Genomic DNA, 72,089 nt, shown 5'->3' with positions numbered 1-72,089 from the left:
GGCCCTGTTAGAAAGGCCTTGGACTGTCGGAGTCCGGTTACTTGTTGCCACTGAGCCTGGAATTGACTGGTCAACCAATCTTTAATCCTGGCCCTAACAACGGAGGGAGCAATCCCTAGGGTAGGCTCGGGCCCGACGAAGACCCCACCACTGCCTTCGCGAGCCAACTCGTCCGCCCTTTCGTTGCCCCCTATTCCGCAGTGCGCTGGCACCCAAATCAAGCTTACCCTATTAGACTCACCTAATCTATCTAGGGTTCGCCTGCAATCAAGCGCCGTAGCTGATCGGAACCTGTCTACCGACAGGGCCCTCAACGCCGCCTGACTATCACTGCATATGTATATGCTTGTTACGGTAACCTCTACGGAGGTTTTCCTGTGCACAGGTCATGATGGCTAACATCTCTGCCTGAAACACGGTGCTATGCTGACCAAGGGAGACGCTGACGCTGGCTCTCGGTCGATCACCATATATACCCATGCCCGTTCCCCTTTCTGTTTGGGACCCGTCTGTAAACCACACGAGCCCCTCAGGTTTGAGGAACGGGCAATCCGAGTTCAGCCACTGCTCCCTATCCGGGAGAATGACTTTATAACGCTTTGGTCTTAGCAAGATAGCCCGGATCACGTCCCTCCTTGCAAGGAGGGGATCGGTTCTGAGGGTTTCCTCCCAGATCCGCCCGTGCCCAAGGCTGCCTCGATCCTTCCATTCATCCCAATCGTTTAGCCGTATGGAAGCTTTCCGAGCCTCTGCCTCCACAGCTAAGTGTAAAGGCTCTAGTCCCAGAAGTGCCTCCATGGCCAAGGTTGGCGTGGTTTTTAGGGCTCCAGTGACTCCCAGACAGGCGAGTCGCTGGACCTTTCCTAGCTGCTTCCTGTAGGTTACCCTGCGCATGGCAGGCCACCATACAAGTGCACCATACAGTATTATTGGCCTTATCACTGCAGTGTAAAGCCAGTATACCAATCGAGGGTTCAAGCCCCATGTACAACCAAAAGCCCTTCTGCATGCCCATAGACATGCAGTGGCCTTTTTGCTTATGCGCTCAATGTGCCCTTTCCAGGTCAGGCGGGAGTCAATGATGACTCCCAGGTATTTCACTGACCTGGTCAGACCCAGTTGACGTCCTCGAAGAGCGAGTCCAGTAAGATCCGCTCTCCTTCTATTCGTGAATGAAACAACCTGGGTCTTTTCCGGGTTAACGGAAAGGCCATGGCTACTGCACCACCTATCCACCTGTTCAAGAGCCCCCTGCATGAGCTCTTTCACAGTGTTTGGAAACTTCCCAGTTATGACGATCGCGAGATCGTCCGCGTATCCCTGTGTATACGCTCCCCCCTCGTTCAAGGTGCGGAGGAGCCCGTCTAGTACCAGACACCACAGCAGTGGAGACAATACCCCACCCTGCGGACATCCTCTAGTAACCGATGAGCTCATCTCCGTCATCCCAATTGAGGATATAATGATTCTGCTTTCGAGCATGGCTCGGATCCATCTTACGATCGACCCATCAATACCAAAGCTCTCAGCAGCCTCACTAATCGAATCGAACGTGGTGTTGTTAAACGCACCCTCGATATCTAAAAACGCTCCCAGAGCTATCCCCCCGGAAGACATTCCCTTTTCCAGCCTGCACACCAGGCTGTGTAGAGCCGTCTCCGTGGACATACCAGCCCTGTAAGCATGTTGGAACGGATGTAGTGGTCTACTAACCAGTACGCCATTCCTTATGTATGCATCCACCAGCTTCTCCACCGTTTTTAGAAGAAACGATGATAGGCTGATGGGCCTATAGTCCTTCGCCACGTCATATTTAGCACGACCCGGCTTAGGTAGGTACACAACTCTTACCTTCCTCCAGCTTTCGGGGATATACCCTAAAGCCAGAGAGGCTCTGAAGAGATGCAACAAGTGTAAGAGCAGCGGATCCAGGCCCTTCTGTAGAAGAGCCGGGAATATCCCATCCGGTCCTGCACTCTTAAATGGGCTGAACGTGTTGACCGCCCATCTCAGAGATCCCTCGGTAACCACCCGGGAAGCTACCTTCCAGTTGATCGGCCTTACACCGACCCGAGTAGCTCCTTTTGGTGGGTCCGAAGTTAAGTAGTCCCCAGAGCCTGGAAAGTGTGTTTCCAGGAGACATGTGAGTGCCTCACCCGCGGTAGACGTATATCTGCCGCATGGAAGCCTCAGTGTCCCCACCTTTTGCCCCGGGTCCTTCAGAAGGATTTTACGAAGTTTTTGAACGTCAGGAAGACCTTCCATGTTACCACAGAAAGTCCTCCAAGATCCTCGTTTCGACCTCCGAATATGGTCCTTATACCTGCGCTGGGCGATCTTAAGATCTTCCCAGTCCGCAGGTAACTTAGTTCGCATGGCCCTATTAAAGAGCCTGCGAACCTCCTTACGAGCATTTTCAAGGTCTGAGTTCCACCAAGGTGTTCTCTTCTTTCCTCGAAAGGTACGCAGTTTACAGCTGTCCTCATAGGACGCTGTTATGGCGTCACTTACTAATGCGGCCGCCTCTTCCACCTGCCCTGCTTTCCGACAGAGCAAAGGTGGTCTATCCAACCGGTCCGACAGTTTTGCCCCATAGCAGTCCCAGTCAGTGGATCGGGGATTCCGAAACCTACAGGGCCCGCAGTGCAATGCCAGGTTCAGTTGGAAGAGAATGTGCCTGTGGTCCGAAAGCGACGGCTCATCAGACACTCTCCAATTCGTGATCATATGAGCTATTGAAAAGGAGCCCAGCGTCAGATCAATGACCTCCTGCCTCCGCGCTGTGACGAAGGTAGGGGCTGCTCCCTGATTTAAAACATTCAAATCAGACGGCTAGCTAGCTCAGGTTTGTAAAAGTAAAAGAGCTTAGGGTTCCCTACAGCGGTTAGTTCGTTTGGCCATAAAATCTTTATAGCTTCCTCGTAAGGTTGAGCGCCACCCAGTTTCTTTGAAAAACTTAACTCTCCCTGTACAACACTGAGAAAGTAACAATGAAGTTAACTACGGAAATACTGAGATATTTTCCCTCAACGACAATTAAAATCACTTCAATAACTTAATTAAGTTTCCCCTCACAAGATAAACACATCGTCTGTTAATACAAATCATATTCCCATATATCAAAGCTATTTAAAAATAATTATTCTTACCTTTAGTTATTACTGATGAAAACTTCGGTTAGAAAAAGCTCTGTCCGATATATGTACCCCGAGTCTACACGCTCGGTATTAATATTTGACTTGACTGGAAATCCCCAAAATCTGAACGTATCCTGAATGCAAATTAGTGCTCTGAAGGAGACTAAAATATTCCATGGTAATTGACAATAAAACGAAACCCGATCAAAGATCAAGGTACAAATGATGTACACAATTACAGGTATGTGAACAGCTCACTTTAATCGCAATCACATGTTCCTTGAAGAGGAATTATCCCATTAATTACTGGCGTCGATATTTTAATTCCAATTCACTCAATCACCGAAGGCCTTATCCACGCGCCGACATTACACGTTAGCCTTGTTTTTGCAACGAAATGGCCGCCGTCTGTTATCTGATAAGAAACTGTTGTTGATAACCGTAATTAAGGTGGTTGTAAAGATACATGAAACATTCCTGTCATTTGAAATTAAAATTTAAAGCTAAAACTTGAAATGAAAACCCAGAAAATAACCACATATAACAACCTTATTGCACACGAACGGTCAATCTGCCGACCGGCTATTTCACCGACCGACCGTCAAAAAATTGAATGACTAATTTGGGATACGGGATCAGAAACCTACTGCTTAGAGCGACAAAGCACAAAACGACAACGACGCGTTACTCCGCGTTCTGCATGTAGATTTTCGCGAGTGATCAAACTCATGCCCATGTGAAAGCAAGATACTTCAACTGATGATCAGTCCGACTGAGCATCAGGACCGACCATCAGTTGCTTGTGAAACGGGCGTAAGCGTAGCACTTAATTTACCTCCAGTCAATAAGAGGGTTACTCTGAAAACAATGATATTACCCTTAGAACATATAGTACATGGACTGCTATTCGCCCTATGCTTTCAATACAAAATGGGTGGTCACGGATAGAGGGCACTGTAGTCGTGGGTAAGTGAATCTCAGGGTGAACTAAAGTCGTATGAACACCACTCGGATTGCGTAAAGAGTAGCTTTTATGGTAACCGCGTAGTACGGGAAGCTTTAAATACTCTTGATTATCCTCAATACGTCCACAAATAAGAACAGGTTTGCTTTTTTTTGCGATATCTAGGCGATTAATTAATTGACATTTGTTAATTTATAGGTTGACAGTCTCAAATCGTGTCTCATCGGACAATTTCGGCCAGGCTCGTTTACCCTGAAACTCACATACCCAGGCGATGTCCTTGACCATATTTTAGTTACAATTAGCAGCCCATGTACTATATGGTCTAAGACATTACCGCAACGATTGACATAACACGGTTCGAATTTCTAATGACAGAAGTGTAAACAAATGCAAAAGTAGTAGCCAAAACTGTCAATCAACTGACGTGTTAATAAGTCCAAATTATATCTCTTGTTTTAATGTGGAAGATGAATACAAACTAATTCAATCAAATGATAACTTTCTATTTTATTTATTAATTGACAATTACCCTCAGCCGACTACTATCTATACATTCTAACACTCCGCCTCGATTCAATTTTAATCCTAAATATTTGAATCGCTTACTTTACATCTAATCAACAGAACAATATAAAAAAAAAAAATAATATCCAGATCAATTTACAAGTCCAATTTTCTTGCATATGTACTGGAATACATTCTTTGACAACCCCTTTGTCATTATGTCGGCCTGTTGCTCTTGCATTTTAATATAACGAAGATTGATGATTTGTTTCTCAATGCAATCACGAATGAAATGATATTTTATATCAATATGTTTTGTTCGTTGTGAAACCTTTTCACCTAAAGCGATTTTTATAGCTCCCTTGATTGTCTTCATGAATAATCGTTGGTCCATCCAGAGATATACCAATTTCACATAATATACCACGGTACCAGATAATTTCAGCAGCAGCAATCGCCAAAGAAATGTACTCTGACTCCGTAGTTATAAAGCAATGGACGTTTGCTTTCGTGCTGTCCATCCAACTGTTGAACCAAACACTTTGATTATATTTCCTGAAATCGATTTTCGCTCATTTGATTCACTATCATAATCAGCATCGGCAAATCCCTCCAATACTGGTGATTTATAATGGCAGTTGTATAATAATCGCAAATCAAGAGAACTTTTGACATATCTTAATATTCGTTTTGCACCAATCCAATGTTCATCAGTCGCACATGACTGGAATTGGCTGAAGTAACCGACAGCGGCACATAAATCAGGTCTTGTTGCATAAGCTATGTACATAAGACAGCCAATCAGTTCACGATAAGGTTTCTTCGTGAATTCTGATTCACTGCGTGTGATCTTCTTGGTTTGAATCTCCATTGGTGTGGCAACCGGATTGCAATTATTCATGTTGAATCTACGTAGAACGTCTTCGAGATATTTGCGTTGACTTAAATATAATGTCCCAGCATCACGGTTTCTTTGGATATTGATGCCAAGGAAGGTTTTTATTTCACCCATATCTCGCATCTCAAATTCGGCTGCAATCAAACGCTTAACAATCAAAATCTTATCCAAATTCTTTCCAAGCAAAATTAAATCGTCCACATACAATAAAAGTAAGATCATACTTGCCCCACTGCCCATCAAGTACAAACATTGATCATATTGCGAACGTAAGAAACCAATTCTTACAACAAATGTGTGAAAACGCTCATTCCAAACTCTTGACGCTTGTTTAAGTCCGTAGAGAGACTTATTCAATTTGCACACCAATTTGCCTTGGACAAAGCCATCGGGTTGCTCCATATAAATGTCCTCTTCAAGCTTGCCATTAAGAAAAGCAGTCTTCACGTCCATTTGGTGTATTTCCAAATCTCGCTCAACCGCAAGCGCCAGCAAAAGACGTACAGTCGTGATTTTCGCCACCGGTGAATAGGTCTCATTGAAGTCAAACCCCTCTCGTTGCGTGAACCCACGAGCGACCAACCTTGCTTTGTACGTTTCCAATTCTCCTGCAGCATTCCGCTTCCTTGAGAATATCCATTTACAAGTAATGACAGCACGGTTGGATGGTCGTTCAACAAGGGACCAAGTTTCATTTCTTTTTAAAGAATTCATTTCTTCATTGATCGCTTTCATCCATTGATCAGAATCATTTCGTTTTGCAATGTCTCCAAATTTCATGGGAACATCATCAATGAATGCTATTGCATTTAGTGCAAATGCAGAGAAGCATTCGTCCGTATTAAATGAACATGTGGATAGATAATTTTCATGCTCATCATCGTATCTTAATTCAATTGTCGAACTGTCGACCCAGCTACCGAATTTACTTGGTGGTTGACGCTTTCGCTTTGAACGTGCTAATTCATTGCCGGAATATAATTCTTGATTATCAAATTCAGTATCAATTCGTCCAACATCTATTACTCCGCCTGAATCAATACTATCCTTTCCTTTACACTTTGTTTTATCTCCAACATCGTCAATCTCCGCCTCGTCAACACCACTCTTCGCTTGATCTGACTCGTAAAATATGTTCGATGATTCATTGCGTTTTGATTCATCGAATATTACATCACGTTTTACAATAATTCGATTCTTTGAAGAATCCCAAAGTCGATAGCCATTAACTCCATAACCAACCATCACCATCTTGGTTGATTTTGCATCCAGCTTTTTACGAAGTTGATCAGGAATATGTACATATGCAGGCGAACCAAAAACACGGAATTTTGAAATGTCTGGTTTCTTCCCCATCCAAAGCTCGTATGGTGTTGCAACCGACTGAATCGCTCGAGTTATACTACGATTCATCACAAAAGTTGCACAATATACAGCTTCACCCCAAAATATGCGTTCCATATGTCCACCTTCGAGCATGGACCTTACCCTCTAACGTTCGATTCATTCGTTCCGCGACACCATTTAGTTGCGGTGTATACGAAATCGAATACTGTAATTGAATGCCAGATGCTTCGCATTGTGCCTTGAACCGATTAGATGTGTATTCTCCTCCATTATCACAACGTAACGCGCCTATTTTCTGCCCAGTATGCGTTTCCGCCATTAATTTGTATTTCTGGAACATAGTGAAGACATCCGATTTTTCTTTGATAAGGTACACTGCCATAAAATGAGTAAACTCATCAATAAATGTCACCATATATTTGTAACCATCCCATGTGCATGGTGAAATCGGCCCACAAACATCACTGTGTACCAAAGCCAACGTACGCTTTGATCGCGCTCCGCCTAAATTGGCGAACGGCTTTCTAGATTGCTTGCCCATGATACAAGGTTCACAAATAGTATCCGCGTCATCAACTAATACGCCAACACCGTTAACCAACGATGGCATTTTTCTTACATCGGCGTAATTCATATGTGCTAGTCGCCTGTGCCATAGTTTTAAACTTTGCTTTACACTGCCATTGGATTTTATCACCGCGTGTACGTTTTCATTCAAAATGCGTTTCATTTCAAATTCATACAAGCGTCCAATCCGCCGACCGGTGATTACTTCACTTGTACCCCGCATAATATGGACCAATCCATTCTGCACAATCATTTCTAGACCAGCATCCTCCAATCGGCTTACCGAAAACAGATTATATTTCAAATCTTTGATGAAAAGTACATTAGTCAGTGTACAACGTTATTCATCACCATTCACAACAACAGTTCCTCGAATTATACCTCGCTTGTATGCTCGAATCGACTCACCACTTTTCGCAACACCTACAATAATTGGATCTTCCAAATCCCATAATTCATTGAACAATGATAGATCGTTCACCATATGTTCAGAAGCACCTGAATCAATTATGAAGCGAATTGATGATTTTGTGTGGCCAACAAAGGCAAATGTACTCGTGTCAGCAACAATCGCCACATCATCTACCGCATTTTCACTAATTGCCAAATTCGATTTTCCTTTCTTCAAATTCACATTGTTCATTTTACTTGATCTACCGTTCTTCTTCTGAAGTAACTTTGGACATTCGTTGCGTTTATGACCTTCTTTCTTGCAAAAATAACAACGTATTACACCACCATACCTGGCAATGCTATTTGAACTACTTTGACCTGCATCCAAATTGCACGATTTGCTCTCTTCGTCTAACAGACGCGAGCGAACAATCTCCATTGTTAAGTTTTTAATATCCATCGTCTCAAGAGCAGTGACCACCATATCATATTTCCTTGACAAAGTCAAAAATAATGTGACAATTAAATTTCTGATATCCATTTCTCCTCCGCATGCTTTTAATTCGCGCACTAATTTGTCGAAGTTGAGGAAATGTTCAGTTAGATTACTTGAATCTTCACAACGTAGCAGTAACATTCGCTTTCTTACACTTATTTCTGTTGCTATACTTGTTCTTTCAAACGTTGTACGAAGCGACTGTATCATTGCAAATGCTGTTTTCCGTTCCTTCAAATACTCTAAATGCGAATCCGCAACACGACGAGTTATTTGTAAACGACATGCGCGATCTTCCTTAATGATTTTCGCAATTTCCACATTATTTTCACGGATATCAGGTTCTGTTACAGCTTTGGCTGCATCTGTTTCCAACCATTTTTCAATTCCTTTGTCCTCTAGCACTACTTGTAGCCGGAAATACCAATTGCTAAATTCTCGTCCATCAAATTGTCGGAACACAAATTTTTCCTCATCTGCCATTTGATTGATGTGTAATGTAATTCAAATTTCTAAGTTTCGGCTCACAAACGTTTTTCTTCAAACTGCACCAAAAACCAACCACTTCACAATGTGCTGAGATAGCCCATAACCTCTTGTTTTAATGTGGAAGATGAATACAAACTAATTCAATCAAATGATAACTTTCTATTTTATTTATTAATTGACAATTACCCTCAGCCGACTACTATCTATACATTCTAACAATATCCTCCAGGCTGGAGACGCTGGGTAGAACTTATACAAAACAACACCCAGAAATCTCACAACCATAAGTTAAATCGTAAAAGAATAATACATACTTAAAGAATGGTTCAATTACAACCACATGGATTTTGATTAATATACTCTGTTTACCAGTGGTTTACCGCGCTGCTTGTAACAGAATGGGGCCAAAAAAATGGAAGAGAAAAGCAAAGAAATGACAGATTACAGCGAATCTCAAACAAAAATTACAGTGACTGTCAATCAAATAATATTTACTTGCGAAAATGCAACTGTTACAAACTAAGGTCATTTAAGAGTTATTTTTCAAGAAGTATACGTACTCGTGTTAACCTACTTTCTATACATATACGTGCCTACGTAGATATTAAACCTTAAGGAAGAATATAATTTCGCTTCTTTGTGGTAAAGGAAAGATACAGTCGTCATTCATACAGAACATTGTAGTAGACGTCATAAGTACAATTGAAAAATGATCAATTCTGTTCACCTACCGTGGATAAAATGGTATTTGACATGCAGCTCAAGAACAGGCAATATAAATTGTATGTTTTCCGGCTTTTAACGATTTCCAAAGTGTTACCGACTGATAATGGTTGTTTGTAGCCTAAGAAGAAAAGAAAACACTTATACAAAACTATACAAGTATTACTCCCTTCCAAAGGATCGTCGGCTATCTTAAAACGCTTGTTAAAATGATATACGTTGTAAACATATAGACGACATTTTCCGGGTTTGTAGCTAACGAGCAATTCGATACTGGTATATCACGTTGCTCCCTAATCCTTGAACTAGTTATTTAGGTTTCGATGCAAGCGTTCATATCAATCATTAAGAAGTACGAACCTTTCCAAGTGCTTACCCAATGAGAATCTAAAACGCGGTCTGAAAATATTGTATTTTATCATCCCATCTAAACGATTGGAGCCATACCGGATTCATTTACAAAATGGCGTGTTTGATATACAAAGCAAGTTGTAAAAAAAAGGAAGTTTAGGCGACGTATAATCCGAAGATGAGTGTAATGGTAATTATATCGACTGACTGTCAGTTTAGATTTTGGCTAAAGCTCTACATTGTTTGGCGCCCAACGGCTGGGGCATATTTGTTTGGCTAGGATGAAGTGACAACCGGAGCTTGTATTTTAGTATATTTCAATACTTATCACCTAATTAGCATCTACTTTGTGGACATTTTCTACAGAAGAGACATTTCGAAATTGTCAAGTAAAGAGTAGACGCTATCTCAATGTTCATTTATTTTACGATGTAAAGAATGCAAAATATGACATTACATCGCGATTGCAAAGAGACGTCAGACAGTCGAGCGTTATCTGGCTTAAAAAAGTTTAATAATAATTAAATGTATCTGAAGCGGCAATAAAGTAACAATGGCGGTAAGGTGAGAATGCCACCCCCGCATATCTATCATTCTTAGAATTACATCCCTCAAACGTTTTTGTTGGGCTGCTCTCACCTTTTCAGCTCTAGTTCGCTTTATATCTCTTCAGGTTCAAAGTGGCTTTATGACAAAGACACCGCGGTTCTTTTAAATAAAAATGCTTAAGGCAAAACGTTAATATCCACGTTCCGTTCAAAGAATGTGGTCCATTTCGTTCTTATTGCAATTTTTTTTAAAGCAGAGGCAGATTCTAACAAAACGGTAAGTTATTGATTTCGAGGCACGAGTAAGAACTCATTACTCTAAGTCACAAAAAAATATGTTATTGATTACCTAATCGGATATAAGAAACCATACAGAAAAATAATACGGTCGTATTTTTATCGGAATTATGAAAGCTTTGAAACAAAAGGAAGAGATTTTCTGGACGGTTAAATAGTAAAACAAGTGGGATTTAATTTGATGGGGGGGAGGTATGAGTTGTCGAGTTGTGGATGAATAATTAATCTTCTCTAAAATTTCACCGATTCCCATAAAAATGGTCTGGATGCTGAATTTATTTCGCTTCCTATATTGTTTAATGGAATGTTTATTTCGATCTACGTTTTTCGTTTTGTTCATTCACAACTAACTTCCTTAAAGTCGGAAGAGAGCGGTCATGGTTAAATTTCTTAAAAATCTTATTAATTAATTAATAGTTTGCTTCTACTGTAATTCAACCTTCGCGTAGAAAATCTCGAGTAAGGTTCGACACCTTCATCTCTTTTTAGCAACTTCAGGATCTAATTTTCATAACATACGTCCTACTCGCTATGATGACTGCTGCTAAGCATAAACTTTGAAAAGGACCAACTAAACCAGGACGGATCGCATATACTCGCAGGGCCGATAGCTTCCTCAGCGCCTGTCAACCAATTCCGAATTCCTTTCATTATCTTATCTGTAAGCTGGAAAAACAGAAACGGATTTAGCGTAATTCTCGTGAACCGTCTCCACTATCGCGCGAAATCGTCAACAGTGAAAAAAAGTATTTCGCGCACGTGACAAAGTTGAACTTAAACAGCAAATTTAATTAACAATCGGTTCAGTTGTAGAAAAAATATTGTATATAACGCTAGCGCGAAGTTATTTCGCGCATTTGACTGATATTTTAACTCGGCTTCGCCTCGTCAAAATACCTTCAGTCTCAATGCGCGAAATTGAACTTCGCGCTCTTGTTATATAAATAACTATTGTTTCATAATACCTCACAAACAATTTTTCGCGCATTTTTTAAGAATTAAAAAAATTCCGGACCCACTTCTGCCGTTTTGAACTACTTCTAAGGGAATGGTCCTAAAGTCCCGAAAGTTTTTGCAGTGGGTAGCGTATACCTTGAAGGTGTGCCAGGTGCCCATCAACTTTCGCTGTCCTAAAGAGGGAGGCCACCCCATGAATTATTTCCTGAGATGCTGTTTTTGATAGTAAAACGTGCATAACTTTTACATACGACAACCAATTGGTCTCAAATTTTGCATACGCATGCCTTTAGTGGTGGCAAAACTTTTGTGTTTAGGGGGGGGGGGGGTAAACACACGTCTACCCGCGTCATGATATTCCAATGAACGATCATATCGACATAAATTGGTGTGTACAAACTATCACTTTCCCGGGCGACCCTTTTTTGGGATCAAACGATGACGGGGCGGGGCTTTTAAAAAGAGGGGGTTGGAGGAGGGGGTGTGAGTGGAACTGGTCTTATCTTTCATTGCACTCTAATGAAAGGTCTCAATGAAAGGAATTAATTTCTACCAACCACAGTCCTCTACCCTCGAATATATGCCCTTATATCTCCAGGACGGATTGTCGCAACGGCTGATGATTTCTGTTTCAGGGATCTCATAGCTCTAAGGCTTGAGCCTAAAGATGGCAGAGGACGGAGCAGGCACTTAGTGGTCTGTTCATCCTTTCTCCCGTATGACTCAGAATAGGTTCCATCTACCAGGGAACTGACTGAGTTGATAGAGTACTGTCGAAATGGTGGGCCTCCTCCTATGGTTGGCTATGATGCAAATGCACGTCATGTTGCGTGGAGCAGCACGGACACGAACGCAGCCACCTCTTGGAGTACTTGCATACAACTGATTTGATTGGTCTAATTCAGGAAGCGGCGAAGGAAGGACGTTATCGATCTGACGTTGGGCTCCTTGTCAGTAGCCCATATGATCCCGAGTTGGAGGGTATCTGTTGAGCCGTCGCTTTCGGACCACATGCACATTCTTTTCCAACTAAACGTGGCATCCCACTGCGGATCCTGTAGGTTGCGGAATCCCCGGTTGGTTTGGGACTGCTATGTGGCGAAACTTGTCAGGGCGTGGATGGACCACCTTTGCTTTCCAGGAAAGCAGGGCAGTTGGTTGAGGCTGCCGCATTACTAAGCAATGCCATAAGAACGTCATATGAGGACAGCTGCAAACTGCGGACCTTTCGATGAAAGAAGAGAAAATCTTGGTGAAACTCAGACCTTGAAAAGGATCGTAAAGTGGTTCGCAGGCTCTTTAGTAGGGCCATGCTAACTAAGCTACCTGCGGACTGGAAGGATCTCAATATCGCTCAGCGCAAGTATAAGGACGATATTCGAAGGTGTAAACGAGGACCATGGAGGACCTTCTGTGGTAACATGGAGGGTCTTCCTCAGGTTCAAAAATGTCGTAAGATCTTTTTGAAAGACCTAGGGCAAAAAAAGTGGGGACACTGAGGCTTCCATGCGGCTGATATACGTCTATCGCGGATGAGGCTGTCACATGTCTTCGGGAAACACACTTTCCAGGCTCTGGTGACTACATAACTTCGCATCCACCAAAATCGGTGCATGGCCGATCGACTGGAAAGTAGCTGCCCGGGTGGTTACAGAGGGATCTCTGAGATGGCTGGTCAACGCGTTCAGCCCATTTAAGAGTGCAGGACCTAAATCGGAGCGTGCCAAATATGACATGGCCAAGGATTACAGCCCCATCAGCCTATCATCGCTTCTTGTAAGGATTAGGGTACTGATGGACCACTACATCCATTCCAAAATGCTTACAGGGCTGGTATGTCCACGGAGACGGCTCTTGACAGCCTCTTGTACAGACTGGAAAGGGGAATGTCGGCTGTGGAGGTAGCCCTGGGAGCGTTCCTAGATATCGAGGGTGCGTTTAAGAACACCACGTTCGATTCCATTAGTGTAGCTGCTGCTGGCTTTGGCATTGATGGGTCAATCGTAAGATGAATCCGCGCCATGCTCGGAATCAGGGTCATTATATCCTCAACTGGGCCGACGGAGATGAACTCCTCGGTCACTAGAGGGTGTCCGCAGAGTGGAGTGTTGTCTCCACTGCTGTGATGCCTGGTGCTAGATAGACCGACTCCTCCGCACTCTGAAAGAGGACGGACGATCTCGTGTTAGCATAACTGAAAAGTTTCCAAACACCGTGAAGGAACTCATGCAGAGGGCTCTTGAACGGTTGGATAGGTGATGCAGTACTCATGACCTCTCAGTTAACCCGGAAAAAATCGAGGTTGTCCCATTTACGAATAGAAAGAGAGCGCACCTGATAGGCTCACTCTTCGAGAACTTCAGCTGATTCTGACGAGGTCATCATAGGCTCCCTCTTGACTGGGCAAAGGCACATTGAGCGAATGTGCAAAAAGGTCACTGTATGTCTAATAATAATTACTAACCTAAATGTAATGCTATTTGGTATGGTTGGAAAGCATTTTTTCAGAGCTTTCCAACGACGTATCACACATGGGGGGTCATTATTTAAGATTTAAAAGTTGGGGTGGCTGGGGCGCAGGGGGTTGGAGGGGGTGCGTCGCCAACTATGTCATTGTGATTCCCCCTCCGAATTACCGAAACGGATTTTGATTTTTTTAAATATCTCGTTTATTTAATAAGATATGGGGGGTGGTAAGTTTTCAAATTGTCACCCTGTATATACCGCTTCATAGCGAACGTGAACGAAAGTATTTCTGGAATAAGAGCGATAACAAAGTGTGCATTTTTGAGATAGAAAGCTAGTGAGACCGAATTGTAAAGGAGGGTTTCCACCAGACGAGGTTAGACTTTCAAAGTATTATTGGTGTGCGAGAATGGAATATTTGTGATAATTCTAAGCTGGTTTTCGCTAGCGGTTAAATACTAGATTAGGATCTGTGCGTCAAAAAATTTTTTAGCAACGTTACGAGAAATATCAGCACCAAACACTTCCTTACTCCATCATTCGTATTTAAATTTATATTTATTTCCAAATCATAAACCGAAAGCGAATAGTGTGTGACGTAACTATCGAAAACAAGGAAGGAAATCTCCAACAAACCGTGAGCACTAAGACGTTTAGAAAGGAAGCTATTGCATTCTAATGGAAGGGTAATCCGCTCATATAAAGGCGCATAGAAATTTCCAATGGATTTTTTTCGAATTCTCGCACGGATGAGCTGCACGAATACCGAATGAGGTCAGAAGGCCTTACGACTGTCGAGATTGAAACGTTTACGTGTCGCAAAAGGCAAGTAAACGATTTAAATTCCCATTTTATCATTAAATGTGTTCCCGGCATTAAGCCAATCAGCTCTATTAAATGAGTTTAGTGAAAGATTTGCTCAATTTTCTCAAGAAATGGCACATTGTAATGTGTTACACGTGGTGACAGATTCAATCTTTCGTGTCAGTAAATTGAAGCATAATACCTTTGCTCTCTACCCTATACCGAGTTCCCTTAATGTAATAGTAGAGCTGTCGCTGGTAGATTTGACTGTTGAAGCCAAAAGCATTTGTGAAAAGTGCTCTGAAATATTTTTGCATTTGTTGGAATTTCGGGCATAACGATCGGTAATGGCTGCCACTATACTTTTGCGCATCCATTCAATTTCTGCAAAAGCATACCTACCATTTTTACAACTGCAATACAAATAGATTTTATTTACTGCCCAGAACGCCGGAAAAATTCCATCGCATTCATTGGAATGCTTTCAGTAAATTGAGCAAGGGAATGCAATATTCATTTATTCAATTTATATTATAAAATGACAATTTTAATGCGTCGCTTGATTACCATACTTCGTTAGGCTTTATTATTTATTCGCCTATGTAATGTTAATTAAAAATCCTCATTGAACAAATATCCATCCTGCTATTTGTTCGAAAATACGGAAGCAACTTCAGTAAGATCGGACCACCATTTCCAAAATAGTCCAGGCTAAATAGCTCTAAAATACTTCATTTTCAAAAAAAATTAGTTACCGGGCGAAACCGGTTTTTTCAGGTAGGTGAAATGAATAGAAATTGGGAAAAAATAATTAAAACAGCTGAATTTTTCCGCGGCTGAAATCCCGGGGGTTGAAAGGGGTGGAAAGTGGTGTTTTGCAAATTGTGGCAAAACTATTAATTTTAGAGGAAAATCTTAAATGTAAAATGTAAACGTTACAGTTCCAGTTTTTCAGTTCTAGATGACACATATAAGGAAATTTCACTTTACGTGAAGGAAGCTGTATAAACCTTTAAAACATAAAAGTGTTTTGTTTAGTCGTGTAAGTACTATTTTATAACTATGACTAGATTTGTAAATTCGGTAAATGCAAGTTAAACTCACTACAAATAAAGAAAATTAATCAATCCTGTGCCGTTTGATCCATAACCCTTAACATAAAACTCAATTGAATGCTTTTGACGAACGACATAAAAGATGCCTATTGGCTGTTGATAAATTCACCGCGTAAATTTAGTGTAGGGTGCCATATCGGCTAAAGACATTGATATTTATAAGTTATAACGTATAACGCTTTACAATGGTAGAGTAGACAACCAAATCGATTAGTCCTTTCAAGAGGGGTCATTCACACACGATTTTTATGAATTCGGAATACGAAAGTACTAAATCTACGTCAGCGCTGTCAGCAGATAAAGTCACCCCGTCGCAAATTTAATTTTCTCTCCTCCTTGGATACAACATGAAAAGAAACAACTACTGATTTGGGCACGTTCCATCCCAACCCACTGAAAATATGTATCGCATGGCATATTGTGGATTTGTGACACTGAAACTGTGGATTTAATATCTACTTTTATCGGTCAAGTGTTTGAGGTGTAATATAAAAATTGTTATAATGGAAATTGGGTTAGTGAAAAGCATTATTACATTATTCCCTAAAGCTCGTAACCGAGAGAACATTAATCCGTATGAGTGCAATGTGAATTTTATGCCACTCTTTCATATTTCATTTAAATATCATGCAACTCCCATCATTTAATATTATGATTAATGATTAATGAAGCCAACATAAAAGGAAATACATATATTTCGACCCTTCATGTGTTTTGCCTTATGTTCGATTTCACCAATAGATTTGTCTCGTCCAGGCGATTAATTTTGCTTTTGAGAGTACTTTCCTACGACAAACCGTTTTCGAGATATTCGCTTATAAAATTTTGACATCACATATTTCTTCCGGTCGTCCCAATCTGAGTACCCTATTCCGATCACCTATTCTTGAAATATAAGGAATTATATCTGAGAGGACTATGGTTCATGGTTGGTATAAATTAATTCCTCTCATTGAGACCCAGTCATTAAAGTACCATGAAGGATAACAGCAGACCTATTGGTCTCTTTTAAAAACTCAAAATTCAATAATTTAAGGGGGGAGGGAGCTTAAAACAGCGAAGTTTGGTGGCACACCTTCGAGACATAGGCTGCCTATTGCAAAAAAATCCAGGGCTTCAGGACCGTTCCCCTAAAAGTAGTTCAACGGGGCAAAAGTGAGTCCGGACAGACGGGCGGACGGACGCACGGACAGCCAAACGTAAACAATAGCATATTTTTATAATTCTTAAACAATACCATAGAAGCTAGACAGTAGTTAACCTGCTGAGATGCTATTGCAACCTCACCTACGCTTTGTGATCTCTATCCGGAGACCGCCTTACACCAATCATCTGTTCATGTTCCGCTGTCTCTTCCTCCTCGAAGCAGAGGAGACATGTGCTACTCCGATTTTATTGAGATTGTATCTCAGGGGGAAGTGTATGCCCTTAGTTCACTTCCGCTGAGTGCTAGCCACGACTTGGTCTTAGTCTCCTGGAAGCAGATTGGTTTCTTGGATTGTCTTAGTCCAGGGGCGGATTCCCATAGACGTTTCCTCTCTTTTCTGAGCTGGTTTCTTATCACTTCTCCAGCTAAACCTGCTGGTGCTCCGCAATAGGGTTCCGTGCTAATTTGTGGATGTTTAGAGCCGGCCTTAGGGAGATGATTAGTCACCTCGTTACCGGCTATTACCTCAGGACTTAACGCCCACACTACCGTAACACGATTGCGCCTGGCTATTTCTTCCAGTTTTGTGCGATATTCCATGAGCAGTTACTTGGAGGTCAGGGAAAAGCTGAGAGAGCCTTGAGAATTGACTACGAGCACGCACCACGTAGCCCTTTGGCCGCAATGACTTCTGGTTGTAGTTATAACTGCGACTTGAAATACTGTACACCCCTTCCTTCGACTTGGATCCGTTTTTGCACCAGCATAAGCCTCCATTCTCAAATTCTGGAGTATTCTTACAGACTTCCTCGTCACGGATCACCACTTTAAAGGGCTTGTCGTGGCGGTATTCGAGATCCATATTGTAGTCTGAAATCCTGCATAATTATGTACTCAAGAATGTTTAATTGTTGTACAATTTTGTTTTGCGCTTCTATATGTTCCTCCCCCTCACTTCGAAGTCATCTGATTGCAACCCTCGCAACTTCTTTCTTTACCACTAATTGAAGAGGGAAGAGGTCCAGCAAGACCTCCATGAGTAACGCTCCATTGAATATACTCTGGTCTGTGTAACTGACTGAATGCGCTCTGTATTGGGAGTAGTCGGAACCATTAGCATTGACATGATTTCACTTTTTCTTTTGTCGTGGTCATTACGCTGAATTTGTTTAAATTAATTACCTAAGCGTCTTTACGCGAATGGGTAGGGGTTGTATCCCTCTTGATGTAAAGTTATTTTTATATAATTCCTCTTTGTTAACACGTTTCTTTTTAGGTTATGCCATATGTGTTAATTTAATTACCTGTCTTTGTTCTATCTATCTCATAATTTGAAACCCATTTATTAATGGGGTACGTACTTCGAATTAATTGTAATTAGGTCTGCTTTTTCACAGTATAGTTTTTGCATATATTTTCTTTGTACGTTACGAGCGTTGGGTTGATTGTATTAAAGAAGTACCGTTTTCTGGATGAAATGCAAATACTTGCTTTCGAATTAATGAACGCTAATTGGCCACTAGCTGGAACTAATCTATTACATTCTATCTAAGATGGAAGAATGTTTATCGTAAATACCTAAAATTGCAAAGTTGCAGGTAACCTGTTGATAATTGTTTTTGTCGTTAGTATATCTCGCCTACCCAGGAAAATTGACTTTCAGAAAAGCTGCACCCTAAATGATTAAAACTTTGGAGCTTTGGAGACAAAATTGAAATTCGCCCTGGTGAATCTAGATCAGTTGAATCAACAAAATAGAACGCCCTGTAATATTCTCCCATGAAGATTCGACCACACAGGTTTCTATTCCCGAATTATCGCCCCAAGGAGAAGCACTAGCCACTTGCTACAAGGCACTTTCAAGGCCCCTAAGGAATCGCGTTTAGGAGAGCTATACTTTAGAATGATTGCTATCCGCCCAATTCCAGATCTCCCTTCTGCTTCTGAGAAAAAAATGCGCTGCCCTTTTTCAAATAAATTTGTCCTCGGAAAATTCGCCTCCAAAAGATTGACCTTATGAAAGCTCTTGAAATCATTGCTACATATTTTATATTTCTGTAGCAAAAGTCGCCCCCACTTAAAATTCGCCCCCAAAGAAGATTCGGTCTCAAGTTAAGATTCGCTTCGCCCGGATTGCTCGCCCCTTAGAGAAACTTACTCAAAAAGTACACATTAGAAAAGCAGGATCTTCGATGAATATCAACTTTTTCCGTGACAAAATACTCCTTTGACAATTTTCCTTCAAGATAACTCCCCGCCCACGCAAAATTCGACCTTTGAATGTGCCCCCTGAAATTTTCACCTTCAAGGGAAATTCGCCTCCGTTAGAACGCTCTCAACCACACAGATTAAGGGGAAATTCGTAAGGTTTCTAGAACGTTCATAAAAATGTCGAAGACCTGAAGACCCACAGCCGAAATTCAACAACTGCTACAACGTTGCCAAGAGTGGGGTATAACTCTCAACGCGAAAAAGTTCAAATTCGAAGAACTACAAATTGACTGGTCTGGATTTCACCTCAGTGCAGCAGGTTACACTCCCGCATCCCGACTCGACCCGTACCAACCCCCAAGATCGATGCCCGATCCTTCCTAGGTGCAGCAGTTTTGAGGCCTTCTCACACCGTATTTCCGACTTAGCAGGGACCCGATCCCTATTGTCCGAAAACTGTCAATTCGTTTGGTTAACTTCCCATCAGCTATTATTCGAAGAAATCATTGCAGAGCTATCCAGTCCTCGTGTTCTAACTCATCTTTCACCCCAGTCGTCCCTTCAGATTGGAAACTGACGCCACACAGTCCAAAGGTTTGGGATATGCGCTTTGGCAACAGAAAACCAGATAATCAATGGAAATTACTCCGAACAGATTCCCATTTTGTCATCCCAACTGAATACCGCTACAGTGCAAGTGAAATAGAAATGCAGGCTGTAGCAAAGAGTAACTAATAATATTATTCTATGGCTGTAGTTTGGGGTATGAAAAAGTGTCGATTGTTCCTGCTTGGGCAATCGTTTCAGTGTTTTCCCGTTTCTCTTCCGCTGATCCAGACAAGTGATATTGTTCTTATTCAATCAAAACCCTCACACTCGCCTAATCGAAGTAAAAAACATCTGCTACTGTCAAAACAAAATCAGGCAGCCTCTTAATTACGTCCAAATCGCCGCTTTCTCCGATCCTTCAGCCCAGGAGAAATTACAGAAACCGACCAGGAACCAGCCCACCCACCAAAACCCACACGATCCCACGCAACCATCATTTTCCTATTCCATCCGATGCTCCCGGAGGTTGCTTTTCCAGGTGCTCCCTGTGAGGAGTAGTACCGTCGGAAGTTCTCAATCTCCAGCTTCAGTATTATTTTCTCTATATCACTGTAAGGAGGCTGTTCCGACTATTGTATTGGATCACCATCATTAGCTACGAGATAATTCTGTTCACGAGGTACAGTGATAACCATGAATTATGTTAAAGCACGAGTTACACTCATAGGCTCCCTTATCAAAGTGTAATTAAGAAGCGAACTTTCATGTAACCTCACCACGATGAGGGTGCGTTTATGATTTCACTGAGTATGTGAATAACCGTGGCATTTAACAATAAAACTCACTTTTAAAAATCCAGTGGCCTATTTTCTCTCCCTTTAGATATTAGCATGGGATTATAATACCGCGGGTTAAATCAACCTACATATTTGTTTTATTTACAAATGGAACAGAACCATCACATCGTCATAGAGTAAATTACTCTATGACATCGTGGAAGCATTAATAGGTGAGTAAATGTAATATCTCGTCAATCTTATCAATCTTTCGCAGCTCAACGACTGTGAATTAATTTTTAATGGTTAATTCCAGCATATAAATCAATATTTACTAAGCTTCCTTTTATAACCAAATACGACCACGTTTTTATAGTATCAGAACATTGGGAGGTACTATAGCAATCCCATTGGTTACGTGTACTTAACATTTTGTTATTGCCGCATCAAAAGCAGGCGAGCGCGAAAAATTAACATTGAAAGCTCGTTAAATACCAAACTCCCCCATTTTTTCAATGGCCATAATGAGTTTTCCTCTTTAAAATACGAAAGGCAATTATTGTGGTCAAATTAAATTGAAACCAACCCGCGTTAATCAAATTTGCTAATTATAATTTATTTCCACCACATTTATACTTGATAGGATTTATTGTTAAACCAAAATGAGCTAATTATAGCTTAATGCGCAATGCAGTTGAACAATTTAACATAATCAAAGCATTTAGAGTGGGACGATTATAGGATATTGACACAGCGTCATTTCGTTTTTGCAATACAATAAAATAGGAATCAGTCAGACACTGCTAAATAACATGTAATACCAAATATGCACATTTGGATTCGATAGTAAAAAGTGTCCGATGAGCATCAGATTTTTCCCCTTACCGATATTTAGAAAGTGCTTGAAGGAAATGGCTTTTCCGTAGAACCTTTTTGAAGCCGTGACTTTCTGTTGGAAAATATTTGTTTTGGATATATTAGGATACGCTATAAACGTCTTCAACAAGCTCTTAAAATGAAATGGGCGCAAAATTTGTCACCGGGGAAATTAGTCGTTGAAATTTATTTAATTAATTACTCCTTCGTGATTTGGAAACTGTTTGCCAGATATTAACTGTAAGGGCGACATTCTTTTTTACCTTGAAGAAACTAAAAAGCTCTTTACTGTATGACGACTTTTCCCGACGGAACAAATATGCTCATGCTTGACACCGATTATTTGGGATAGCTTCATTAGATTTCACAATGGGATATGTGCTATTTGCTATATTAATATATCTATAGCAGACGGTTGATATGCTGATTAGTACTCCAGAAACTGGGAAAACCACGGAAGCGTTATCGACAAAACTTTGGAGTGAGCTTAGATTTCGCATAATATCATCCAGTAGGGAAGCAGTCAAGGTTTCCTTCCATTAAAAATCACGTCTCGTGACAAACCGGATGAAAGGCATTGTGCTCGCGTAGCAAAAGGATACTTAACTACGCACCAAAGAATTCAATACGGAAGAGATCTCCCTGAATGAATAATTTTTCCAGAGTTTCTTTGCTGTAATTTTCTAAACGGGTCAGAGTTATTATTTATTGAGGCTAATTGAACGAGCAAACTTAAAATTTTAATTTGCGAAAGGACAAGTAGATCGAGGTTAAAATCTTGCAGTTCGCCCACTTAAGAAAAGATCTAAAAACGACGAAGTCACAATTTCGTTTTAAAATTTAATGAAATAGGAAACCTGGTTCGAGTTTAAAGAGACTAAAACCACAAACTTCAAAGTAATTATCCTTTTTAAGTTAATGTATAGGACGTGTTAAAATAACAGAATTACTTGAAAGCCTTGTATTATAAAATTTGTTAAGAATTGGGCTAATCCTGAAACCATTCTGTATACAATATGCCGATCATCGATGTCCACTTATTCCATACACTATTGAATTTTCTAAATCTGCAATAGTTTGTTGGTTGGCGTTGGTTAATGCTTACCTAAGTATCCAAAATACGAAATTTAGGCTTCAAGCTAGTCAATACCATAATATAATTGAGCGGATCCTTCCTCAATGGCATGCGCTCACTATGCCACCCAAAAAAGCTGTTCAGCTAGCTCAAAACAAAACAACTTTTAAATGTAGAATTGTAATATTTTCTTTGGTAGACGCCCGGTTTACGTCACAAACAAAAATCTCAATGTTGCCTTTAAATTAATAATTTGGGAGACTCCATCAACTTCGGAAAAGAATCACTTACACAATCTTTCATGAACACCTAACATAATTCTTAGGCACGAAAAGAAAAATCTGATATGAAAACTCTATCCGGGTCGCACAATGGATTCGAATAAACACTCAATTAATTGATTGACAATGACAAAAATTTATTGCAAAGCACAAGGATGACTTGAAACAAAATCCCTGAACGAAAACGAAGCTTACAAAGCTTGTTCGGACATGTTACCCCGCACTCAGGCGGGCGACAATTAAAATAAGAAATCTTCCAAATTTCCACAAACGGAATCAGTCTAGCTACGTTTGTTTCCGAGACAGGGTGAAAACGAAAAATTTGACTTTTTGAGATGTTATGGTATGGGACGCGAAACAGCTAAGAAACACTGCAGTCTCAACCAAAATAGGAGACGTTGACCATATACAATTGTGTGGTTGATGACCGTCCTAGCGGGAGGCGAATTTCCCTTGAAGGTGAATATTTCAGGGGGAACATTCAATGGTCGAATTTTGCGTGGGCGATATGGGGGGAGTTATCTTAAAGGAAAATTTGTCGAAGGAGTATTTTGTCACAGAAGAAGAAAGGGGCTCCAGAACTGAGTAGCTAGGCACATGTTTTTATATAGCAAATTCTTCGGAGATCCAGCTTTTCTAAAGCACTTTTGGGTAAGTTTCATTCCGGCGGAAACAAATCTTCCTTGGAAACGAATTTTAAGTGGGCACGACTCCTTGCTACAGAAATATAAAGTCTGTAGCAATGTTTTCGAAAAACGAGTTTTCTTAAGGTCAATCTTTTGGGGTCGAATTTTCTGGGAACAAGTAATCCGAGGACAAATTTATTTAAAATAAGGAAATTCATAGGGTAGCGCGTTTTTTTCTCAAACACAGAAGGGAGATCTGGGATTGGGCAGGTAGCAATTATTCCAAAGGTGATTCCTTAGGGGTTTTGAAAGCGCCTTGCTAGTGGTTCTCCTTAGGGGCGAAAATTCGAAACTTTTGTGAGCGAATCTCCACGGGAGAACATTACAGGGCGTTCTATTTGACTGATTCAACTCTTCTGATCTAAATTCACGGGAACGAATTTTAATTTTGTCTCCAAAGCTCCAAAGTTTTAATCATTTGGGGTGCAGCTTTTCTGAAAGTCAGTTTTCCTGAATAGACGAATATTCAGACGGAATCGCCTATTGTGGGGGAAAATGCACGTAAACGAATTTGCCAAAGGACGAGTTTTGTTACAGAATAGAAAAAAAAAACTTAGGATTTAGTCTGTTTCACTGATGTCAAGAGCGAATCTTCTTTCTTAACATGAACTTCTCATTGCGCAAGTTCCTCGCGAGGAGTATTCTGGACTTCTGGAGAACGCGAATTTTCCTTGGATGGGCAAATCTCCCGTGGGCGAATTTATTTGAGGAGGGGTTTTCATGGGGGAAAATTTTTATAAGTAACAGAAGGGAGATCTGCGATTCAGCGTACAGTAATTACTCCAAAGTCGAGTTTACTGAAGGACAGTTTCTTTGGCGACGGGAAACTTCCTTGTAACAAATTCTTGGTGATCAAGTACTATTATGGGTGGTGCAAAATTTTCTTTAGCGGCATTACTTTTGATCTCCCTAATACGATTAACATTCAGATGTTATAACAAAGCGAATTATTTGCTGCCAAGTTATACAAGGTGGCGCACGGAAAACTATACAGGGTGTCTTAAATTGAGTAGGATAACATGGCTATCTTTGTTACTATTATACTTACAGATTCGGTTAAATTGGCAAAGTTGTGCAGTTTTTGTTGCTGATGGGTATTCCGATATTTTGAAAAAAATAAATCATTTCGTAGATAATTGGAAAAAAGTAAAAATCGCCATTTTTAAAAAGTTCAAATATTTTAGTAACAAACAGCGCTATCCAAAACAGTTTCAAATAACAGTTGCAAGATTCGATGGGATAAATTTAATGGGTATAGACAATTTTTTTTCAAAATGGCGGTTTTCAAGATATTGACATCAACTTCCTTATTTTAAATGGACGCCATATTGCATTTTTACGTCCCTCGATAGAAAACATTACAAAACCAGTGATACTAAACATAATATTTCATTTTGCCTCGAACTTTACAATATATTTCTTATGGCAATAACTCCATGGCCGTGTCGATGGTGACTATGCGAGACAATAAACGAATGAATTTGGTTTCATATACAATAGGCCATAGAATTATTGCCATAAGAAAGTGAAAGGTGGATTCCCAAATTAAATACTAAGTGTTTGGTATCACTGGTTTTGTAATTTTTTGCCTATGGAATGACGTAAAAATCCAATTGTCCATTTAAAATAAGCAAATTGATGTTAATATCTCGGAAAACCGCCGATTTGATTTTTTCGATAGTTCTCTTTGTTACTAAATATTTGAACTTTTTAAAAATGACGATTTTCACTTTTTTACAATTATCTACGAAGCGAATTATTTGTTTTAAAGATCGGAATATCCATCAGCATAAAAAATTACACAACTTTGCCAATTTAACCGAATCTGTAAATATAATAATAACAAATATATCCCTGTTATCCTACTCATTTTAAGACACTGTGTGTAGCTTTTTTTTATGTGAATATAACCAAAAAGTTTGATTCTAAAATGAAATATAACTAAATAAGAATATTTTTGATTCACAAAAAGCAGCTTATAGTTTTACATTCAAAGGTTTTACTAACTCGGGCAACTTTTAAGATTTTAACAAATCGATTTAAATCTCGGCAACGGAATTTTCAGGTTTTCGGCGTTATATTCGTACTATCGTGTTATTCGGGCATCGCTTAGTTTGATCATTTATAAATTTCATTTAAAGATCGCCTTTTATCGACCTGTATCTTGGCAACGGAACACTACTGTAGAACCTTATGGTTTTTTGAATTTCAAAAGTAAACTTATACTCGTACTTTCACTTACTGTCGATCAGCCGATCTCGGTAAGGGAATGTCACAGATTCTTCTGCGTTTCATGAATATTATATGGCACATCAGACACAATTTCTTAACTTGTGAGGGACTTGGCCGGGTTTGCTAATCTTGGATGACTCCCCCGCAAATAAAGAAAACAACATGAGCAACCTACTTTACTGTATGTGAATATTTGAACTATATGAAGTTTATTGTTCATCTCAATACCGCTGTGCTATGAATAAAAATATGTATAAAGTTGGTAATCATGCGCGCCGTTAGAACCATCCTCTAGACTCCCAATGAATGACCGAATTCTTTATCAGCGCATAGACGTTTATAAGTTGAATGTTCCACTGTACAGTGCATTAAAAGCAGTTGTGTAGATCCAGTACCATTGTACAGTGGAACATTCAACTTATAAACGTCCAAGCGCTTATAAACACTTCGCTCATTCATTGGGAGTCTAGAGGGTGGTTCCAACGGCGCGCATGATTACCAGCTTATACCTATCTTTATTCATAGCACAGCAATATTGAGATGAACAATAAACTTAGTGGGAAGTTACACTACTTTCCTCCGATTATCCATAGTTGAGTGAGCAATCTTTACCTACATAGCACGAAGAGAACAAAGCACGCATTTTGTATAATGTGTAAGAGGAACAAAGCGCATATTTAGGTAATATGAAGGGAACATAGCTCGCATTAGCCACCAGAAAAATATGTGAGATGAACAAAGCGAATAACCCAGATAACACTCTTCGAATACTAAGGAACAAAATTCGAATAGTATTCCCTCAGCTCAGATAGTGAAGCACATAGCTCGAATCACTTGCAGCGAACCTTGAGAAGGAAAAGGGAATTGGTCACTGCTAGCCAGGGGAAACGGGTCTTCCAGGGAAACGACCACCGAGGTTTGACAAAGCTCATATAATTTTGGGCTCCCGGCGTGCACAAGTCACGCCAAAAAGTAAATAAAAATATAAACTCAACATCATCCTCGAGAACTAGAGGGTATAAACACCTTTGTCTTGGCAAAGAATCTACATATACACAAAAGATATTCAATTGCATAAATCAGTAAATAAATTAGTAGTTCTGGGCAGGGTTACACTTAACCAAATGTAAAATTTCCACACAGTTGATCAATTATACGCAACTTGATTCTAATCTCATTGTCTGGAAGATAAAGAAATACATCCCAAAACTACAATTACAAATCAGACCCAATCCAATTTATTCCAAGTTACGTACCCCATTAATAAATGGGTTTCGGGTTGTGATATAGGTAAAATGAAGATAAGTTATTATTAAATAGAAACATATGGCATAACCTAAAAGGAAATGTGTTAACAAATCCTATAAAAATAAACGATATTGTCATGACCTATTTACGTAAAGACGCTTAGATAAGTAATTTCACCAATTTTAGAGTGATGACTCGAATTTTCCTCTTCAGATATCAAAATCTTCCGTAAAAATCAAATCCTGTCATTTCAACGACAAAAGCAGAAGTGATATTTTCTCAATTCCAAAGGTACCAACTACTCCTAACACACTAAGAGCGCATTTAATCAGTCAACCAAATTAAGAATAAGTACATTCAACGAAACAACGGGACATTACACACTAATTACAAACGAACGTAGCGCTAAACTTGGCTAACATGTGCTAAGTGAAGCACGCATGACCCTAATTATTCCGCTAACAAAGCAAAGATAGACTACTCACCTTCGTCACTACTTTGCACAACAAAGTATGAAACTTTTATCCAACTGATCGATTCGAACACCAACACTTCACTAAAACAATTTCTGTATCGTCCACTATCGCGGCGAATAGCAACAACTTTCACCTCGATAAGTCATAAGGGGTTGTGAGTAATTATTCTGTTTGAAAATGCTCACCTTGAAATAGTCAACGCTTCAAGTTGTGTAATTACAGGGTGAAAATTTTCTCCGAGACACTAAATATCTCTTCAAAACAATTTAACTGTACATAACAACATTAATTAATCGTATTTAAAATGTAACATATGTATGTAATGGGCGATATGACCTAGCTGTTAAAGCCCGATGTCAAATAAAAAAAAAAACTTTTTATGGTATGCACTACGTACTTTAAATTTGTGGTCAGTGGCGTACCTCTGCATGGTCCAAGGGGATTTATTTTTTGGATATAGCAGCATAAAAGCTATACCTACTGCATAATCAAATTTAAGAGAGAAACTCACATTAAGAAAAATGTTGTGTTAATTAATTTAATAGTTTCCCTATGCATTGAATTTCATAATGTTGGGTATCATAAAAAACTTTGTTTTGAATATACCTATTCAGTATCCCAGACAATATTTCCACCCTGTATAAATAAAAATTAATGTTTGTATGTTTGTTTCTATGTCTGTTATGCCCGCCTAAACCGTTCATCCGATTGTGACGAAACTTTGGAGAATGGTTGGACGTATGCTCGTCAAGGTTTCCACATAAAGCAAAATTGTTTGTTTGTCTGTCTGTATGTACCCAAGAACGTTTAATTATTTAAAATTCTCAATGAAAACGGGTAATACAGGGTTTCAACAGGATCAATCATTAATACAATCACTTAAGCGATGATGAGGAAAACGGAAGACCATGAAAATCCAGAAACTTGCGGAAAGGTAAAGTAGAGAAGGTGACCCCCTACTTTAACTACATGCACCATATAAAGATTGGTTCTAAATTTAAAGGTAACCAAAGTTTCGGCTTGGTGATGCCGTTAAAGCTGCTACAATAGACTACGATTACACGGTAAACCGAGATTGAACCCGAATGGAATAGAGAATAAGATGGTTATTGTCCAATAAATTTGTAATCGGTTCCAGACGTGCCTTGTGTCATTGATCTTAGTGGCATGTTTAAAAAAAGTTCTGCACTTAGTGGTCGGTAATCACTGCAAATGTATCCGTGTTTATTTCAGGTTTAGACGTCGCGTGTTAGTGTTACTTACAAACGTTCGTGTTTGAATCAGATGTAAACGTTCGACTACCGCCATTTTGCACATGCACACCTACGCGACAATCAACCAAATTGGCACTATTTATCCATTATTATCCCTACGCCCCCGTCCAACATATAATCGGTTCGTAAGGGTCAGTAATAATCATTCCTCGAATATCCCATATATATGTTCTGTATCTCAAATTAAAAATAAATAGGTCGATGGTCATGACCGCAAAACCGTTTCAACGAATCTGGCGTATTTCACAGTTCTTGGACATGTTTATATTACACTCGCATTATTTACACCTTGCATTTTTTTTCAGGTGAGCGATTTACAATACGACGCCGGTGGTTGGAGCTCGTAAGGTGAGGTATTTTCGACTGATTCTTAATTTTGCATTTGCATATACGCAATGTTGTTAAAAATCTCTACCTGTCTAAGATTTAAAATTCATTACCATCTGTTTTTTTATATAATTACAAATTGTTCAATTTTTTTCAGAACTTGTAAAATATTGAGGTTTCAGTTAAATAAAATTGCTGGGTTTATTTGTGATTTTAAATTTTACTTGAGTTTTGATTACCATTTGTTGTTAATCGGCGAAAAATAAGTGGCGGACTCTTGCTCTGATTAATTAATTCTGGCAAGAGATTTAATTAAAATTCTGGGATCGGAGTCACGTTTTTCCTACTATTATTGCAATTTATGAGATGAGTGCGAACAAAGCGAAAGCAGAGCACTCAACAGAAAACGTAAAAGAGATGCCATATTGAAAACCAAGAAAATGGCAAATTATGCATTTCAAATTTTACGAAGACAAGGTGAAGCGTTTAATTAAATCATAAAAGGTTCTATATTTATCACAGCGCTTATGGAATCTCAGATCCCGACGGCAAGTTTCTAGTCGGCGTTCCAGTGTGTTGGATAGAGAATGGAAATACTGAGTAAGAGATAAAAGTTACTACTATTTGTCTTATGAAGGTTGCGTCTCTACCTAATTCCTTCACTCAACGACATAACGTTCTCCCTAGTTCTGGATGAAAACCCTTATTTTTTTAAACATATTCACAAGCGAAAGGGATGCACAGATACTACTATCACTATAACGGCGTAAATTTATTTCCAAGTTTAAATAATACTGATCCGCGAAAGGATTTCACATATAATAATAATTGCGTAAACTTTGGGAGAGAAATAAATAGAAACTGACAATAATACGTGTTGACGCGTCTTTAGACGGCTGAATGCTAACAGGAACTAGAAAGTATTTCTTTTACAGTTTAATTAGGAAACACAAGGACTAACTAATGAGTGACCTTGTTTTGTGGTGCTAGGTATGCCTTGGGGGATTTCCGCAGTAAAATCAAATGACCTTGCAAACATCTACCTACGCTTCTGCCAGCCACATACTCGTAAAATGCTTAATAGACAGAAATATAGTTCAATTAATTAGAAATGGTCTTTGTGGGTCCCATTTATTTCAGAGTCAGATTATAAATGGGTTGAACTAAACTGTTTAGCATTAAACATTTAAAAATGCAGAATAAGCACTTTTTCTAAAAAAGCTGCGCCAATGACGCATGATTACCATTTAGATAATGAAGCAATATTTCGGGCATCATTCTGTTTTTAAGGACTTAGATATTCACTACGATACTAGTTTTTAAATACCATCTCTTGGTGACAACAAGATCTGCACAGAGTGATTTTTGAATCATGTAGTAGCAGCTCTCTAATGGGGCTGATAGTTTTCTAAGTTCTTGTAGGGATGAAAGTTAAATTTTGCTAGGGGTGCGCGTTTTTACAGCCTTAGTAATAGACAGTATATAAATATAGGGAGGTTTAAATGTAGAGTGATAAGCACCCTGAAATGGGCTAGGAGTGTCACGAGTCTGGACCACCGTGACACCAAGTGGTTCAAAGCGTTTCGTTTTTGGGGAGTCGTATTAGAACTCGAAGAGAGGTTCGTTCTGGATAGTGCATTTTAAATACGACGAGTTGTCGGCGCAGTTGGGCAGAGTTAAACTTATCCATTTCGAACAATTTTGGGGGCTTTAAGAAGTAGCAATAGTGTTTATGTAAATTACTTTCACCTTTTTCTAACTGGGTGCATACATGAATATTACATACTGTTTAAATTTTCAAATCTGTTAAAAATGAACCGACCGAGTAATTAAGGAATGATTTGTGACAAAATTCCGACCCATCAGTATCCTTAAAGAAGTCGGTCTGTATTGAATACAAATAGAGAAAACAAAAACTTTACCTTAGTTTTACAGCTACTAAAACTACCCTCTGTGTCGTCCAACCTTGGATACTGGATCATCTCCGACTGTCTCATTGAATGGAAAAAGAACGGTTGATCCTGATTTCAGGCACGTAACGGGAAGGCTTCGTTGATTTCAAAGTTCCAAACGAAAATTTAATACTATGTAACCCACTATTAATAGTTATTTATGGTATAAGTGTGTTATATTACAAATAAGTCACGCGAGAAAAAAGTAAGCCCACGAGGCCGTCAGGCCGAGTGGGGTTATTTTCTCAAGTGACTTATTTGTAATTAACACACGTGCACCATACAAAACTTTATCCAACACCTCCTCAAGCTGGTTTAAAACGTGGAAATCTTAAAAACTGCGTGTTCCGCGAAAAACTAGAGTGCATGGAATACAAAAGCAATAATTCGTTGCTATGGGGAATAATAAACAAAAAATTAATTAATAAAAGAATGTTCCTGTACTTTATCTTGCTAGTGAGTTATTTTACGTCCATAACTCATTAGTGGGTTATATTATACCTTACTCGTTTAATTTCGTCATGATAATGACTGGATAACATAGAGGTGTTGGATAAAAAGTATTATCAGCGGCAGATGGATAACACTGTCTATTAGCTGAACGGGTTCATTTACCATCGGAATCAGTTTTATTTACTCACGTATGACTTTCGCTCTTGTTCGTGTTATGCAATGTTTTATAATTCGCGCGGATTAACTTTTATTTAATAACACATAAATTCACTTTAGATTGAGCTCGTTTATTCGTTTTCTCAATGAAAGTTTTTTTCTTTTAAACCGTAAAATCGCTGCTGGCTACACACGCAATTTCTCACAATAATTTCTACGAATCCACGTAACATGCACTAAAACCCACCCTTGAGCGTTGACAAGATCTCTATTTTAGCCCGACGCGTATTTTTATCGTCGGGACACGCAGTCACATGTGCCTTAATTAACTATTTTCACCGCATTTTCGATACTCACCGGGTATATTACGCAATTTTCTTCCCTTTTCGCAAAAAGTTTATAATCATTTATAATTCATGTCAAATTTGGCAAAATGCGAAATCTTAAATCTAAAAAAGACCCTTTCTAGGGCATTTTTGCAAATTTATCTTTAAGAAGGTAGCTTTTGATCTCACTTTTTTGGGTGGATTTTTGTTTTTTTGGGGGCAACATTAACAACCTTTTGCAAGGCGCGCGTCTTCGAGGGGTAGTCTGACTTTTGGTCCCCAAAAGTTTCTTAGAGCTCTAATCGCGGACTCTCTTGTGTCGCCAATAGCTATGAGTAATGAGAAGTACCTAAAAATTGAGTACTATTTTGTAACGGGTTTTTAGCGAAATCCACTAAAATGCAAATGGCGAAGCGGGTACCGACCAAAGGAAAGTGGTAGCCCCCGACAAGCTCTTACTGATGGTGGAGTCAAAACTTCAAACGCGATTTGCGGATGAACGAGATGTCGGAAGTGGCTATCTACAAAGGGAATGTGGTAGCCTTCGACAAAATGTTATTGATGATGTAGTCAAAACTGGCTAATGCAATACTGATCTGGCACACAAAAATGCGCTGAAGTCTCTTCGGGCTCACACGAGGACTTTGATAATTTTTGAATACTTGATTCTACTTTAAAAAAGTAACGGAGGGCTGTTTGCAATTACAATCCAATACCTATAATGTAAGCTTCTTTGTATGAAGAGGAGACGAAACCAATTTGTTATTCAACAGAACCAACAAGAAACAAATTTGATTGACGTCTGGTGTTTTTATTTATTGTCATACACCTTAGTACTTATAATTAGTTCTTACTAAAATTAGCAATAATTTTTTTCTACGCGTCATTTAACTATATATACGCAGCGACATTGTAACGTGTGCTAAAAATCGTGGGCGCCAGTCTGTTGAGTATTCAGGAGTAGTATGTTATCTTAAGTAGGTCGACGTAACCAAAACTGCCGATGTCTGCAGTATGATTTCACCACAACCCTGGGAAAAGAAAAATTGCATATTTAAACTTGAGGGGATTTTGAGTTGCGGTTTTAGAACTAGCGTAATTGGTGGATATTAAACGAATCAAAATAGTTAATGGTTAAAAATGGCCGGTTTCATTAATAAAGCGATATTTTTTGAGAATCAATTAATCAGAGAGAAAATTTTAGAATTCTGCCAGTAGCCACCGAGCGGGAAGCCACGTTTAATTATTACGGGCTCTCAAGAGCAAAATTTTAATGCGGATAGTTAGAGTTCGAACACGCGAATCATTGTTCACGTGCATCGGCGAAAATACACTATGAATAGATTTTACACAGTGGGTTTAGGAACGTAGGGTACTTATTTCTTTAATTACATGGGTTTGTGTGTAAAAATAAGGAAGCATCAGTTAGTGCACGAGATTGCAACTTAACCAACGTTCGTTAAATCGGTTTACCGGGCAATTAGTGCCTCATATAAACTAAATCGTGCAAACGTAACAAATTGGCAGGGTAAAACATACCCAATAATTGTCACAATCGAGAGTAATTTATGATCTCAAAATATTGAGTTATGAATCTAGATATCTAGATCTGAAATGAAAACGTCCGCTAAAATAAAAACATTAGATTTTGAACCACAGGTCACAACCTTTTCCAGCTCAGAAAGGGCGCTTTTTTGCCTTATCTGTAACAGATAAAATCTAAACAAGAAAGAGGGATAGTGAATAGCGCAGCATACAAATATTACGATAGTAATGTCTGACGTCTGACACTCGGGTACCCATATGCTAAAACTATAATTTTATAATTAACATTCATTAAGATTCAATAATTCAATGTACGTTAACTGTACAAAAACAAAATTTTGATCGACAACGAATCGTCTGTAAAAATCGGTGATAAAATATACAATTTCTATTGATCTTATGGTCTAAAAAATTCAAAACGTAGCACGAACAAATTCTTCGTAATGACACAACTAACGTAAATAAAAATGGTAGATATAATTTACAATTCAAAAGCAATTCACTAAATCGGTAAAAGGACTAATATAAGGGAAATGTAGTTAATCTAGTACGAATGAATCTTCGGAGTGACAAAAGTAACGTAGACAAAATCGAAATGTCGTAAGATGTGTTCGGTAACGACAAAAGTAATCTATGCATACAGAATCAGAAATATCGAAGCGATTCACAAGAGCAATAATCTCCAAAATTAACATACAATTAAACATGAGCGTGAACAACTTCAATTTGAGTGTCATCAGGTAAGGTAGATATCCCGTGATTGACCTTGACATGAGATGGCGGTGGAATTTTCCAATAAACCTTCCTTGCAATAAGGAAGAAATACAAAATTCTGCGGTTTCCACATAGGACAGTAACGAAGAAAAGAATAAACCAGCAACAAGAAGCCTAAAAAATCATTATAAAACTGAAGATTAATACGCAATTGTAGGTACATACCTTGACGGTCCTAGAACGCGTAAATATATCCACAATAAGCGTTTCAATGAAGCATAGAAAATAAAGAGAAAAACTTCACCAAAGCCATTAAAAACCCTTTTAAACAGGCACGATGCACAGTAGGACACAAATGGCGTGTACCTTCTGTTACAAGCAAAGATCGAATCTTGTCTGTACAGGGAATAATTGTAGACATGCGCAGACAGAAGAAACTGTTAACTACGGAAACAACTGCACGACATCTAGCGGCCAAAATAAAGAATTATTGTAAATTAAAGCTATATTACATCTAAACTAAACGGATTTACAAAGGAAATACACAGCTGGTGTAAAAATATCGAATATAAGGTTGGAATGTAAAGTAACACCGTTACACGTGCTAATATTGTGCAATATGATATATAACCTGGAAAAAAACTTTTACCGTGGTAATTTAAACAAAAGGACTATTTTGATCAAAAGAGTTAGTACTGTAAATATACATTCAGGCTGTTTGGTGTAAATTTCAATTCCTCCGTCACCTATGACCTCGTGCATCGGTACAATTTGGCAACTGAAAGGTCACATTTCGCAACCGGTTCATTTCAACTAGGAAATTGACATCTTTCTCCAGTCGAAATCAGAGGTGACTGCGTATTTATTTGGCGCGGATCTAACAATTCAAATTACTTGAGGACGAAGACTCGCGAATGGGTGCACTTTGCTTTTCTTCGAGCGGTAAAGAGGACATGGAAAAGATTCAACTGAGACGGCAGAACGTAGGTCACTTTGGGGTGTGTAAGTGCCTTTGATTAAGGGGCCAAGTAATTTTCTTTAATGGTACCATTTAATAACTAGGGTGTAGGTAATTCTTTTTGTTTCTTGACTGTTGATTTAATAGATGCTTGTTATCCTAAATTTGAATTAGTAGGGCAAATTTCGCAATAATCCTGGATAATTTTGCTGTTAGAAAGAAGTGGTACTTTAGGGGCTGATTTGTTTATTTGTTACAAATTGCACGTACGTAATGTTTTCGCATGTACGTAGAAGTTTCATTGAGATGTCGCTTTAACTACGTTGCAATCTTGGGAAATTTCTTTAGCTTAGCTAATGTTAGCATATCTACACTACAGGGTGGATGTTATTATTACAATTTCTTAATTCAATTCAATTGAATTTTTGTTGTTTATACACGCAGTTCCAGTTTACTTTTGAATAGGTTCTAGGTTTGGATAAGTGCCATGCCTTGAAAGCTTATATGACAAATAAATCGTGGATTTACATTCAAGTTTGTAGTTTTAACTTTTAACGATCGAAAAATTGCCTTTGATCATCATTCCAAAAACAACAAACAATAGGATTACCTGCCACCGTAATTAGAATTACACCTGGGCATCTAAAAATAATCCTCCTCGAACCCAATTTCACCAGGGAAATTAGGGGTAAGTAATATTACCACCACAATATTGACAGATAAGTTCTGTAGCTCTCTTTCGAAATATCCATTTGCAACGTTACTAATTTTACATCAGCACAGTTTGTAATTCAAGTAATATTAAATACTTACATTTTGCAATTTAATAACATTATTTCTAACTTCATCCACCAGTACATTAGAAGCTAAATTTAAATTTATTGCTAATTTAATTAGGTTAACTATGTTTACGAATATAGTGGAGTAAATCGAAACAAAATAAAGCGTTAAGCATGCCTACATGCTTTAGGGTAGGTAATTGAGTTTAGTACATGCATTATCTATAATTTCAGTGAGCTTTTGGAATGTTAACTCTTTGCCCATTGATTATTAATTCGGGCAGGTTTGACTACATGAAATGAATGGTAAATTAATGAGCTTTCAAATTATTATTTAAAAAGTAGAAGCAGAGATCAATACCTTGGGTTCTTTGTGTACGATATGTGAGCGAGAGGTGATGTTTTTCATAATGAATAAAACGCCGTTTGCGATAAAACAGACACGCAATGTTCGTCCAACCGCGTTGACTTGTGGAAAGGTAAAGGGATGAACGTTATTGATCTACATGCACCACCAAGCAACGGTGCAAGTCAAATACTCACACGTTTGCTTAATTTAGGGCTATCCACCCCGGTTACTCCACTCCACCCCAAATGAACGCAACAAAACTATCTGCAAGGGTGTAAAAATTCTCAAATGCTCTTTATTTATTTCAAAACAGCTTTCCGTTTCTATAAAGAATACGCAGGAAAGAAACTAATGGCTTTACTGGGGTTGCTCGCAGAAGCCAATCAAAGTTAGATTCTTTAGCGCTTCCGGCGACGTTCCCTCCAAGCAATTCTCTTAAACTTAGTTTTTCTATCGCTCGTTCTCACTTGCGTTATGCCACACACTTTGTCCCCATCTTAATCTGTTGAATTATAAACCATTCGGACAACTTTCTCTTAAACTCGGCGGCATTTTCCGGGAAAATGCAAAGTAACGACGTAAGAGTAAAGTTTTCGAATGTAGGGCATCAGATTTCCACGTTGCTTTCATAAGAGCCACCTAAGACTCCAAATGGTAATAAACAAAGGGAAGTTTCAGAACAAAACTTCCCCGAACATCGACTATGGACGCGGAAAAAGCTGCCTCATGAATGTTAACGCATCTTACATTCGTCTCGGGGGTCCATTTTACTGTGGCGGAATATAATCAATAGGAAAGTGCAAAATTACATTTCCACCCTTACGTTGTTGCGATTTCAACTTAGCCGTTACGTATTCAGCAGCATTTCAAACTCGACAACCATATAAGCTATTAAATTTATTTCCTCGGTAGCCGCGCCTGGGGAGTTCGCCCACGAACGGAAAAATACTAAAAATAGTAGAGAAACGTCGGCTCTTTCTTCCTTCGGAAAACAAGTACAAGGCTATAGAAGTTTAAATTTAAATTAAAACCGTGATAAGGTGGAAGGAGGGTAATTAGTACAAATTGAGTCCTCCACTCTGGATAATTAAAATGGTTTATACATTTCCGCGAAGGGCGAAGGGAAAAAGATTTCGCTACCTTCAAATGAATTTGTGTCGATTCCGTTGTACTGCAAATTTTCTGTAGAGGTGTACTAAATCAAATATGCCACGCTAGACATGATAAGACTGGTTAAACCTTCGATGGGATAATGAATAAATAACGAATCCAATCTTGGATCTGTTGTTTTTCTGGGTTAGTATTATTAAATTTCCTTTCTTTCGCAGATGATAGATTGTAGGGCCTCTTTCATTTTGCTCGAAATATATTTTCTTCATGCAGTTGGAGAAAGTGTGGTTTCTCATAGTAGCTTTTGGCGGAAGTACCTCTAATCTAAACTCAAATAAATTTTTAATAGACTTGTACGGCTAACCTCCGCAATAATCGACTGTCAACACAAATGGGACACCTTGTATATAAATTAACTAAGTGACATTCAGACATAAGATTATGAAACTAGTAGTCGCAAAGTTACACAACTCACAAAAGAAATGACTGCTTATGCAGGTGCAGTTAAACCCTCCTCCCCCAAAATCATCCCCTGAAAGTGATATCTTTTAGAGGCAACAATTATTGCTTCAAAAGTATTGCATATAACCCGCTATTGATTATGTCTTTATTACTCAGCCAAAAACGAAGTTTACCTTTTATTAAATTAATAATTCTAATCAGTTCGCGATAGTCGATAATGCGTTCTCTCGTAAATACCACGTTATTGCGACTTCGCGCGCTTTTGGCATTAGACCAAAGCAAACGGCTACGATTGACGTCTTCCTCTTTCCCTTTGTTTTCAACTTCCGCCTCCACTTCCTTAACAAATTAATGCATCGTCACAACGAACATCTGCTCAGCGCGGCGATAACACGCGCTTATCTTAAAACTAATTAACTAACGCATCGACAAGGACTGTTATCGCAACGACTGGAGGAAGCTTCTACAAATACTACGCAAGTAATCCTAATTCAATAAATGTAGTCTTTTAAAACGTAATTTAAACCCACAACCAGCAAAACAAAATAAACAAAACAATTATTTAAACAAAACCAAACATCAAATAATCCGGATTGACTCCAATTAAGTAACCCGATCTCCAATAAATAATCACAATTCACGTCAAAATATAAAACTGAAATGGACGTGCTCCATCGTTACTGCATGTGCCGAAGCCAAATAAAACGACCGCCTGATTTAGTTTACACAACAACATACAGGGTGAGTTTTCTTTTTCATTTTCACCTTCGTAAACCGCAAATCCGGATGTAATGTAATTCATTAGCAACAAAAGATTAAAAAATCCATATAAATAATTAAACCGCTGATGAAAAAGTTCAACGGTTGTTCTGTAATTACAAGTAAGACTTGGTGAGCAGTTTTTGATTAGTGATAGAAATACATAGAGGATACAAAATCGTACACCCTCTACAATTTTTAGCTGACAAGGTCCTATTTACGATACCTTATTCGAGCAAAAATTTAAATGACGTTTTTTCTTGCCCAATATTTTTTTTTATATCTCCATACATCGCACTTTTTTTGAAACTGAGAACGCAGCAGGATTATTCGCTAAAAAAGATTAACAATCGTACACGGAATGGTTAGGTATATACAAACAGATCTTTGCGGTAGCGCCTTTGTGCAGTTTTTATCTTTCTTATTTGTTTTTATAGCTTATTTGTATTGGGTGGATGACAACCGTTTATTTTATAGATGACAGAATTTAGAGCCCAGTCGCATATGAATTGGGCCAAAAGTGTAGACATTACTTTTTCTGTTTATTTTATATTATTGGGATTGATATAATTATTAGAAATTGTTGAATAATTGGCAACACCACACACTTTCAAATAAGCTTAATCAATTTATTTACAATAATAAAATAAATTCTAATTCAGAAAAATTAAAATGTGTTGTTGTTTCATATGCGTCAATTGCGAAAATTTCAGGCTATATCTTCGAAGCGGTTGAGAATAAAAGTACAGTAGCTTATTAACGTTTTTCTCTACAAATATCCTCTGCTTTAATTTCCCAAAATACTGCCCATTTCTTCTGGGACACCCTGTATAAACGAAGGTGTTTTCCGTTGGCCGATGGTGCTGCTTATAAAGCGTCGGCAGTCTAAATGTCGGGTGTAGTAGCCAATGGTGCGGCGCTAGTTGGTGGTTGGGCCGGTGTTGCAACGCCTACTGACGTGGTGGTAACATCCATTCTATTCTGTGAGCGGTCCATGCGGTATTAAACTTAGGCTGCGAGAAATCTGAAGTAATCTGTGCATTCCGAACCAAACCCAAGTGCAACAAGCGGATTAAAATCACTCCCGCATTGAAGCAGCGACAAGGAGTATCTCGAACTCCTGGTGCACTAACATTCAAAAAGTATTTACGAGCAATTATAGTTCGTGCGCGTTGTAGTTTGCCGATTATCGTGGTTTTAGTTTGCGTTGTAGTTGATTATAAAGATTTATAAACTATTGAAAGAAAGTTGTGTATAAAAGCGCTAATCGAGTTCGCGTTCGCGTATTTTGCGATTGGTATCAAGTTGGTATTATTGAATGCCATTTCTTGTAAAAATGTTATTGCGCTGAAAATCTAAAATATTAACGTATATTGTTGGTTCTACTTTAATTATACTATAATGTTATTTATTAAATATAATAAATTCCTTTTGTGTTTCAAGATCGTTAATTTCAGTTACCAATACAGTGGAACATTTCCTATCAATGCGAAATGCGATCGTAGGAATGAATGCCCTTTGACCCTCTCCTCTCAGGATTATTTCACCTCAACCTCATGTACTCATATGTGTTCTATTACAGCTAAGGTCAATTTTTAAGAAAATAAAAACCGTTGCATATTTTCATAAAAATTATTGACTTGCTATTTACCCTTTATCCTTTTCCAAAGGCCAGAAGAGGGTTATTAACCGACGAGAAGCCGAGGCACATGAATATAAAAAAAAGAAGAGCCACCCCAAATTAACCAGAGGTGAATTAATTGTAACGTACCAATTCTATGTCCGAAATAAGGAGGGGGATAAACAGTAAGATATAAAAAATTGGTTAACTCGGAGAAAAGTTTCGCAATCAAAGCTCTAAGAAGATATCGTTTAGAAATTCCTGAAAAATTCCGGTTTTTGAAATATTTTGACAAAATTGGATTTTTCCATTTTACGTACTATTTTTTTCTGGCATTTATTTGACTAAGAACAAAATCTCTAAAGGTAAGTTCATAGCTCTCCGTTCATACGTTTCCGTTTTTCCGTTAGCCAATCAGAAGACAGCAAATTTTTAAATCATACGTCGTCCGTTTACGACGGAAAAGTTGGTTGAAGTTGAACATTTACGTTTCTGTTGGTCCGTTTTTAACAAGAGTGAGGTTATGTTTGGTACGTTAATAGCGTTCGCCTATTCGTTCTTCACGGTAATAACCAGATAGCAATGTGTTCTTACTTTCGTACCATTTTTACATACTGAAAATGACGGAGGGTACAGTACAAAATAAAGTATAGGTTATGGTTATACTTGCAAATGTACAATGTGGACGGATTGCTATGAACCTTAACAAAATGTACTATCCGTTTGACGGATCAACGCAACGGATGAACGGAGAGCTATGAACCCACCTTTACACTTCTCCCTAACAACGGGTGAATTCCCGTTTATATCGAGAACTCGTGTCGAGTAAACATTTTGCTTTTGCTATCTCGCGGAAATTGAATTGATTTCCATGGAATGTTAGTTATGATTTTTCGTATTCGAGTTGCTCCACGGACTAAACGTTCCTTTTTTCTCGCACTTTATATGCCACTCTTTTGTTTTGTGTTTACAGGGTGTTTCGAAATTCGCGCACACGGACTGTGGGACGGTGTTATACAAGGAAAACTGAATAAAAAGGTTCGTTACCAGTTTTTTTATCAGACCGGCACTTTTTGCTGAAGCTTGTTTACTACCAGACAGCGGACATCTTGAACAACTGTTGTAACTACGTACCTACTCGTCATAATTATAGTTTATTTTAAACCTTCTTTTGTTTTTAAAAATGTGTTATTATTAAGTTTAACCAGTGGGCGCAGCGTAAGGGGGGCGGAGATTTTTAAAACCGCGGTAGTTCGAAAAATAGCGGTCTGATGGAAAACTGGTAGAGGAACTTTTTGTTCAGTTTTTGTCGTATAATACCATCCCATAGTCCGTGTGCGCGAATTTCGAAACACCCTGTATATCTGACTGCAGATTATTGGCAGAGAACGCCTTTCTGAATTCAGACGACCGTGACCAGGATTCAAAGTGTCATACCATCTTAACTCCGTGAGACAACGTTTGTGCATAAGGGTTGTAACTGATATATTTTGAGTGATTCACACATTCAATTTATTTACCCTTTTAGCTTTATCAAGAGCAGAAAAGGATGCCTTAGTCTACCTAGTTCCCCCTCAGTAAGTATGTTCTATAATACTGAGTGGCGTCTATCCCGGTTACTTATTTATTTTTGCCTTGTTGACAGCCGTAGAAGATAACTCCTTAATCACCCGAACGATCTCTACTTTGCCAGATTCGGTAGCGAAACCTATGTCCCTCACAAGCGGATATGTGGTAAACCTCCAACTACTAGTTATTTGCCTATCCGACAGATTTCTACCAAAGAAATACAAGCGTAGTTGTGCATCTTTATTCCAAGTTTTTAGTAAGTGTGTTCTTGCGATTTGTTACAGATATAGCAGCGACGCCGAGTATATCAGAAATGTTAGTTGGATGACGAAGGCCACTAACACTAACGTGCAGATGAAACCTGCTAAAAAGGGGTACTCCATTAGTAAACCATGCATGCAACGTTCAAATACTAATACCCGCCAGGTATCCGAGCGAAGCTACTGTAGTGTACATTAAACTAGAATTTTTGTAATAATAAAGATGCATCTGAAATTGCAAAAGGTATTAATTGTTGGTGAAAATTGCGGAAGGAAAATACCTACCAGGTTTTGACGGGCGAGATGACTGATTTGACTGTCACAGAACTATTCACACCCCTACTACGATTTGTCATTAAAAGTATGCGAATACAACTGTGCAGGTCTATACTTCCAGGGCTGCATATAACAGAGTTAGATGAAACACTTCGTTTATAGTTACAAATTCTGTGTATGTCATTGCTTGCCTTTTCTCTTTATTCTTACTTGAGATGAAGACGTTTCTAGAGAGCTTAGGTATAACCAATTTTTTCAGTTGAAAGAGACTGCACTAACTATGTTTATTCATACCATTTACTAAAACGAAAGTTTGAAACCCTTTCGCGAATAGCTTCGTTGGGATGTATTCGGGACAGGAACCTTTCTGTTCAGCAATTTGTCACGAACTTGTGTAAAAAATGACAATAAAATATATCTAAAAAAAACATGGCTATAAATTTTTATGATTCGACGCAAGTTAGTTCAGCTTTTAATCCCTGCATATATCTGATATTTCGTTGTTATTTCAGAATATAACTTCGGATTTAACAAAAACCGTATAGCGGAAATCATTTCCTATAACAGTAATTTTATACATGCGTAAACGAAATTCTTCCTGAGCCAATTTTGTTAAGTTGTTTTTTGTCATATCACAGTATTTATGCGGTTAGATATTACGCATATATTGCGTTTCCAAATTTCCAATCGATAAGGGAAAAACGTTTGTTTAGATGGGGTTATTCGAAAAAGTGTCGTAATAAAAACTAAATATAAAAAAACTACAGAATTTATTTACGCTTATGCAAAACTTCTAATTCCAACGAGACGTAAGAACAGAATGTCCCCTTTTACAACTTATCCCGTATATGTAACATGATATACCGACCGATCGCCACCCTCAGCCGCCAACGACCTTCTTTTTTTTGTGGCCAGTCTGGATGCAAGTGTGACCCTCGTTTTACAATCGATTAATTGAAAGAGGTTATGTATTTCGACCGTTCAAAAAAACCCTGAAATCCATTAAAAGCGGACAATCAATTCAGTAACAGCATCTGGTAGACTTGACCATAGTAGCTACACGATAAAACAATGTGTATGGTTTTGCGTAATTGAATCGGGAAAACAAAATACTGAAAACAGAATTGGAAAATTCGAAACCGTTCGGGAGTTATCTGGTCCAAAGACGGACGGACAGACTGACGGACGGACAGAAAGTCCAAAATCATGAACTCGGTAGGAGCTCGTTAATAAGTTACATATGACTTATCAGCATTCATTATTATCATTATTGTTTAAAAATGCGAGTTAAATGAAAGAGTGCTTCCATAAAATCCCTTTCAAGTTCTTCGCAGATTTGTTATGGCCTCCTAAAGTTCCTCTTGCTCATTTTCAAGATTTTCTTCAAACTGCCGATTACATTTTCTTGACAGCAAATCGTATTAGAGTTGGGGATATTTTTCGGTGGCTTCGGTCAAGAAATGCGTTCAATTTTATTTACACTAGTGCGAAGGGTCCATCAGGAGCTCTGCTACGCAAATAATTATTAAAATAGGAAAGAGTGCGATACTTAGATGCTCTAACGGGAACTCTTTAATGGGGTGCATTTTTTTAGTTTCTTTAGGGTTACGCGGTTTTAGGGGTTGAATATTGTAAGGTATACAGGGTGGTTCCATTATAGGGAAATTTTGTTTCGGTTACTAGTTCTTCAATAGACTTGTTGTGCTATGGTTACCAGATGCGTCACTGGCCGATTAATTGCGTGCAAAAGTTGGGAGCACCGGTTTGGAGAAAGAGTTAATCAATTACACGTGTCAGTTTCTGATGATTTGGATTCGCTTCACGAAGCAGCATGAGAGATGAGATGATTACTCGGGATTTTTTAACTGCCCAGGTTGCTGGCAATTGCTTTAATAAACGTGGGATTGGTCAAGGGAGTTGACTTTTATTGGTTCAACAGTCATTTTGGTTGTAAAAATTTGGAAAACTGGTAATCAAGAGAAAGTGAGTCAAATTACCGATAGCGGAAGTGTAAAATTAGCTCGAAAATCAGCGTGAATTTGAACCATAATGGATCATAAAATTCGTTTTTCCCTTGGAGTACGTAAATTGTATAATCTCGAAAAATGTCCGAGAAACAGCAAGCTGTTTTCCTCGGAAAGGTAACGGAGTTTTCCTAATACGCTAGCCAAGCAGCCCGGCATCGAGTCACATGCACCAGGAGCTAGGGGTGGTTGATATTATAAAAATAAGATAATCGCATTTTTATATATTTGTATTGACAATTGAAGGGAAAAGTCCAAAGTAATCAGGAAGGATGAACGGCTAGTGGCTAGGATGACTACTTAACGGTTAGCTGCATACAAAGAAATTTAATTTGAATTCTAGTTTTCGTTGCATGATTCAACTAATTTTATCTTAACGGTTAGTTTCCACAACAACAAATGGATTTGCGTAGGGGCTTTTTTTATCAGAGCTGAAACATTAAAGATCGATTCTTATAGTACAATATGGCAGTTTTTGATGATGAACTGCAGTACGATACATCCACTCTCACCTATTCTTTTCGTCGATTTCGAGGTCTTGTGTAGTTAGTTGATTGAGTAAGCAATCGAATTGAATCGAATCAGTAGGTAACTCAATTAGGTACCAAATTTCGTAAACAAGATTGAAATAAAGGCGAAATTAATAATATAACAATATATGTTCACATACCAGGATGACGGAGAAAGCATTGCTCACTTTGAACTGTGCAAAATGAGAATTTTGCATTTTGCATATTATAATATACGCTCTCCACGTGAGAGACGACGGGTAAACAAGAAAAACAAAATTTTATGGAGCTTCAAATTCGCATCTTAACGGTGACGTTCCTTCCCCGTTGTGCTATTCACGTCGCTGATCTCAGACACCCCTTGGTAGTAATTTTACTGCCGCTCGTAAACAACAAATTCTAGATTTCACGAGTGTCGCCTCGTCCGACGGGACTAGGAGTAGTGCATTACCCATTTTCCACCTGAAATAGGAAACTTCACAAATCACAACTCTCTATTATCACGTATTAAGTTCAAGTCGAAAATTGAAATCGTAAAGTTCAAGTAGCTAATTAAATTTCTACTATATTTTCAAGTAGTACATAAACGACTAACTTTTGATGCATCTCTTGTAAATTAAGACCTAACAAAAACGAGTAAAAAATTGCAAATTTTGTCTTATCAACGCATGGGATAACGTAATGGTTAACAGGGTTTGGTTAAACGTTCTTGTGGTTAATTGACTGTAACGGGAGCCTGTTAATGGGATTAATTTTTTTCGTATATGTTTAGGGTAGCTTAGTTTTAGGGGTTATATTAAGTATCGTTGGAATAGTAGCTTGAACAAAACACAAAACGAATCAAAATAGTCCTTTTACACAATTTTCATGTTTGTTCCTGGTAACATCCTTTGTCTCCAGTCCTGTCCTCGGTTAGTATGTGCTCTATATTGATTGAATTCCTTTTGCTTCTAGACTCCTAATAGATTTTTTAGCAGATTTTTAGGTGTATTGCTTCTTTGGTTGCATAGGATAACGCCATGTATTCAGCTTCTATCGAAGAAAGTGCCACTAATTGTTGCGTTCTCGACTCCCGGAATTCTGAAGCTTGCAATCCATCCGCTTGCGACAGACTCGGTAGAGATGTCAAAATATCTCTTCATTCTTCCCATCATTTCCATCATCTGTTTTACCTCTGTTGCCATTATTACTGTGTCGTCTGCGTAAGCCAGTGACCATATCTTCTTTCTTCACACTACAATTCCTCTACTTTGACCCTTAATACTCGTATTTTATCGATATCTGTTATGAGTAAAATAAGATTGGGCAGTTGGGCTTGTTTCAGTCCTTTTAATGTCCAGAACACTTCAGACTCCTTCTCTCCTATCATTACTCAACTTCTTGTCGCTCTATATAACTCCTTGACCCCATCTTCCATCATTTTTCCCTTTCTACTCTCTCAAACGCTCCCTTTAAATCCACGAAAAACGCGTTTTCCAATTCTTTTACAACTCATTTGTGTCTCCTCTAACAACCTCTTGTCTTCTGTCTCCTTCCACCTCCTCTCGTATGCCACCCCCTCTTTCTCCTGATTTCCCTGTAGTAAATGCATAAAGTGCTGCTTCTGGTCCACTATTCGTATCTATTTCCTTTCCACTTGTTACGTTTTTCCCTTTTCCTCTGATGTTTATCATCATCCGCTTCGCTGTTTTTGTTGCGCAGATTTTTTCTTCATTATTACTTTCTGTATCCTCATCTTTTTCCCGTACATTTTCTTTTGTAAGTAGGAACTTTTTTCTGATTTCTGAACTCCTTGCTCTCTTTCTTTCTCTATCATTGTTCTGCATCTGCATCACTCTATGTACATTCTCTACCCCACCACTCCTATCGTTTATCCCACTCTTACCCTTAATTTACCTGTTTCCACCTTTTTAATACTCCCCTTTCATCTTTCTCCACTCCTTTGCGCTCTCTCCTACTTCTTATTGTTCTCTAGTCTCCCTCTACAAGGCTGCACAGTGTACCTTCATTCGTCTTTGTATCTTTCCATTTCTTGATCTTTTTGTCTTCTCTTTTAGACTCAATTCTATCGGTTGGCTATCGACTGTGTCCTTGTTCCTATCTTAAATTCTTTTTTTCTTTCAGTATTTTTAGCGCTTTTTTTTAAGAATGAAAAAAATGTGCCATTATTTGCGTTTTGTCCGTCTGTCCGTCCGTCCGGACCCACTTCTACCGTGTTGAACTACTTAGGGAAATAATCCTAGAGTCCTGGAATGTTTTATAATATGGGGGGGGGGGGGAATTACTTTTCATGGTATTCTAATGAAAGATCGCAACGAAAGGAATTAATTTCTACCAGGGTACTCTCAAACGGTGGAAAGATCGTCTAGACCAGATAGGTACATCTATTGGCGAAGTAAAAACTTCATTGTGGATATCTCGCAAATATCGGAGCACGGTACCTAGGGGGAAACAAGTACCATTTTTGGTGTACACCAAAAATTCAAATTCAAATTAATTCACGTTAATTCAAACTAATTCACTTTAATTCAAATTAATTCACATTAATTCAAATTAATTCACGTTAATTCAAATTAATTCCCGTTAATTCAAATTAATTCCCGTTAATTCAAATTCATTCACGTTAATTCAAATTACTTCACGTTATTTCAAATTAATTCAGAGGGGTGTACACCAAAAATTCAAAGTTGTTTCCCCCTAGCAAGTTACCTACAAAGTGAAAATGCAATATATCGGAGCTTGATCCTAGAAAACATCGAGCATGCTACTACTTACCTTATAACCCAAACATTTACTAAGCTGCGTCCGTTTAAAAAATGCGCTTTATCTCCATGAGAGTTGTGCACAATTTATACTTGTTTCTTTTCCTAATATGTAACCAATTACCTCTCTCTTTCTCCCATGTATGTCTACCTAATGCTGGTCCCTATCTCCCTTCACATATTGCCGTTTACATTCTACAACCTTTTTTTTCTGATAATTCCAGTAACACTCCTCCCTCTTTGTTGCATTCTTCATCTCTTGCCCTTCTATCTTGTGTTCCTCTTCACATCTTTACCCATTTCCTTTATTCCCTGTTCTGGCATTTAAAACGCCCAATATTAGCTCTTCCCCTCCCTTTCATGTACCATATTTTCTATTTTATGTTTTAACTGGTACATTCGTTCTCTTAATTTAGATCGTAAGTTTGAGGTACAATTTAATTATACAATTCGTTGGAAAGACGGACTAATCGCTAAGTGAGAAGATTCTGAAAATAAGCGATTTACAGGGATTCTTTAGAATTTAGGCACATTTCGGGAGAAATAGACCTAATGCGGTGGATCTTTAGGTGGTCGCTCTTGCAAGTTTGGAAGGAACTTCTTGGTGATGTTAAATGACGTCGTTTGTACTTAATTTACCGCCACACGTCTAACGTGATTGATCTTTAAGTATATAACATTGTATTGTATATGACATTCAGGCTTTATATCGAACCCCTTTGTTAGTGTTTCGGAGAAATGTAGCTGCACATTCTTCTTTGAAAGGTAAAGGTTGTATTTTAATGAAGGCAATTACAAACAATTTATGCAGATGTCAATAAATATCATTGTAAGAAGTTGAATTGAACATAATGTAACGGAAATGCTCCAGACATGACGTCGCCTTTGGCGCTCTGGAATTTTCTACGCGCGCGATAGTGGGATTTTGTGTAGGAATATTCGAGAATGTACTGGACTTACATTGCTTGCGTGTATAAATGGTTGCGGACCGAACATCGCGGCAGTCTACTACCGAACGAGTACGTAAACATCGAGCGCGGAAATATAAATTGCGAAGTGTGAGTGATATAAATAATCGATATAAATTGTACGGATTTTATAGTGTTTTAGTTCTGTTTAATAAATATTGATATAAATCGAACCGGAATTTATAAATCACGTTACATTGGTGTCAGAAGTGGGATTAATTAAATTAATTAAAAGTAAGATTAAATTAAGTGCTTGTGCTTGTGTATGCCTGTAACAAATGCCGCTAAAATGGAAGAAACGATGCTCAATTTGCTCCATCAAATCCAAAATGGCCAACAGGTGTTGCAACAAGAAATGAAAAGCACCCAAGAGAAGTTCGAGAAGTTGGAAGAAAATTCTAGAAAGATTAATGAAGAAAATTCTAGAAATATTCAAGAGAAGTTCGAGAAGTTGGAAGAAAATTCTAGAAATTTTGAAGAGAAGATTGAGGAAAACTCTAGAAAAATGAACGAGAAGTTCGAAAAGATGGAGGAAAATTCTAGAAAGATTATCGAAGAAGTCTCTAAATCAATTGAAGAAAAAGTTGAAGATAGAATTACGGAAGTTTCCAAAACATTTAAAGCAACATTCGTTGAGATTGAGCACAAGTATGAAGAGCTGCGCGAGCAATTCTTGCGACTGACTACGGAAGAGCGTACTAATAATGCCCCAGATGAATTACTGATGGACCGTCTTCTTGAGGTGCCACAGTCTACTCATTACAAGAAGGTCGACCCAGAAACAAATACAAGAGTAGAAGGCGACGTTCAGCATGTCCGAGTAAAGCCACCTACTTTTGATGGTAAGATTCCTTGGACCACGTACGTTCGACAGTTTCAAGCAGCGGCTGCGGCAAATAAATGGACTCTTCAAGACAAAACTACAGCCCTGATTCTTGCTCTGAGAGGAGATGCTCTGGATGTGTTGCGGACCATCCCCGAGGATCAACAGAACTTCCAACAAATAGTAGCGCGACTCGAAATGCGATATGGCGATAAACACCTTCAGCAAGTTTACTATGCCCAAGTCAAGAACCGAATGCAGAAACCTTGAGAAAGTTTGCAGGAACTTGAAGCGGACATCGCTAGACTGATTCGATTGGCATACCCTACGGCACCGGAGAGCTTTCTTGATCAACTGGCTGTACAAACATTTATCGATGCCGTTCGTGATGGAGATGCCCAGCAGGCTTTGAGACTGGCTAGGCACGACAAAATTGAGAAAGCTTTGGCCCATGCGTTAGAATTCGAAGCCGCCAAGAAAGCTAGTCATGGAAGTGCGCGAGTACGTATGGTGGAACCTCGCAGTGAGAGCCGGGTAAGAACCATCGAAGAGGAAGGTGGCTCTGAAAGTTTTGAAGAAAAGGTCAGTAAAGTAGTGGAAGAAAAGGTTAGTAAAGTAGTGGAAGAAAAGGTCAGTAAAGTAGTGGAAGAAAAGATCAATAAAGCAATACAGTCACTGGCAAAGCAACGTGAACCACGGCGAGATTGGACACGTTCGCCGCAACTGCCAAAAACCATTGCAGCAGTCGGAAAACTAAGAAAGGTCGACAGGAAAGGGCTATCGTCGACCTGCAGAAACAAAGCCCCGATCTTCACTGTAAACATTACGTCGTCTGGAAAAGTTCACAATAATGCAGACGCTTTGTCAAGAAGACCGTGCAAGGACAACTGCACACATTGTTCTAAAATAGAAGACAAGATTGGCCATCTGCGACGAACAACTGTAGAGAGTGAGGAATGGAAGCCAAGCGAAATCAAAACGGCCCAAGAAAACGACCCAAGTATAAAAACTGTTCTGAATTGGATGCGCCACGGACAAAGACCAGGCTGGCAAGACATTAGTGCCACAGGTCCTGAAATAAAGAGTTATTGGAGCCAATGGAATAGCCTGACTCTGAAAGACAACCTGTTGTATAGGACCCTTGAAAGTGAAGATGGCACCGAATCGACGCTGCAATTAGTAGTACCTAGAAGCAAAGTGTCGGAAGTATTGCGAAAATTGCATGACGGCGCTTCCGGAGGACATTTGGTATTACGAAAACGTTGCAAAGGGTACGTGAGCGATTCTATTGGGTCAACCGTAAAGAAGATGTCCGGCGATGGTGTCAAAAATGTGAGTTATGTGCTACTGGAAACGGACCAGTTTCCAAGAAGAAGGCACCCATGAGGCAGTATAACGTTGGTAGTCCGATGGAACGAGTTGCTATCGATATCGCAGGACCGTTTCCCGAGACAGATGGCGGAAATAAATATATCCTAGTCGCTATGGATTATTTCACAAAGTGGACTGAAGCTTACGCCATTCCAAACCAAGAGGCAGCAACAGTTGCAGAAGTGTTGGTAAAGGAGTTCTTTACACGTTTTGGTGTTCCTATAGAAATCCATTCAGACCAAGGAAGGAACTTTGAATCGGCTTTGTTCCAAGATGTTTGTCGATTGTTAGGAGCCAATAAAACCAGAACAACACCTTTGCATCCTCAGTCAGATGGAATGGTTGAGATAATGAATCGAACGATGGGTAAATATCTTTCAAAAGTCGTGGCAGAACATCAGAAAAATTGGGACCAGTACCTCCACCTGTTCCTTATGGCATATCGATCAGCCGTCAACGAGACCACGGGTCAGACTCCTGCCTGCCTTATGTTGGGTCGTGAACTACGCCTTCCATGTGATCTCGAGTTTGGGCGTAAACCCCATGAAGAATATGTCGCAGGTGAAAATTATGTTGACCAACTAAAGGCGAAGATGAACGATATTCACGACTTGGCTAGAAGTCATATTCAGATTGCCAGCGATCGCATGAAAAATCAATACAACCTCCGCTCGGCCAATGAAACTTTTGAAGCTGGAGATCTGGTATGGCTGCACAATCCACAGAGACGAAGAGGTCTTTCTCCCAAGCTACAAAGACAATGGGAAGGTCCGTATGAGATGATCAAGAAAATAAATGACGTGATATATCGTATCAGAATGAACCACCGGAAACCGAAAGTTGTCCACATTAATCGACTCGCACGATATGCCGGATCCAACAACAACGAAGAAGTTAGAGGTATTCGAGAAGAGGAACGCAGCTTTGGGATCGAGCCAAACTTTAACGATTTTATGTCAAATTACGCCCAGCGGAAGAAAGCTCGATTTGGCGTTACTCAGGAAATTTGTCAAAATATTTTTGAGCTTCCGGTTAACGTTTCCATCGCCCATTGTGTCGCCGAAGACCTTCGCATGGGTAGAGGTATGGCTTCCGTATTCCGGAAAAGATTTGGAAGAATGGACGAGTTGTTAAAGCAAAGACCACGAGTGGGTAAAGTACTGCGCTTGGAAGATAGTCAACGCTCTTTGTTCTACTTGGTTTCATCGAGCGCGGAAATATAAATTGCGAAGTGTGAGTGATATAAATAATCGATATAAATTGTACGGACAAAGGTTATGGTGGGTTTATACAATCATTATCATTAGTTCACTATCATGAGATCATTAACAAGTAGCCAACAGAAACAAAGATATGGTTTCGTTGGTTGGGGACGCAAAATAATACTGTTTCTATTGGCTATTTCTTAATGATCTAATGATAGTGAACTCTACGTAAGGACTACATTGCCTCACCATTAGATTTAACCGAAATATGCTAGATTAGACTAGACATTTTGTCAAAAACGCTGCTTTAGTAGAGAAACCTTTCCTTTTTCTTTATTTAATTGAAGAATGGAATGGCAGTTTCATTCATTGTATAAGTATAAGTAGTTTTGTGTTAATCTCCAACATTTTAGATGTTATTCAATTAAAAACAGAGAATTAACTCTGAAACCATCCCGTTTGAAAATTCTACATCGAGGTCCTAAACCCAGAGCTAATGTAACTTCCTCGGTAACTTCGTTACTCCCATCTTGCTTCAGGGTTATGTGTGGAGTAAATTCAAACGAACGAAAAGACGATATAGCGGCGGAATATAGATATCGCTTGGAGCTGGATATGCTAATCCACGAAACTAATATAATTTATAATCAATTATATCTAAAAATTGTCGATTCGTCCTTTGTTATAAGGGAAATTTTAAAGGTATAAAAATGGAAGGCCACGTCATCAATACAGACCGGAATTTAATAACTTTCCCTGGCGTAATTCCCAGTTAGGAAATTATTAACCTAACATCATCAATCCATTACTATAATTGCCAGACGATTATGATCGATTTGATAATTACATCCATTTTCTTTGATATCAGTCTGTTTGCACATCTGTTACAACCGAGTTTGAGACGAATTGGGTTACACTACACCAAAATCGCTCAATTGCATGATGTGCACAATCTCTGAATCAATATCAAACGGCATTGGGAATGTGCGCCTTTGAATACAACTTCGATGAGGTAGGTAGTGTAATAAAGTTCCCCACGTTATTTCGATTAGCTCCCCAACTTGGCGAATTTAATCCCTACTAATATGGCTGTATGTACAAAACTAAATTACAGAGTAAAATAAATATACACGCGGTAAGCGCTTAGCTCTTGACCACGGAAGGACTAAATGAAATTTGTCTCATCTCTTCCTCATATATCATATGAAACACTTTTAACTTCACATTTGCCTGAGTATGAGGTGGAAATTTTTTTACAGTGGCCGCCATCGCTTTGAAGAACAAGTCGACGTCACCTTCCAAACCGGCCTCTAAAACTTTGTTGACGCTGTTTACCGCTTCTTTGCTACACTGAAACATCTCTCCCTCCTTTATCGTGGGTTCCAAACGGGACTCGCCATTGCACTGTAAACTTGCGGTTTCTTCAGGTTCAACTATATAGACCTCTTCTTCTATAGTACCAATGACTGACGGTGTCTCGTCGTCCGTAACGGATTCGGTCTCGGTTTTTACGTAAAATTCCACGTCCGGTTCACATTTATTAATACAACTGAAAAACAATTGATTTACGTAGACGCCGAAAAGACGCAACTCACTTCTTTTCCGCCTCGGCATCGTCCAAAAACCTCAAACTCTCCGCGTACATCCTTTTCCTTGGTTGGGTACATTTGGTAAACGCGGCAGATTTCTTTTGTTTTCGATAGTAGTCACGAATGTGTTTCCATCTCACTTTGCATTGTTTGGCTGCAATACATAAAAATTAGTTACGGCCCAAAATTTCCACCAGGTTAAGTAGGTATTATCTAATTTTAGGAGTAAGCAAGAAATGAATATTCTCCCAACACTGTAATCCTAGATTTGTTTGAGCTTTTTCAGAGATTCAGATACGTTTCATGCGCATAGCATCATTCTGCCAACATTGTGTAATCACTATATCCACGGTTAGTAAATTCCAGTAAATACCTTACGGTGTTGCGATGTTTTGAATCTCAAAAGAAGAATTTTTCTCTTGTAAATTGTGTAAATCTTGTGTACACCTACATATCATAAACATTACCCAGTTTTACTTAAAATGAAAAACAAGCACGAATATAATGTATCACTTACTTAAAAGAACGAAAGTTAAGATGCCAATTTCTGGTTTAAACAAAAGTGCCGCTAAATTAAAAGAGTTCAGATAAAATTGTTTGGAGGTCACAAAATTAAAACATTAAGGATGATTGCATAGATACTACGTAAATCAAATCAAATAATCACTTCGGCATCGATGTTGGAACTGCCTTTAAACACAATTTAATTTGCTTATATAACAAATGAAAATTGTCTAGCAAAAATCAAGGAACATGCTCGAATATTTTAGGAAGTGTATCATACTTCAAGGAAAGAATGCCTCGCATTCGATTTCATTCCTTATCGCAGGTGACAAATCCTTTATCGACTTAATGGCGCCTCGATGGAGGCTAGTGGTGCCCCGATTACTTTCTGGATTTCTAGAATATTCCTTTTAACTGTTCTGTTTGTAGAGTAGAAAGGGGGAGCACTCGGCTATCCCCACCTATACCAACTAAGAACATTTAAATAGCAAACCCCCTACCGAAAAGTCTATAATAAACAATACGTTATAACGTTGCAATTTGCAGCAAAAACGGGAAATTAAAGTTTTTATTTAAAAAAATGGTACTTACGGACAATGCTCATCGGAAATACTACATTATTGGCCCTTGGACTTTTTTAACACATCACAAGTACGGTAGCTATATATGTTTTGTGTAATTATTATTTAATTTGGTAATTATTGATACACTCTGTACAATTATCATTTTTAGCATTGGCTGGTATATGGTCTTTATAGGATTTTCTTGATTCACAAATAGGAGTTAGCTTTAATTTTGTTTAGTTGTAGCCTCGAAGGTTGAGATAACCCCTTGTGCCATTTTAGTTACCCCTTTCTATCCTAGGTTTTGACCATTTTTTATATCGCGGTTTGTTTGTGAGAGTGTACTGCGGGTTTTTACTGTCAGCCTGTATCTATGACAGTCGGTATTTAGTTGTTTTAGAAAGAATCTAAAGTCGAAATTTCAATTATTTTCGAATGTAAAGCCAGAAATGTAAAAATTAATTAAACTCCGACTTTAAGTCGGGAAACAAACGAAATTCGGACTTTAAACTGAAACTAAACTTTCGCTTCTTCATAGCGTGTTATGTACAGTGACTGTACGTCCTATTTTGGTTGAGATGACAGTGTACCTATCTCAGATGTTTTTAAAAATAGAAACTTTGCGGTTTTCGCGAACCTGTGCCAGTGTTTTGTCAAACTTTTATACCATAAACACAATAAATCTAGTTACTTTGATTCTAAGATACGAGGTGAAAGCTAAAAGTTCGACTTTTTGAGATGTTATTACCTACATCATACTACTCATGTAAGGTAGAACAAAAGTGGAAACTGCTTATTTTAGATATTTTTAGTTAGAATCCAGTGGCGTAGTAAAAAAAATGTTTGGACAACTCATTCTGAGATTTGACCCAAAGTTGCTATTTTTTAAAAGCAACACACTGTATATTTTAACGTCAAGGTAGTAAGAAAGAGGAAAAAAAGAATCTATCTAATGGCGTATCACATGACCTATGTTGCCATTTAAAAAAATTCAAGATGGCTGTCGCATTCAAACATCCTGTATAAGAAAAAATTCTTTTTAACCTCAAAAATTTGTAATGATTTCAAATGGAAGCGTTTGAATATGATTTGAGCGTGAGACCTTCCGTTCCATCTTTAATAGTAACTCTGTATAATTATTATATGCTAATTAATATTATATAATCATATTTTCCAAAATTTTGAAATAATATGCTTTTACCGACAGCAATTTTTATTGATTGGTATTAGCCGCCTTGATTACCATGGATACAATGAGCACAACAAAATTACCATGGTCTACTAGGTAAAAACAGTAAGAAAATAAGGTTTCCATGGCTTAATTAAAAAAAAAGGTTGTGATAAATCAATGTAATCAGAAAAAATAATGAAAAATAATTGACGTTAAGATATACAGGGTGTTGCATCTAAAAAATACCAACATTGGAGCAAATTTCAGAAACTCTGGTCCAAACATTTTTTCAGTACGTCATTGGTTTCTACGGAAAAATATCAAAAATATTCTTTTTTCTATCTTACATGGGGAGTAAGATTTGATAACATCCCAAACTTTTCGTTTTCACCCTGTCTCTCATCAGAAACAAACATACTTAGATTCATTCTGTTTGTGGCAAAGTTTCACAAAATAGCGACTGAGAGTTGCGAAAACCTAACGGCTCCACCTTTAAAAACAGCTGAGGTAAGTACACTGTAGTCTCAACCAAAATAGGACACACTGTACAGGGTGGTACAAATTCACCATTGGGATCTCCGTAAAGGTGAGAGATACAGTGTAGATTAAATGGGGCAAACTTTCACTTCCTTGTGACTCAAAAAACCCATTTGACATTTTTGAAAAATCTGTGATAATAATTGAGACATCACCGAAAAACTGAAAATGTCAAATTTCCCTACCTTAAACGGTCGAAAATGGACGGTTCCCGTTAGCACTTTCTGTGGGCATTTTGTTTCGGAGAATCTGAATCATTTATCAGAATTTCCATAGCACGCTAGATGTAGAAGTAGAAGCTACTTTCTTAGTTCTTATGGGCACCATATGAGCTGGTATTGCTACGCTGTGTCCAAAACAAGGATGTCTATGTCTATCATGGGGATTTATTCTTATTGTGAGCAATGGTTATTGAATAATCCTGGGAGAACTGTAACTGAATACCCAGTGGCTTCATTATTTTCCGAAGTAAATAAAAAAACGGCCACAGTTGTCCTCTGAATACGTCGATATACTCACGGAAGAAGATTACTTACCTTCCACTGTGGCAGATCAGCAAGAGTTATTTGTTGACAATCATTTGATGAATATTGACAGACCTCAGAAGGAAAATGCCAACTCTCTTGCACCAAATGTATATTCACTTCACCTACAATTAAAAGACCAGACATCCCAGAACCTTCTACAAAAAGAGCAAGCTCTGGGTCTTCCGCGTCAGAGGAACTTGTATCAGAAATCTCTTTGTCCAACAGCTTTGCGAAAGGAAAGAGGAAAGAAATCTATGACTTTAACCAGTAGGTGCTCCGGCACGAATTAGAAGATAGAATGAACGACACGTTTTTTCTGCAAAACAAAAAGACAAGCAGGTAAAACACAAATCTTCTGTTACAATACTTGAGCCAAGTAGCAGCGTGAGAACAGTACTACCGGGGAATGGCTTTGCTCAACTCTCAAAATTACTTACGGAACAAAATGTCTGTTACATTTAGCCAAAGAGTATATACGTAACGATTCGGCTTTACATATTTTGCGCCTGTGGGCCCCTCAAAATCCCCCACCCCTCACGCACCGATTAAAAGCAATTTATACCCCAACCAAAATTGGTTTCTAAAAATGTTTTTTACTCTTTACAAAAAGTGTTAATCCATTTTCTTTCTCCTAATACGCTCAGATTGGTTTAATAAGCAACAAAAACGTTTTTTATATTAATTATGAGTTTTATAAAGTGTTATTGAAATTGAATAATATCTGTAGTTTAAATCAGAAACAAATAACTGTTTAATTTTTAAAGAAATAAATTTTTATTAATAATTCCGTATAATTACATCAACAGGGGGTGATGGGGCTTTACCTAATTTTACTTTTAAGACTATAATTCCGTTATTACATTAATTTCAATTACGTATTTTAAGTTTATTTTACAGTTAAACAATGAAATCCAATATACAAACATGTAAATGTAACCACTGAATCATGTTTTAGAGAATCTAACGGTTACGTGACATTATTAAGCCCCCCCCCCCCTCGTTCGATCATGAAATTAATAAAAATAGCTAGGCTAGAGGGCACCATAAGTTTTCAACAAGAAAAAATTGCGGGTTAAGCCGTAAATTTCCCACAATCTTAATACAAAGTTCACATAATTTCGTTGATGTCTGCCCTGAAATCTAATTTCTTGTGCAAGACGAATGGGTGGAAATTTTCCGATGGCATATTCATACATTGTTTTACAAAATTACCATATAAGGAAAATTGGTCCCCAAACCGAATTCTTAATGAATGCACAACGTTAGCAGAAAATATGGTATGTCAACGTTAAACCATTTTTTATCACTCAAATCGGTTTATTCAAATGACAATGAACCAAAAGACGCAAAAATTTAAATTAAAACTATTTTTTTGGATATTGCTAATTCTCTATTATGCGACTAACAAATGACGGAGAATAGGCAACGCCACTGCCAAAATCGAGCAGCACGTTTGGGGGCCAGGAAAACCAGCGGGGGGTTATCTACTTTCTAATGATAATTAACGTATATCTATATACTGTTTATTAAATCGAAACTAACGAAAGTGATTTATATACGAAAAATTTTACTTACCGGTTCTATTTAGGGCTGCTGCAATCTGTACCCATTTGATCTCCTTAACGCTACTATCCTTGTAGTCATGGGCACTGGAGTCGAACAGTGAGCGATTCTTGGAAACAAAACTGATCAAGTGCTCGTCCTCAAATTCGGAAAACGATAGTCGTGACCATGGCCTAATGTGTGCCGATTCTGTGGTGTTTTTTACAGTCGAAATCTCCATTTATAAATAGAACGTACGCATCAGAGATAATCGCACCTAAAACGTCAACGGAAGGCGGGACGGAATGACTGCGCGCGGGTGCCATTGAATTCGTTGCCGTTTCCGTCGACCGCATAACGCTACGAAAACGACCGATTAGTACCTACGTAAGGAAGGTACTTGGCTTTATTACGCGATATTCAGTGGCGTGGGACGTGTGTATACGGCGGAAATTGTTAAATAGGAAGGAAGAGTTCAATGCCAAATGAGAACTAACGAACGCGAACGTTAACCTTTAAAATACTTTAGAAGTTTTTACTTTTTAAAGAGCAAGTATCTTTCCGTAAAAATATTTGGCAAAGAAACGACCCAACATTTATTGGGAGAGATGCCACGTAGTGTTGCATTTATAGTGATAATGGCCTACAGTGGGATGAAGAAGTACACACACTTATTCTTAAAATAAGTTGTTACCCACAGCGCTTTAATTGTAACTATATTCTATATACGGTGAAGAAACAGGCAGAGAGATTAGTCCTGTCCATCTAAGTTTGACCAGGAACAAAATCCCTTTAAACTAAAAATTGGTGGACCACTAGGACTTGGAGTGCTATTTAACTTACTAAAAGTCCCCGCCCCCGCGCAACCCACCCAAAAACCCCAAAACTTTTTCAGAAATATCTTCTTTATTTTTAGTTTATATGGAAAAATACTAGATAAAAAATTTAAAGCTTATAAAAAAGGTATACCGGGTGGTGCCTAGCGCGACGCAGCATAGGGATTTCAATGGTAATTTTTTTATAATCAATTACTAGCTCCCCTAATTATTTTAGAGCAAAACTCTAAATAAGTTTTCTTTAGAGAAAAAAATACTGAATCTGTTCATGCTATTACTCATAATTTTCCGTTTTTCAAAACCGTAGAAATCGACAAAATAAAAAGGTTCATTTTACAATAAATCAAATATGCCTTGGAATTACCTAAAAAAACAGCGATCACGTTTCATTATTTGCCTTTGACGTATATTAAATTTATACTTGTTTATAAATTAGTTAAAGAACTGCAAGTGCAATAACGTTCAAAATGTCCGTCAAAACCATCAGGAAAACGACAATACATTCAACGTTTTGGCTGCAGTAGCGGACAATCCGAATATAAGTTTAGGAACAAATCTTCTCCAAATCAGTTTTTTTTCTTCGATTATGTAGGTACTCTGATTCCGGAAAATGATAAACAAATAGTATCTGATGCAGATGCAGCATACATTCTCTAAAAAAACACTACCCAATTGCCGCTTTTTCTTGCATCGGATAGTTGTAACAGAATTAAATATGAAAATCGTTCGACGTCAAACAACGATAACTTAGATGCGATGCGCTTGTAGTGTGTTAAAAGATTCCAAAGCATCACTGATTTATAAAAATGTAATTTTTTATTTTATCGATTTCTACGGTTTTGAAAAATGGAAAATTATAACTAAAAGTATGAACAGATGCAGTATTTTTTTTCTCTAAAAAAAACTTATTTAGAATTTTGCTCTAAAATAATTAGGGGAGCTAGTAATTGACTATAAAGAAATTACCATTGAAATCCCTATGCTGCGTTGCGCTAGGCACCACCCTGTATATGAAGGTTTAATCCAAGTAAGTCATTGCCGTCCTACAAGGGGTTGAAATACGAATTTGTTACATATATATTTTTTTTTTTGGCTTGGACTATTTGTCATTCGGCCAGTCGCATGGTGGTTGTTTATTTATGAGTTTTTATAGCCGTATATTTGCTTCTGCTAAGAACTGTATTCAATGCTAATTTTAAACTAAAAATCAAATCATTACAATTAAAATCACAAAATTATTATAAACGTCGCACATTGTATTAATATGTGTCCAACTCTCTATCTCACCTGAAAATAACCTGGAAACATATTATGTACCTGCGTTGGTATATTACGATATAAGTTAATATTACCTATAACTCTTCACAAGAATTGCCTTGCCATTGACCACACAAACTGAAGCAGTTCAAATTTGCTTTTTTAGAGCTGCAATCTACTTTACTATTGCAGAATACTAGTTTTAAAATAAAGTCCGGTGCTATCGCTCTTTCTGTTGTTACTGGTTTTAGGATATTATTCTTTCGTTCCCATCCCCATTGAGTTGATGAAATAGCTGTGTTACCGATTCAGTTCTGAATTTCAAGATAAAAAAAATGGTAGGCAGACGGATCGCATGTTGGAGGTAGGCAACCAAGTTTTTATTCACTCCTTGTCTCGCAGTCGTGTTGATATATATTAAGAAATCGCAGATTATCCAGACTTTTGCATGTTTTGTTAGCATCATCATCATAGCAAGCTAATAAAAACTCTTCTCTGGCATCTATAATTAAATCTGTATTTTCATCTGGTTCCAGAATACATATTTCTACTCTTTGATGCAGATCCTCCAGTTCTTCTAATAGTTTAGAAAAGGTCAGCTTTTCTTTCTTAAAAAAGTAAAAAAATGGACCTTTGGGGTGGTTTTTGTGAGGGTTGTTCCCACCGCAGGGGCAGGACTTTTAGTAAGTTAAATAGCACCTCAAGTCCTAGTGATCCACTAAGTTTTAGCTTTAAGAGATTTGTTCCGGGTGTCCCAGGTAAACGAAATTAGATGTACTGGACTAAGAAAAGGAAATAAGAAAGAGTATGGAACAAGAAGGGCTTATGAAAGTTGATAAAAAGTTAAGTCACAGATAACTTTTACCGATTGTTAGAGAAATTACTTAGAAGACAAGCTAAATTGGAAACCAAAAGAATTGCGAAACACGTTACTGATGTTAAAACACCATGCATGTTCAGAAATCTAATTTCTAAATATCTGATATAAGCTGATCGAGAATGGAGATCAATTAGAGATGCGATATGACTTCGACATTCACGAAGTATAAGTATCGTTCAGTGGATACGATCATTCAATTAACAAAATGGCTAGAAGACATTAACTGTTTTCAACAACAACATTTGCGGAAGAAGTCCTAAATTTTCCACAATCTTAGCTAAAAGTCCACTTCATTTCGTCGAAACCTGGAGTTATGGTACTTATATTTCGTTATTCTTAAGTTGGTGAAACTGAGAAATCTAAGTGACAGCTTAATTTTTTTTGTAACAGGTTATGTTAACTTCTTTGTCTACTAAATTGAAATATTCTGGGTTTAACGTGTATATTAACAGTTAATGTAATAAAAGTACTATAATAGGTGTAAATATACAATACAATTTAAGGTTTAATTCGAATTATACACCAATTCGGCGACACTTCCCCGTCACATGTGGATATACTTTAAATAAAACCACTTTTGGAAGCGGACACAGTCTAAACTTGAATGTCTGAAGGAAGAAGAATGTCGTAGAGAAGGTAACATTTTGCATGTGGGAAGGATCGACTTTTTCGTGTCGACCTCCGAGGAAGGTCAACCCGGGCACCTCCTGCATGTTCTATATACCAATTTTTTCGTATCCATCGCCTCCTCTGTATCAGCCTGTGACTAGCATCGACCGATTCGAAAAGGAAGGAACATCTTTCGCATTTTCCACAGACTGCCTTTGTGTTAGCGACCGCCGATTAACACTACAAGACCCAAGCTTTGATACCCCCATATGGCCCACACGAGGAGTCAAGTTTTACTATATTATATTGACGTTCGTTAAGTACCGTAACTGCTTCAATGTTTATTTCTTAAAGTTTATAATTGTTATTTACCATATACAGTTTCGAGGTAAGAGGTTCACCTCAATACCTCTTTTAATTGGCGAGATGCGAAAAACTTGCCAAATATAATTGTCTATGCAATATTACGATATATCCGATGGCATACTGAAACTTCCGGCATCACTTCCGGTTTGGCAGAAAATGGGGGCAACTTTTGTTTTTCAAATGTCTGTTTTTTTTAAATATTTAAAAAGAGCAATCAATTTGTTGTACTATAATAAAAAATATGCATATCGCAGATATACCAGTACATTCAATATTTAGGAAACTTAGCAAGCCCTGTGATGTCAGGATGTGCGGTGTCTGTTGTGTTCTGTGTAACACAATAGACACCGCGCATCCTGACAGCACACAGCAATCTAGATTTCCTAAGTTTTCTCAATATTGAATCACGAATTTCTCCATTCTATTATATCAACCACAACCATATCGATTTCCTACAAAATTATATTTGACCATTTTTCCGAATCTCGTCAAATAAAAGAAATATTGAGGTGACTATATTATTTCAAACACACTGTATATGAAGAATCGTAAGTATAAAAGAACTTAAAACAATATCTATGGAAAGCTAGAAAAACGAAAACCGAAGCGTCAGCAATGAGACAAAAGTAAGTTACAGTAAATGTTATCCAATACAGTACAAAAACCAACAAAAACCATATACCCGAGTCGGGTAGTAAGTAGAAATTAAAACTTGTCCAATTTTTTCTTTACAATGAACATTTTTCATTTAATTAATGTAGTGCCCAAATAGAAAAAAGTCATAAAACTACAAACGTATGTTGCCAAAAATAAGGGCGATATATAAATGTGGTCAATTGACCCCTCCTCGGGCTTTTAGTGTTAACTTCCAACGCATCTTCCGTATCAGTCGATGACTAGCATCGACCGCCTTAACATTGAAAAGGGGAAGGGGCATTTTTCGCATCTTCCATAGACCGCCTATTTGTTAGCGACCGCCGATTAATAGATAGATAGATTGCGTTTGCAATATCAACTTGACTCTTATTTTAGAAATTTCCAGTCTTCAAATGACATGGGTCTGATTTTCACGTCACTCGGACAACAAATAGGAAAGTGACGCTACTTCTGCAAAATCATCTTTTATCAAAACAATGCACCATACCTCAAGTGAATGAAAACAAAGGCCCAATTGAGCGAGTTAGGCATCACTCTTCTTCACCACCCACTGTACTCTCCAGATCTGCCCTCACTGACTAGTGGTTCTTTTGTCACCCCCAAAAAGATGCTCTACAGTAAAATATTTGCCTCTAACGAGAAAGTCATCGCTGCAACTGAAGCTTTTTTAAAAGACAGGACAAAACGTTTCACAAGCATGGTATCGCACAGTTGGATAAGCGTTGGACTGGAAGATTGTGGAAAATTTAGGGCTTCTCCGGCAATTTTTTTTAAAATGGCTAAATTAAGGTGCCCTCAAATCACCATTAATTGTTTGCCACATCATTGTCGCTGTTAAATGTGCCGTTTTAGCTTATTTTGTATCAACAGCATTATCTACTGCAGGACATTCTTTTTATAAGGTACAGTGTTGTTGAATTTTCTACGTAAAACAAACGATTGTATATTGTTGAGAAACCAGGTGTCAAATTCTTGACAGAATAGCTTCCTAGCTGAAACCAAAAATTGCCAACATATGTACGCACTTCTAGACGGGAAAAATTTATTCTTTAAAAGTTGCTTAAAATGATCTAAAACGTCAACATTTGATGAAATTTCGCATTGTACCTAGCTCATGCTATGAAGAGAAAACCGTCAATTCGTGGAATTGTATGCAACCAATATTACACGATTTCAGGATACGTCAAACATTTCTGGAACTGTTATCGAACATACCATTCCAATTTATTCGTTGTGAAAAATCGCAATTTGACACTAATAAAAAATACACACTAATGGGCAACTTAAATTTGACATTAAGCGACCATTTTTATCGCATAGATTATTTCAAACAAATTCGCGTAGAGTTGATTACCTGTTTTCATCTATTCCCCATGATTGACCTGTTTTTTTAAAGGTTACATATGCCGAAAGTATACATTTAAAAAAATTCTGTGTATATATAGGAATGGAAGTTACTGCAAATCTGACATAATCAGCTAGAAAGAAACTCAATAAGCATTACACAAGTGTGAAATAAAATACACAACAAGCTAAAGGTGCTGATGCCATTCATGCGTCTTTTGAGTAGGCTAGTATCCACGACACATTTAATCGATAAAAATTTCAGGTTACTATTTGAAAAAAAAAAGTTTGATGCCATTGCGGCGCTCCAAAATTTTTTTTCAAAAATCCAGCCCGTTATTTTTCTGTTCGGTATGCCTAATATACATATCCGAAATTTGAACAAAAACCGTCGAGCCGTTTTCTCAGAAAATTGCCAACAAACGTACGTACGTGCATACAGACGGAAAAAATAAGAAAGGTGCATTTTTTACGCATGCATTTTGTTTGCTTTTATTAGAGGGACCTACCATCCAAATTTCCTTAAAATTGCTCCATAAATAAGAAAGTTGGATGTTGCACATGCGCAACACTATTTTTTGCGCATGCATTTTGTTAGCTTTTATTAAAAGGACCTACCATCTAAATTTCGTTAAAATTGTTCCATAAATAAGAAAGTTGCATTTCTGCGCATGCGCAACACGATTTTTGCGCATGCATTTTGTTTGCTTTTATTAGAGGGACCTACCATCCAATTTTCGTTAAAATTGCTCCATAAATAAGAAAGTTGGATGTTGCACATGCGCAACTCGATTTTTTGCGCATGCATTTTGTTTTCTTTTATTAGGAGGACCTACCATCCAAATTTCGTTTTAATTGTTCCATAAATAAGAAAATTGCATTTCTGCGCATGCGCAACACGATTTTTGCGCATGAATTTTGTTTGCTTTTATTAAAGGGACTTACCATAGAAATTTCGTTTAAATTGCTTCAGAAACAAGATCGTTGCGTTTTGCACATATGCAACACAATTTTTTGACTTTGACAATTTTTTTCTCCGTTTTTTGATAATATAACCCGGCCCAATTTTTTGTAGGTTGTACACAGGAAAATAAGGTCTTCCAAATAATAGAATAAAAATTTTAGGTTGCTATTTGAAAAAAAAAGTTCGATGCCGTTACGGCGCTCCAAAATTTTTTTTCAAAAATCCGGCCCGTTATTTTTCTGTTCGGTATGCCTAAAACATATATACAAAATTTCAACAAAATCCGTCGAGCCGTTTTCTCAGAAAATTGCCAACAAACGTACGTACGTACGTACGTACAGACGGAAAAAAATTTTATTCTTTAAAAGTTGCTTAAAATATGGTCTAAAACGTCGACATTTGATGAAATTTTGAAATGTTCAAAAAACGGCTATCGCAATAGCTACCTAGCACATGCTAGGAAGCTAAAAATAAGAAAGGTGCATTTTGTACGCATGCATTTTGTTTGCTTTTATTAGAGGGACCTACCATCCAAATTTCGTTAAAATTGCTCCATAAATAAGAAAGTTGGATGTTGCACATGCGCAACACTATTTTTTGCGCATGCATTTTGTTAGCTTTTATTAAAAGGACCTACCATCTAAATTTCGTTAAAATTGTTCCATAAATAAGAAAGTTGCATTTCTGCGCATGCGAAACACGATTTTTGCGCATGCATTTTGTTTGCTTTTATTAGAGGGACCTACCATCCAAATTTCGTTAAAATTGCTCCATAAATAAGAAAGTTGGATGTTGCACATGCGCAACACTATTTTTTGCGCATGCATTTTGTTAGCTTTTATTAAAAGGATCTATCATCTAAATTTCGTTAAAATTGTTCCATAAATAAGAAAGTTGCATTTCTGCGCATGCGAAACACGATTTTTGCGCATGCATTTTGTTTGCTTTTATTAAAGGGACCTACCATCCAATTTTCGTTAAAATTGCTCCATAAATAAGAAAGTTGGATGTTGCACATGCGCAACTCAATTTTTTGCGCATGCATTTTGTTAGCTTTTATTAAAAGGACCTACCATCTAAATTTCGTTAAAATTGTTCCATAAATAAGAAAGTTGCATTTCTGCGCATGCGCAACACGATTTTTGCGCATGCATTTTGTTTGCTTTTATTAGGGGGACCTACCATCCAAATTTCGTTAAAATTGCTCCATAAATAAGAAAGTTGGATGTTGCACATGCGCAACTCAATTTTTTGCGCATGCATTTTGTTTTCTTTTATTAGGAGGACCTACCATCCAAATTTCGTTTTAATTGTTCCATAAATAAGATAATTGCATTTCTGCGCATGCGCAAAACGATTTTTGCGCATGAATTTTGTTTGCTTTTATTAAAGGGACTTACCATAGAAATTTCGTTTAAATTGCTTCAGAAACAAGATCGTTGCGTTTTGCACATATGCAACACAATTTTTTGACTTCAACAATTTTTTTCTCCGTTTTTTGATAATATAAACCGGCCCAATTTTTTGTAGGTTGTACACAGGAAAATAAGGTCTTCCAAATAATAGAATAAAAATTTTAGGTTGCTATTTGAAAAAAAAAGTTCGATGCCGTTACGGCGCTCCAAAATTTTTTTTCAAAAATCCGGCCCGTTATTTTTCTGTTCGGTATGCCTAAAACATATATACAAAATTTCAACAAAATCCGTCGAGCCGTTTTCTCAGAAAATTGCCAACAAACGTACGTACGTACGTACGTACAGACGGAAAAAAATTTTATTCTTTAAAAGTTGCTTAAAATGGTCTAAAACGTCGACATTTGATGAAATTTTGAAATGTTCAAAAAACGGCTATCGCAATAGCTACCTAGCACAAAATAAATAAAGCTAAAAATTTGTATATTAAATTAAGCTTAGTTCCAAAAACCGTGGCCACGAAAGAATCAAATTTTTTGTAATAGGGAAATATAAATTGGAACCATTTCACTATTTGATTTTTGTCAATATATCTAAAACTACATAGTCATCCGGTTGTAACGTTATGACGTTAATCGTAAGATGTCGTTTGGGTTTAAATTATACCTATACTTGAAATTTAGTTTTGCTATCAACAATTCGAAAACGCATTCGTCTTCGTACGCTTGGTGCGGATAAAGATTTGCAATTTATTTAATTGCGCTTAAGAAAATTTTATTCAAATCGAATTGTATTGAAAATTCCTATTGAGGATAATTTTTTTAAAAAAAGGTCATAGAACCGTAAGTTTTTCAATTTTTTTATTTCAAATTTGTAATATTTCACAACATTTTAGTTTTTTTCGTACCGGATTTGGGCCCCTGAAACAGAAAAAGGGATAATTAGTTTCTGGAAAAAAAAAGAACCAGCTTCCGTATTTCAAAAATTCAAAAGTAGTTTGCATCAAATAGAAAAAACAACTTACCAGCTTCAGCAATTTTCTTCAGGAGTATTCGTCGATAGCAAAATCATTATCTATCTGTCAAAATTTAATTGAATCTACAGACGACAGCAAGATAAAGAAATCAAACACAAGGTCAGCTACAATTTCACCATTCATTCATCATTTATTTCATTTAAAATCTTCCATACATATTGTTCATATTGATACATAATTTAGTTGAGAAGTACCTGTTTTTTTGTCAATACTCAAAATCAAATGTAAAATACTTATAAGTATTTCAACGACGGCATTCATATTTTGTTCCGGTAGCGCTATCCCTTCTTTATTTAATTTTTTATTCGCCGTTTAATTTTTTAATTGTTGTGTTCCTTTCATTAAGAAAAAAAACCTAGGTAATTTGTAAAGGGTACTTGATACTTTGTTTGTATTAAATATAAAAAAATTTCATTTTGTTTTTTATTGATCGCTATTGGCGTGACACGGTGTTTCTGCATATTTACGCCAATGAGCTACTATGGAATCTGAGTTTTCCATTATTTGAGGCATTTGCATATTCAGCCCTTCTTCGCTGACCTGTTCATAAATAGTTCTTATTTTTTACCGTTAACCAACGAAACAACGAAATTGATGTTGAATTAACGGTTTCAGACTGAGAAATGAGTTATAAGCTCCTTTTTTCTAGCTAAAAATTCGTTAATTCATTGCCCCATCAACGTCAGTTTAAAACGACTAATAAATTTATATTTACAATGTTTATGTGAAGTACGCACCAATTTGTGTGTATAGGTATTTCTAAACAAGATACTCTCGTAAAATAAAATTGAACTTTTTCCTCGCTTCTTATAATTAAATAAAAACTTTGGCTACATTTTAGTTGTTTTATTGTTGCTATCGAAACTGTGTAGGTATAGGAAGAAAGTTCACGTATTTTCCATTTACGAGTAAGCCTCCTCGCATTGAACCTTCTATTTATAGTAACAGTCAAAATATTATGAATATCAAAAATTTATTGCTCCAGCTGCCACGTTTTCTTAATGCTAAATTTATGATAGCTCTATATTTAATATTATCCAATTTGTGCTTAGGTTCTTAGCAAATAAATCATAATTCCGTTACCGCAAAAGGTGGTTACCACTCACGCACTTCTTCAGCAACCGTTAATTCTACGTCTCGTTTTCACCCTTTACTGAATCGGTATTGAGCGTTGAGTGTTTTCTAAAAAAGTTTTCTTAGTCCTTAGCTAAGAGCAAGCGAAACCTTTTAAAACGTCTGTGTGGGTTAAAACTCGCGAAACGAAATTACAAACGCAATTAAAATTAATTACACCAAAAGGATTCGTCATTTGCTAAATTTCCACGGTGGAAAACTGTAACACGGCGGGCACTTTGACCACTTGAAAGAGGTGGCTGTCAATTTCCACATCAAAATTGTGATTGATGTTCACTGAAATTGTAGTTTTTCAAATTAACTCCCCTTTTCGGTATAACGAGCTTACAATTTGCGTTCATGGCATATGGGAAATTGCATGGGTATACTGAAAACTGCGTTGACCTTCGCCAAATTGAACCTCAACGCCGCGACATACTTTCATGACAGCTTTTATTTATAGAAGTTTTCAGAGTTTGCCGAGCTTTAAAGTGTAGCGTTAGCAATTACGGAATAACCCTCTCGTAAGTACTAATTTACTAGCTTTTCATATCAACAGTCTAATTTTTAAAACATTGCTGTTAAATAAAGTGCTCTTCAAGAGCTTTTAGTAGAGCTTGACACGTGCATAATTAAGTACGTAATTCCAAGAAACGTATTTAAGGCAGTGCCAGCGAGGGACTTCAGAAAATATCGACTTATCAAGATGACGTTAATGCTGCTCCGATTATGGCGGTATCACTTTTTAATTCAATTGAATCGAATTGAATTGTCGTTTGAGATTTATGTCTTTCAGTTTAACAAAAAACCGATCTTGTGATAAACCTGAGTAGAACAGGGACACCTTCCCCCCCCCCCCGCTGTGACCCTGGGACACCTTGCCCCCCCCCCCCCATTAGTTTGTTTGATGGTTGAAAAACGAATGTTGACTTGTTTTTAAAAACGGCGATATATACTGCTATGTTTCTGAATGATTGTATGCAAATTTTCATTTATTTTTGTGCCGTTAAATGATATGCATGTTTGGCTTTGGTGAATTTTCTGAACGTCTCGCAGACGTTAACCTTAATAAACTGGCCCTTAAATTTGTTGTCATTTGTTAACGTAAACGATACCGTTGAATATACCTAATATACTGTTTTGGTTTTCTGCAGACCAAATAAGGAATATTCAACACCTGCCTATCCATAAATTAGGAAATGAGAAATGAAGTATTTAAATAAAGTTAGAACAAGATGATTTGTTTACAAAAACTCATGCATCAGAACCGCGTCTACTCACTAAATACGGCCCATTTACAAAACATTAAATTGTGAATGTATCACTATTCTCCATTAGACAATTACTATCTTCTACCAGGTAATTTGTGATGTTATAATTTTGACAAAAGTTGGTATTAGACGTTTTACAGTTACGTAACTTTTCAACTCCATCTTTAAATGACTAAACCATCCAAAAAATGGAGGAGTTTGGTAAGCTATAGTGAAAGCTAGTTATAACTAATAACTATTATAAGAGTACCATAAGCGTTGCCCAAGCGGTCTCCCAAAGGGGAGCCGGCGTAAGAGATACGAAGAACACTGGTGCTAAAACGAAAGTTTTGACGCATAAATCACGAACCCCAACTGATGACACTTCGAAATCTTCACTTTTTTACGTTCACTTGGTTCTTGATTCAAATGAACTGGCTTTGTTGTAATTACAAATGTAAAAGTGGCTTTTTGGTGGTGGATAACTTCAATTTATCAGGTATACTTAAAAACCTTATAAAAAAGGCCCAATTATGCGATAACTGCTACATACACAAAAAGATTACCTCTTCGTATACGTAACACAACGCTTGAACTTAACTCGAACTCGAAAATTCATTTTATACCGGCGAATCAAAATCTCTTACAACACTACCTTTAGCTTTCTTCTACTAGAACTTTACAAACACCACGACTGATTGTCTTGCAGCAAAATAGTAACCAAAAGCGCCTACCTAAAAGCCCCGTTTAACGTCTGCTACGTCTACATTCTTCCCTTTTTCAACTTAAATGCTGTTTCTTTAACAATTTATCAACATTAGCCAATCAAATCTGGCAAACAGAACGGCCGGTTTCCATTCTCGTCTACTTCAAAATGCGTCTTCGATAAACTAACACCTGTGTTTACTTTGGCGAATACCTCCTTATCTCTACACTAATTACGGAGCGAGAACGTATTCCTTATCGCAAGCCGGATTTAAATGAGATAAACCTTTAGAAAACAGTACGCAATGATTTCCAGATGTCCCTAACATTTTTAACGTAATCTAATTCTACAATAAAAATTCAAAATACAAGCCAAATACTATGATAGAAATTGTGTTAAATCTATACTACGTACCACATTTTAACTTGAATAAAATTGAGTCGTACATTACACAGAGTTCAAATTCAAATTAGAACTTCGATAATTCCAAAATTTAAGTAACTCTACATTTTTAAAATTCCGTAGGGTTTTAATCAAATTGGTGATCTTTATTTTTATGGGTCATTGGTTTACGTGTGCATGAATCATGATGAGTTTTGGCAGTTATTGTGTCAGTATGTCGGGCGTGGGTGGTAGATAAGAATGTCTTGATGGGGTTTAAGCCTGGGTTTAAGTGCTCAACATTGCTAAGTTAGATTTAAAACTTAATTGCAAAATTCAACGGTCGCGGGATTTTGATTTATAACCCCAGTGCTCGCGTAATTTGTTAAACTAAAATTTAAATAAATAAATAAAATTTTGAAGGGATTTTCAAGAGATTTTGATAAGATTTTGAAGAGATTTTAAAGAGATTTTGAACATATTTTGAAGAGATTTTCAAGAGATTTTGAAGAGATGAAGATATTTTGAAGAGATTTTGAAGAGATTTTGAAAAGATTTATTTTATTTATTTATTTATTTATTCAAGTTCATGTTAGGGTGCAAAGCACTTACAATTGTAAAAAAAGGTTTACATGTAAAAGTGTATATAACATAACATTTTGAAGAGATTTTGAAGA

The 72,089-nt window shown here is 37.8% G+C and overlaps 1 protein-coding gene and 1 long non-coding RNA gene across 3 annotated transcripts; both read right to left on the bottom strand.

The window, feature by feature from the left end:
* Positions 1–42,197: 42,197 nt before the first annotated feature.
* On the bottom strand, positions 42,198–42,563 carry LOC116172746. Of its 2 annotated transcripts, XR_004145742.1 has the most exons (3): positions 42,516–42,563; positions 42,390–42,459; positions 42,198–42,334 (listed from the first exon to the last, which is right to left on the bottom strand). It is a non-coding gene; the product is annotated as an uncharacterized LOC116172746 (long non-coding RNA). The 2 variants fall into 2 exon arrangements; XR_004145741.1 differs by having other exon boundaries at positions 42,198–42,459; positions 42,516–42,559.
* Positions 42,564–53,216: 10,653 nt separating this feature from the next.
* LOC116171431 lies at positions 53,217–58,954 on the bottom strand. The gene is made up of 3 exons (XM_031488280.1): positions 58,635–58,954; positions 53,764–53,911; positions 53,217–53,717 (listed from the first exon to the last, which is right to left on the bottom strand). Exons 1-3 carry the CDS (start codon positions 58,840–58,842, stop codon positions 53,312–53,314), a joined length of 762 nt encoding a protein of 253 aa, XP_031344140.1. The 5' UTR covers positions 58,843–58,954; the 3' UTR covers positions 53,217–53,311.
* Positions 58,955–72,089: the final 13,135 nt, after the last annotated feature.

Source organism: Photinus pyralis, unplaced genomic scaffold, assembly GCF_008802855.1.
Source record: "Photinus pyralis isolate 1611_PpyrPB1 unplaced genomic scaffold, Ppyr1.3 Ppyr1.4_LG5, whole genome shotgun sequence".
Lineage (NCBI taxonomy): Eukaryota > Metazoa > Arthropoda > Insecta > Coleoptera > Lampyridae > Photinus > Photinus pyralis.
This window is presented reverse-complemented; position numbering and strand designations above follow the sequence as displayed.

Coding starts and splice junctions, on each gene's coding strand:
- LOC116171431 (XM_031488280.1), bottom strand. CDS start 58,842: ATGGAGATTTCGACTGTAAAAAACACCACAGAATCGGCACACATTAGG. Junction 53,912..58,634: donor AGCAGCCCTAAATAGAACCG/GTAAGTAAAATT, acceptor TATGTATTGCAG/CCAAACAATGCAAAGTGAGA. Junction 53,718..53,763: donor GATGCCGAGGCGGAAAAGAA/GTGAGTTGCGTC, acceptor ATTGTTTTTCAG/TTGTATTAATAAATGTGAAC.